Source organism: Pyxicephalus adspersus, chromosome 5 (genome assembly GCF_032062135.1).
Source record: "Pyxicephalus adspersus chromosome 5, UCB_Pads_2.0, whole genome shotgun sequence".
Lineage (NCBI taxonomy): Eukaryota > Metazoa > Chordata > Amphibia > Anura > Pyxicephalidae > Pyxicephalus > Pyxicephalus adspersus.
In genome coordinates, this window is record NC_092862.1 from 31,712,095 (window position 1) to 31,784,183 (window position 72,089).

General features: G+C 37.0%; 3 protein-coding genes across 4 annotated transcripts in view; 1 reads left to right on the top strand and 2 right to left on the bottom strand.

Annotated features, from left to right (window-relative positions):
- The first annotated feature begins 15,878 nt into the window (after positions 1-15,878).
- On the top strand, positions 15,879-32,029 carry SBSPON (somatomedin B and thrombospondin type 1 domain containing). The gene is made up of 5 exons (XM_072411056.1): positions 15,879-16,424; positions 26,086-26,280; positions 26,429-26,519; positions 28,431-28,607; positions 29,226-32,029. Exons 1-5 carry the CDS (start codon positions 16,190-16,192, stop codon positions 29,341-29,343), a joined length of 816 nt encoding a protein of 271 aa, XP_072267157.1. The 5' UTR covers positions 15,879-16,189; the 3' UTR covers positions 29,344-32,029.
- A 2,585-nt stretch (positions 32,030-34,614) lies between these two features.
- On the bottom strand, positions 34,615-52,865 carry TERF1 (telomeric repeat binding factor 1). Of its 2 annotated transcripts, XM_072411057.1 has the most exons (11): positions 52,638-52,865; positions 51,612-51,707; positions 50,659-50,786; positions 49,661-49,747; positions 45,856-46,005; positions 45,151-45,242; positions 43,313-43,390; positions 42,635-42,700; positions 42,456-42,550; positions 39,713-39,798; positions 34,615-35,715 (listed from the first exon to the last, which is right to left on the bottom strand). In XM_072411057.1, the coding sequence occupies exons 1-11, from the start codon at positions 52,789-52,791 to the stop codon at positions 35,548-35,550; spliced, it is 1,200 nt and encodes a 399-aa protein (XP_072267158.1). In that variant the 5' UTR covers positions 52,792-52,865; the 3' UTR covers positions 34,615-35,547. The 2 variants fall into 2 exon arrangements, with proteins under 2 accessions (XP_072267158.1, XP_072267159.1); XM_072411058.1 differs by lacking the exon at positions 43,313-43,390.
- A 15,411-nt stretch (positions 52,866-68,276) lies between these two features.
- Positions 68,277-72,089, bottom strand: part of KCNB2 (potassium voltage-gated channel subfamily B member 2) — a 166,327-nt gene continuing 162,514 nt past the window's right edge. Inside the window, exon 3 of the mRNA XM_072411059.1 lies at positions 68,277-72,089. This exon is cut by the window's right edge and continues 8,428 nt beyond it. The gene's annotated coding sequence lies outside the window, so the exon portion shown is untranslated.

Here is a 72,089-nt window from a genome sequence, read left to right on the forward strand (position 1 = left end):
CTGAATTCTGCGTAATTCATGCAATGTCTAATATGAATACCATTGTGTGGGGGTGTTTCCAAGTACAACACAGCTGTCTGCTATGAATGAACCTGTAAACTGAATTCTCAAAACAGCTTTTATTTTATCTGCAGCCCGGATAGTGTCAATTGTGTCATTTTTATTCACTCTGAAAGAATAGCAATCAAAGTTTGTTTACAATAACAAATAAAATGTTTTAGGGACTTTTTATCATTTATATTGGCTATAAATTAAGTGGCTTTCTGATGCTCAGAATTAATTTATTTTTTTTATAAATATGATTATCTTTCTATTATCGAATAATTACATGTATATTAGAAAAAGGCAAAAAAACCCATAAAAAATCATGTAAAAAACAAACTCATAACACATTGCTATGCAGCATGTATTGCAACACGTTAGATGTTGTGGCGGTTACTTTTATTTTTATTGTACTTATTTTTATAGTGTTATTATATAAAAAAAAACTGTCAAGGACAAATAAATAAATAACAAAATTGGACTGCTTAATTATTCTCTTGTCTGAGCATAACATTTTATATTTTCAGAAAGCAGAGGACATGGAAAAAAAAATATGATAGTTGCAATTTGTTATGCTGCCCAGTACTACATTTGAAAACTATATTGTGAATAAAAAAATTCTGTACAAGACTTCAGGGATTGGTGCTACATGGGAGATATATTTCCCCAAGGTATAGAGCATGGGCTTGTTAAAACCAGGGTGTGCTCTCGGGAGAGAGTCCAGGATAATTGGAGCAACTCTGTTAAGCGTGCTGTGCTTTAGTTCTCTGGAATGGAAAGGAAGGTACTAGGTGGGCCTTCCCATTCCACCCCAGGTACACCCAGTGGTTTGTCTACAGCAGTTTGTCTGGAATGGAAGGTACAACCAGTGGTTTGTCTACAGCAGACTGCAGGTTTGCTGTAAGATCACAGGTGTGCTACCATGGAGAAGGAAGTAGAAATAGCAGCACATAGGCTGCAACCAAGCCTCTGTTGAATTTGTGCTGATTGCAAGGGAAAGCTGTTGTGGCAGAAAAATTCTAAAACAAACTGATAGCTGCTGTTTTACTGCTCTTAGTTTATTTATTTACCATGATGTGCAACATTTCATTGGAACACGAGAGAGACTGAAGGGTAAACATATACAAGTTTCAGTTTTAATGCTGGGAAGGTAAATCACTTAAAAATGTTTTGTATCTCTTGGGAACATGAAGTCCATGCTGAGCACACCTGCTTTGGCCATTATGAGTGGTTCCCACTTCCCCTGGTGTATTTTATGTATTATGACGAGTGCCAGAGAAGGTGCCAAAACAAGCAAAGGAAAGCAAAAGCAGATAGGGGTCTGTAAATATTCCAGGAAGATCTTACTGGCTTAACTAATGACTAAAAATATCACTTTTAGTTTTTTTAGTTATCACTGATCAGTAAAACAGAAACAATTTGTTTAATATAAATATATATAGGTTTTTCTATATACATTTTTTGCTTTACTACATTAATCTCTCTTAACATTTTATTACGAAAAAGCTCCAGGAGTGCAGTCCAGCATTAGGCAAGTAACTAAACTGAGATAGAAATTGTATTGCAAGGGGTGTAAGAATATAGGAAAATTGTATTTTTGTGACTGTTCATATCTAGCTGAAGACTGTATAAAACTTGAAACAACTAAAACCATATAACAGTGCAATCAACAAAAAAACTATAGACAGTTAAAATCATGTGCAAACCTTGTTTTATAGGTATACAGTTATAGTTCATACAATATCCCTCCACTTGGCTACTAGGCTACTTGTCACATTTAATGATCATGAAAGAGACTTCAAACTTATCAGCCCCCCTCCAACTAGAAAGTGAGAAACTACTAATGTAGGAAATATAGAGAGAGACTCTATTATTATGGACTTCATTGGATGCCTAGTGATAAAATTCAGGCCATTTAGTTCAAGGTAAGGGGTTTAAGGCAAAACAGTAGGTTAAACTTTAATCAGAAATAAACTGGCATCCCATACAGGTTCTTGGGGAGGTAAATAGCCTTGTGGCCCAAAGAATCAGGCTATTGCCTTTTCAAAAGCACTTCCAAAATATGAAAGAATATATGAACCGTATGCCTAATATTTTTAAATTTAGTTAAAAAAAAAAAAGACCTTGCATGAGTAAACCCCCGGATTTCGGCCTACAGGACAGCCATTGACCTATACATCCACTACAAAAAAGCAGCTACTATCTAATAGCCATTTGCTTCCAGGGATCACGTACATAGAAACTGGTATGAGGAGCTGAACCCTATAGTACTTTAATCATGTCGCTTTACAAATTTAGATAAAATAATAGAGATGCATAAAGCTTTTATTCTCTAACAAGATAATTTGGGGCTGATTAATTAAAGTAACACTCAATAGTCTTTGAACAGTCCCTGGTCCATCATACATAGGGGGATACTTGGCAACCGGTGAATTTTTTCACACTTTGAGCAGACGGAATAAGATTTCTAGTAAGACATACTAGTCTCATTACTGTTCTTTCGTGAAGAAGCACATCTTGCAAAATGCCTTTAGAGATAAATAGGATGCGTTATATGTAACTTAATGTGATAAATGTATTGCTTTTAAACATTCAAATAAAAGATGATGTCTTAAATATGTTTGAGAATGCTAATTGACAAAAGATACCTTAAAGCGGAACTAAACTGAAAATAAAAAACTTCACTTACCTACTTATCCTCAGATCCCTCTGGAGATGACTTCATTTGGGTCCCATGCAGTCCTGCTATTCATCTTCGGGCGCCATCATCTTCGTCCTTCGTCATCCTTCTTCTGGCTATGTCACCTATTCTCACACTGTGCAAGTGCACAGGTGACATAGCCTGCTGTAAAGGAAAAGAATAAGAGAGAAGATCAATATTTTTTCCCCTCAGTGTATTAAAATGTCCCTTCTGCACATGCCCGTAATCAGGCATGCACAGAAGGAGCAGCCGGGAGCCTTCTGGGATAAGTGACGTAGGTACATCAGGAGGCTCTGAGCTCCCATTCTGTCTTTATTGTCGCAGTGATCTAAACAGAAGAGGAGGAGCTTCACCATTTTTTTTTATTTATAAATTGGGTGTTGAAGCAGAACAAAAAAAAAAAAAAAGGATAACATTTTAACATTACATAAAAGGGTTGTCCACCCTTTTATGTAAAGTAAAACTTTTGGTGATAGGTCCTCTTTAAAAGTCCATAATAACGTTTATACTTTTTGAAAAAAAAAAAGTATCCATAATATTTATCTACAAATATACGCAGAAAAAATAAAAATGAGAAAACATTTGCTGGGTTTGAATGTATATGCCTTTTATGAACTACATAATAGTGCACAACAGACTGGTTCTCTTGAGATGGCAAGCTTTCCAATGATATAATGAAAAGAAATTGTAGGAACAGATACTATATACTGAAAATGTATGCAACCAACAACCTCAAAAGCCTTCCTTTATTCATGAATGACGTGATGGGAATCCGGTCTATTGTAGAAGAACAAGGAAATGGATCATTTTAAAGTGCAAAGGTCAAAAAGAGTGCAAATGTGACAAGTTCTAGTGACATTTTGGCTTCTAATAAACGTATAATTTGATACATGTATGTTGCTCCAAACAAAGCTGTTTCTCTCAGACAGTTCTACTGCAAATTCTCTGCCAAACACAGTAACAACAGCCTATTGAAAAAAATACAAATTAGGCAAACGGTAAGGATCTATCTCTTGAAACATAGTCCAAATGCTGTATAATACAAAAAAAGTTACAAGTTAAAATTCATGCAAGGAACATAGTCTACTAGTCTAGGGCTTAAGTACTGACTAAGTAGTAAAGTGCACCAGTCCACCCATTTCTTCTTGTCAGCTACCTGAAGATCCCAGAATCCTATTTGCTTACCTGTTTGTAATTCATATTCCCAAAATCAAACTGCAGGATTCTTGAGGTCTCTTACATTCAGAACAATGGATGTAGCAAAGAGTCGGCACCTCATTCAAAGGACTGACTGACTAAAAGCAACCGATTAGTTTCAAATTAGATTCAGTTTGATGGAATCATCTTCTATAAGAACCTGTAAAGTAACAACATATGAAGAATTCATTATATTTATAAACATGTAATTTTTTTAACCACCTGGGCGTTTCACTGATGTCTAGATTTCTGTACCAAAAGTGGTACACTGTTTTTCATGAAATTTTTTTTTTAAATTGTAGACCTGTAACTTACAGAAATATGTCCGAACAGGGTTCTAGTAGATATCCTGAATATAAAAAAAGTTTGAAACACACAATCATGTAAAAAAAAAAAATTTACTTTTTGCACTGACATCATCAGGAATCGCAGAGGGACGTGCACGCGAATGCCGGGTGTTCTAATTCTTTCCGAACTTCCGTACTTCCATGCAAAAAGTGTTAAAAATTTTGCATGAAAATTTATTTTAGATTGTAGGCTATAATTCACTGAATTACTCAAAACCTACTTATAATTCAACGAATTACCGCATAACTCACCGAAATATGTCCAAAATTTTAAAACAAATATATATAAATAATATATATAACAAATTTATATATATTATATAAAGTTTTCTTTGGTTTGGACTCAGTACAGCTTTTTTGTGTTGAGTTCAATGCAAAGTGATTTGAATTTCCCGCTCCGCCTCCCGCCCGCACCGACGCTTGCAGCAACGTCACCAGGAAACCCCGGAGATCGTCACTGCACACGTCGGATGAAGAAAGAAGACGTGTCCAGAGGAGCTGCAGGGACAGGGTAAGTATTTTTTTTTCAGTTGTAATCCGATTGTCATACAATGTTGTATGACAATCGGATTGCAATGTCATGCTTGTTTCTATTTTTAGCTAGCCTGACTTTAGTTCGGAGTAAACGATAATAGCAAGTTCACTTACCCCGAACCAAGGTTGGGCTAAAGTTATTAGGTGGTTATTAGGAGAATTTTACAAAACAGGTAAACAAGAAGAGTAAGTGTATGTATGTAAACAAAAGGGTCCATATTACACAAGAGGGGGATTTTACCCTAAATTCACATTAGATTTAAAGATTTAAGTAGAAAAATGTACATATTATGAATAAAAGTTTATTCACACATTTCATTTGAATTCAATTTGCAAAATCCAAATCCACTCTGTAACTCCTAACCTAACGACCGACTCACTCAATGACCAGGTCCTTGGAATGGAGCCTAGTCGTTAAGTGAGGAGCATCTGTAATGTATAATGTTTGTGTCAACGAACTCCTGGGTGAAAACATTTCTAAATAGACTCCAAAATGTTGTGTAAAACATTATATTATCAGTCTTTTTCTAAACTTCCTATACATAAAACTTATCTATAAAGGAGACAATATGACCCCTATACAATCCAAAATAATTTATCTCAAAAGTCTTTTATACACAATATATGCCTAGTAGACAGATAATATTGTGTAGTTAAAAACAGGTTAATAAATAGGGATGAGCAAGCGAATGTATTAAATTCGGTCTCTCTGCGAATTGGGCTGTTCTCGCTTACCAAAAATTTAGGCAAGAACGGCCTTTGTAAATGCGACCTGCAAGACCAATCGGGAGCGAAGCTGTCAGCTCCGCTCCCCTGATTGCTCTTGCAGCCCTTTACTAGTTGTATGTCTTCTTGGATAGCGTTTCTCTATCCAAAAACACAGGAGCTCTGCTCCCCTGATTACTTTAGACAGGAGCTCTGCTCCCCTGATTACTTTAGACAGGAGCTCTGCTCCCCTGATTACTTTCCAGCACAGTAATATTATGATATATTTGTTACATTTTTCTTTTATCCACTGCAATGCATTCCACTGCAAGAAAAATGGAACAAATGTATCAATATTATTGTGCTAAAAAGTGTGTTATAGAGTAAAGCTGCGTACACACGTCCAATTTTTATCGTTGGAAATGAACGACGAACGAACGACGAACGATCGATTGGTCAAAAATCGTTCGTAAAAAAAGTAACCAACGACGCCGACGAACGAGAATAGTCGCTGGAAATGAACGACCGGACCGGCGGATCGGATTGGACGACGATCGTTTACCATCTATCGTGTGTACGGTCGTTCATTGATCGTCCATGGTCTGAGCATGCGTGATGAACGAACGTTCGTTCACTTCCTGTCGTGCACGTCACTTCCTGTATCGCTCAAACGATCGCATCTATTGTGTGTACAATATCTGCGAACGATCGTGTCGTTATCTGCATGTACAGGATCGGTGCTATACGATCGTTCGCCGATATCGTGCAGGATCGTTCGTCGTTCGTTTACCAACGATAATTATTGGAAGTGTGTACGTAGCTTAAGAGATACTTATATTACAATGTCAGCAGGTTCTCCTGTGCTCAGCGAGCAGAAAACAGTTTCTTGGTAACTTGAAAACAGTACACAACAGTTCTACTAATTTAATTTCTTTAAGGCACTAGAGGTTACCTCTAGTGTTCTCTGATTGGCTGAGGAAGAACACTAGAGGTTCTGAATAGGGAGACTTCCAGCCAATCAGAAAGACCTCTAGTGCTCTCTGATTGGCTGAGGAAAGCCTTCCTTAGGCAATCAGAGAGCACTAGAGCTTTTGAATAGGGAGACTTCTCCCCATTTAACCTTTAGTGCCGGGCATCTTTTCAATGATTGCAACCGTGGCTGCAATCATTGAGAAGAGTGTGCGATCATCGGGGCACTAGAGGTTAATTAACCTCTAGTGCCCCAGGGATCGCAAACAGGAGGATCCTCCTGTTTTAATTTCTTCGATCTTTCGATGGTTTTGCGAAATGGGTTCGCCAAATTTTCGCTGAACCATTGGAAGTTCAAGGAAATTTTTGTGGGACTGCCAGAGGCATTCTCGCTCATTCTAGTAACAAACCTTTACCTTGGTATTGGGTAAAGAACATAATAGATTTCCCTCATAACAAAAACAAGCAGATTACTAAAACAAGATGGGGGCAGACATGTAGGTAGTGGCAATGTCTAGTTCACTTTTGGAAGAACCACACAGGATTGGTATCGGTATTTAATTTTTATGTATTTATAGAAATAGTCTGAGCTACTTAATGTAATGGGGATAACATAAATTTAACTTAACATTCATATTATATATGGACTATTTATTCCAATGCAGGGCTCCATAGTTTATTAAAACAAGTTTTATGTATTTTTTTCCACTTTTATGTAGACAGAAAAATTGGTTAAAAATTCTTTATGGGTTGGCATGGGAATTTTTTTGGCTTGGAAGTTTTGGCTTTCCTTGTAATCTGGTAGGGCTCTGAAACCCCATGCAAGTAAGGTTCCTTCGTTTATTTTTTAGGTTACAGTTGTAATCATGTTTGTTTCTTTAGCTAGACATAATTCTGTGCTGACAAAAATTAAAGTAGTTTACTGCCAATGAACACAGCAGTGTGAGCCACAATCCCTTGCATCACAATGTGATGTGTGGTGACAATGAAAGCTGTAGATTAGCTTCAAGTTTTTTAGTGGTGTCACATGGCTAAAGTAAACTAAGTAAACAGGATCATTTAGCAATGAGCCAAAAGTAACGTCCAAACATTTTTGAACTACACCAATGCACACCAATGCATTGAAGTGCATGCATTAACCCTAGCTAGCACTACTTGCAAGAATTACCATAACCCTAGTTTACCTTAGGGTTCAATGATACCCTCATCAAGAATGCCAGCTAGGGTTATTGCATTAACCCTAAGACATGCATCAGTGTGGTTTTGCCTTTTAGGTTATTACAGCTTAGTGTTTTACATTTGACTGGAGTTGCAGTTAGGACAGATGACAGAATGTGCTTTATCAACGTAAGCATAAAGTTTGAAAAAAAATAAATAAATGGTTCTTCACAAAGTAGATTTTATATCTATTAAAATTCTTAATGACAGGTAGTATTTGGATCTTTAGGGGGTTTATATGAAGGAAAAGTGTTTTAGCAATACTTTTGTCTATGACATGTGTCAGTGGTATTCAGCTAAGAGTTCATGTGCTTGGTTCCCAGACCCTTTATGGTCAGCTGTTAGTAAAATCATAGATATAAAAAGCACACTGAGCTCATAAAGACACGTGTATGAAGGAGCATGCACAGGCATGTAATTGACTAGTTAATTAGAGGTGAAAACCAATTCCTTGAACTCCCACTTCATCAGTTGTACGGATCAATTGGCTACTGTTGTACTATACTTTTTACATTTATATTTGTAAAGAAGCAAATTTACTGACCAATTAACCTGAAACACCTGAGTGGAATGCCATAAACACTGGAAACAACATTAATCTAAATCACCATCTATTTCTTCAGTAATCAAATCAATTCACTTTTGTGTTTTTCTTATTGGACATATTATTTTTATATTATACACAAAGGATGAATAATGATACCAGGAACGATGAATCTCTCAAGGAAGTGGACAAAAAGTGAGAAGCTGCAGGCAGAATTAGGCTCTCTTGTCAGATTTCGTTTAAATAATCCAGCTTTAACACTTACAAGCCATTAACTGTTTAAACACATTCCAGGGAACCCATCACTTATTATTAATGGATCTTAAGCAGCACAGTTATCCCGACCACATGCAGATGGCAGCTGCTTCAGCCAAACAGCAAACAGTGTAGGAGTTGGGAATTGCTGCTTGGCACATTCACACATTGCCCTGTGACACAACAGGTCTTGGAATGCTCTGTGTCTTTGTACCCGCTTACTTACATAGCTTTACTCAATCATAACATCCTTGTTGTTATCCCTATAATTTTAAAGCACCAACTGTTTTGCAATAATCAGTGGTAGAATTGCTGAATGTATAGTTATTTTACCCTCCTAGGTCGGCAATACTGGACAGAACAGCAGAGCTTACCTAGTCATGAACCACAGAGCAAACTGGCACTCCATTGGTGTACAGCCTAATATACATTATGGTGGAAAATCCATACCTGTATATTATCACATGACTACCAACATTATGAAAGATTTCTTCAACTCTATATACCAAAACAGTGAATTTTAGTAGAAGTTCAGTGAAAAAAATTTGAACACAAAAATGGAAAGAAAAAGATAGGAATGGGGACATGAGAGTGTTTTTAAAAATTGTGATTAGGCAGGTAAGCTTATTGTATTGCAAAAGGAATATTGCCTTTCCATACTGCAAATAAAAACCTGCCTTGGGTTAAAGTAAGCTTTTATTTCCACTTTAAAAGAGTATGTATACATTTAGATGAAGTAGTGAAGGACTGGAGCCTCTATTAGGTATTAATTTTTGTCTGTGTCCTTGCTGGGGAGATTTACCCTCTCTATTTTCCCCAATCAGCAATGTCACCAGGCCTGGAAGTGAAACAGAATTCACATTTTTGTAGCTGTCATCAGAATTATAGGTGAGGGAAATCTTTCAATGGAATGTATGTTTTGATGACAACTGCATAGAAGAGCATTTCCCTACTTTTGTACAAATTTCCTGGCATTTCTTGTTGTATCTGCAAATCAGATGACATAGATCCCCTACTTCCTACAAAATGAAAAAAATGCCCTTAGATAAGCTTAAAAAATGTGTCCAAAAGACTATATGGGACAACACATCAGTACCTGCAGTAAAATAACAAACTTTCCAAGTGTCTGAGCTCAGTCCTGTTGTTAGTGTGTTGGAGCAGTGCAGGGAATGCTGACAGTCTGTGCAGGCAGAGTGTGACAGTGCTGTACAATATAGTTCCTGTTAACCTACTAAGCCACCTTTTATATCTAGTATTGCTTTTCTTCATTATGGTTTTGCTATTCTTTTCATTCAGGAGTTAATGTTTTTTATTTAGTGTTCCTTTAGGGTGTTCACTGCTAAGATAGGAAAATTGTTATTGCTCCCCTTTTCAGTGGGTCAGGCTTACAGTTTTGTGGGTTTCCTGAGGGCACTCCAGCTTCTGCCATCCCAAAAATTGGCCTTAGATTGTGTTGATGATATATAACTATGGTAGGATCATTAGATTATGAGCCCCTTTAGGGTACAGTTAGCGGTGTGACTGCAAACTTTGTAAAGCACTGAATAATATAATGGTGCTATAGAAAAACAATTTATTGATAGTAATAAAATAATAATATAATATTTTATTTATTACAGTTAAAAAAGTATGAGTACATATGCTTCTTTTTTCAATGCATTTCACAAAGTCAAGGATCTTTGCTGAAAAATAAGCTTTTCAGGGGGACATACAATGACAGTCTCCATATTTTCTCAATACCAGTTCCTTTTAAAGCAGTACCAAAATAAAAACAAAAAATGTAATTTACCTTTATTTCGGCAGATCCCTTGAAAGCTGTTTTTTATACAGTCCCGTGTTGTCCTGGTTTCTTGATTGGCACCATGTTTTCCTTCTTCTTCTGTCTTCTGGCACTGTGCAGGCGCAAGATCAGGTGACATACTTGTAAAAAAAAATGTTCCCATCCCACTGCGCATGCTGAAAAGCTCCCTATGCGCATGGCCGTTCTACAGGCATGCGCAGAAGGAGCAGTCCGACGCCTCCTGGGATTCGTAACATAGACAGAAGGGGAGGGGCTTAGCCTTTATTGAAAAGAACAAAAACATTTTTACTTTATAGAAAAGAGTTATCCACCCTTCTATATAAACTAAATAATATGGTGATGGGTCCACCTTAACTAGTTTTTGTGAGAATTATTATAGGCCTAATTCCATGCCTTGATTAAAGATCATTGATTAGCACGGGCCTATGTGGTTTTGGGTTACTAAAGAAAACAATTCAACACTAAAACAGAAATTACATTTTGAATGAACAACATAACATGTTTGCCAACTGACATAAATAGATCTTTATTTATACAAGAGTTTGCCAAGTGCTTACAACCTCTTTCCAAGCCCTGTACAGCTATTTTTCTGAGACCCTTTGTTCCATTATACAATTGAGCAGAGGAAAAAGAAAACATTCTGTGGAGTCTATGAGCAGACTTAGGATTTCAGTTAAGATGTTCATGATGCAACACAAAGGTTAAGTGGCCTATTAGTACAATAATTGCCCTGTATTTCAGTGTAATATACCTTTACTTCATTCTGTTTCAGGACTCCCATTTCAAAAATATATATGTAATTTGATTTTATTGGTATTCTTTCCTTGACAAGCCTCTTTAGAAAATGTGTTCTATTCCTGCAGAAGCATTGTAAAATAAAGCATAGGAGTAGAAAGGTGGGCTATGCTTCTTCTGCAATAAATAAACGTACCTGCCCTTGTGCAATTTTTTATCTAGACTTACCTCCTCTTGCACCTTTGCTGGCATCTTCGCCTGTTTTCTTCCAGGTTCAGAATCTTTGGCCATCTTGATTGGCTAGGCCTGAATGACGTAACTCCAGCACATGATGCACAACTCAGTGAAAATTGTAAATAAAATTGGTAACAGGCAGGTAAGTTTGTTTTATTGAGGAAGAGATATAGTCTGTCCCTTTTTAGGCGATGTAAGAAAGCCTTTCTGCCATCTTCCAAGATGGCTGAATTTGACTTGGTAGTTACACAGTACCAATTCTGAAGCATTTCAGGAAGTGAGTTTTGCTCTACTTCCTGCGGTGCCAAATGGGGAAACTTTCCTTTGTCATTTTGGAGTGTTTTTTGATGCTGAAGCATCTGCTAAAGACAATGTTGGGTAAGTGAAAACTTTCTCCTTCCTGTTGGAATGTTTTTGGGGAATTTTTGGAATGTTTTGGAAAAAAAATTATTTTTGGTTAATTTTGCTTGTTTTAATAATGAGAAAATTTAACTGTTATTGTTTGGGTTTAGCTCCTGATACCTCTCAAGCCGTCCTCATTTTAAAATTTTTTGAGTAGCAACAGGTGTATCTTAAATTAGATATTCACATTTTTTTGATACTTCATTATAGGGATAAAAGCCCTGTCAGGAAACGCTTCAAAAAGACAAGGCATGATGCCTCCCCTACCCCTGTCCGACGGTCCTCTAAACAGGACTTGGGGCAGGGATGAGCTCTCCCTTAAAAAGAGCGAGTAGGGAAAGATCATCCTCCTATTCTGGGAACCGGTCACATGATGGCAATGGATCTTGCTGGGCATGTGGGGCTAAAGCCCTGCCTTCTAGATTAGTCTTAAAGAGGCATATCGAGACAGAGAGACTGAGGCCAAGGAGATGAAGGGGTATATTGATCGGGGCATTGTGGAGGGTTTAAAGATTTTTACCACAGGCACAAGTTCTATGGCATATGAGGACGAGGTGAAGCATTGGGATTTACCACAAAGCTCGGATATATCAGATTCTGAGTTAAAAGAAAGAAATTCGTTTTTCATTTGATTTTTCATTAATAAATTCATTTGTACATGCTATCAGAGAAGCTATTCAGTGGGAGAATCCACCCCCTCCAAAGATAAAAAAGATATTTTCCGTCACTAAAAAAGGAAGTTATAGCCTTTCCATTCATGGAAGGGATAAAGCAGCTCTTTAAAGGAGAGTGGGCAAAACCTGATAAAAATGCTCCTTTATAAACAGATTCACAAAATTGTATCCAATAAGAGAAAGGGAATCAGAGGTCTTTGATGTTAATCCAGCTGTGGGCGCTCCGTTGCAGCGACTGGTCGGGGATGTGGTTCCTTCTATGGAAAATTCTGTAATCTTTAGAGACCCTATGGATAGGAAGATGAAAGGGGATCTCAAGAGGCATTATGCTGTTGCGGGTTTAGCTAGCTGGCCTGCGGTGGAACTTACGTCAGTGTCAAGAGCCTTACTGGCTTGGGTGCAAAGGTCTAGGGGCACCATAGAAGGTGAGGCAGAAGATTCGTCAGCTAGTATCTGTCTGGGGAAAATGAAGCTAACAGGCGATTTTCTGGCAGAAGCATCTTTGTGTTCAATACCCTTTGAGGGGAAGTTGCTTATTGGAAAGTCATTGGAAGAAGGAATCCAAAGGGTAACTGGCGAAAGGGCTGATCTGTCACCCCAAAAACAGAAGCGAACCAGGCAATAGTTATACTACCATGGGAGGAAAAAATTCCTAATAATGTCTAAGGAAAAAGGTTTTTCCACCACTGAGCCTACAGCAGCTCAAATACTGCAATTCTTACAGTCTGCACTAGGGAAGGGTCTTAGCTATATTACCATAAAGGAACAGGTGTCTGCTTTATCAGCCATAACTTTGCCGAAGTGGGCAGAAAATGCACTGATCCAACAATTCCTAAAAGCGTAAGTAAAGATCAGCCCGCTGGCAAGACCTTTATTACCATCTTGAGACTTATCTTTAGTGCTTAAAGCCCTTTAACTCTCTCCCTTCAATTCCTGTAGAAATTTGTACATTTTGGGTGCAAAGGTCAATGGAAAAACTGACATGGAAAGCGGTGTTCCTGGCGGCTATTACATTTGCCTGCAGGGTATCGGAATTGCAATCTCCCTCATTTAGAGAGCCTTAATATTCTGTCTCATCGGAAGGGATGTATTTGCGGGCTTCTCCACAGTTCCCTCCAAAGGTGTCCTCAGCTCTCCACATAAACTGAGAAGCAGTATTACCATCAATGAGTCAAACGAATGAAGAAATTGCATAAAAAGGATGACTCAAGTAAATTAGACATGGTCTGGATAATCCCCATGTATGTTCAAAAAACTAAAGGTTTTAGAAAGATGGACATCATGTTTGTGTTTCCTAGTGGACCAAAGAAGGGTCAAACAGCCCCGGCAAGGATTATCTCTTTTTGGATCTTAGAGACCATTAAATATGCCTATTCCATCTATGGGGTTGCCTCCCCCAGAGTAAAGGTGCGTACACACTTCCAATTTTTATTGTTCCAATCGAACGACGAACGATCGATTGGGAAAAAATCGTTCGTAAAAAAGTAACCAACGACGCCGACGAACGAGGAAAGTCGCTGGAAACGAATGACCGGACCGGCGGATCGTGTACAATATCTACGAACGATCGTGTCGTTACCTCTATGTGCAGTATCGGTGCTATACGATCGTTCATATATATCGTGCAGGAACGTTCGTCGTTCGTTTTCCGACGATTATAATTGGAAGTGTGTACGTAGCTTAAGTGAGAGCCTACTCAACGAGGGGTATCTCAACCTCAAGAACATCAAATGCAAACGTTTCCACAAAGACTATTTGTAAAGCGGTCAGTTGGAAGACTCCCAACACCTTCTGAAACATTACAGATTGAATGTTTTTCCGGACACAGATTCTGAGTTCGGAGCCTCGGTGTTACGTGCAGCCCTGAAATAAATATTTTTTAATTTGCAGCAATAACGTGCTTAAAATTTCTTTGCCCTCCCTCAATTAGGGTTGCTTGCTACATCCCATGCGTACGCCGTCAGGAGGAGGACCAGCAAAAAGGGAAAATTGTTGCCATACTTATCCGTAATTTTCCTTTCCTGGGAACTCTTTCTGATGGCGTAGTTACCCACCCTCTCTGGTCCTGTCGCAGGACTTAAGACAGAACAGGGAAGTCAGTGAAAGGCGTTTTTTTATTGGGAAAAAGGTGGTCCTGGGAGGGGTAATATGGGCAGGATTACCCATGTGTACGCTGCCAGGAGGAGTTCCCAGGAAAGGAAAATTACGAGTAAGTATGGCAACATGACTATTTGTAATTAAGCTTCTTAAGGTAGGTATGTCACTGCAGAAAATTTCCTGTATTATTAAGTCACTTTAAACAAAATGTCCAGAATTTACTGTTGGGTAAGACACTGTATCCTTGTACCTATTTCCAACTGCATTTAAAGAACAAAAACTAACTATAAGTAACTAATGTTATTCAGGATACAAATCAGCAAATCTGCTCAGTTTATGGTAATCCGGGTTTTTTTTTACCTTCTATAGCCACATGTGTGGTGGGGGGATCTGCTTCTTAAATGCATGCTATGCAACTTCTTTGCCTTCCTTCGTGCAAGGCCAACTCAAATTTGTGTCTGATTCATGGTTAGAAGGAAGTGCAATACAGCTATGCCTGAATTTAGGGAAGCTGCTGGCTTTTTGATAGTAGAGGCATTATAAAATGCTAGCTGTCTAGCTATCATTCTGTCCTGATGAAGATATTTCCTTTTACTTCATTTCCCAAAGACACAACAGGATGATCAAAGGAAATCTCTTAAAGAAGTAGAGGACATATCCTCTGAGAAAGTTGTCATTATTTAAAGATTTACCTACATCATTTCTTCTGGCAAAAAAATTTGGACTTTCTATTACTTTCTATCTCAGCCGCAACAGCCAAAGGACAAACCAGGAAGGCTTTATTTATCAAGCACATACAATAAATACTTGAGATGGTGCTTGGGTACTAATCCTTTCTTACTCTATACAGAACTAAATAAAAATAATTTTTACACTCCATATTCTACATAAATTGTTCCAAAATAAATTTCACATAGGCTGGGTGAGCTCTTGCCATAACGTGCAAGTTAGAAAATATTTTCACATTATGACACAAATACCCAAAGGGTTCGACTCAAAATACCCAAAGGGTTCCGATCACTGATCCATCTATTACCACTGCTATCTTCCTCACCACCTCTTATGGATCTTGTAGTGCTCCTCAACAGTTACATCATCTACATTCGCTGTTGTAGAAGAAAAACTGTAATGAGCCAGAGTATTGTTTGCTCTTCTCTAATGTAGACAGCGGTGTTAAGCCATAAGCTCTTATCAGAAAAAAATCACAATACAGTAAATTTACAAGACATGATAGAACATATAAAGAAATGTAAATATACTTAAGACTGGCTTCCACATTATCCTAAGAAGTACATATACAGAGATGGTGTGTGAGCTAGTGTGTAGAATGCACAGTGTGTTTGTGTTCATCCCATTACTTCACACACAACATCATCCCCTCTGCACTGGGGAGCAGCCAAACATTCCTGCAGGCTGTGTGAAGTCTGGGAGGGAGAGCTTTGGACTCTGTTCACTCTGCTTGCTGTCATTGTATGGGGAAGCTGCATCACCTGCACCTAGCACTCTCTACATCCATTTATTCACTTATTGGGATTGCTGGCTATCTACTCCACTTCTGATGTTTGCTCTTCTTTGAGAACTTGATTCCATACTTTTAATTTCCATGAGAGATATTAGTGGATAAATTCATCGGGAACCTGTTAGAGAGAGGTCAGCCCAGCATCAATGTCATTAGAGGCAGCTCAGTAAAAGAAGACCTGTGTTAACCTGATCTGGATTGAAATTGGCAAAGTGATGGATCTGAGCTCCAGAAGAAGCAGATGTTTTTGGATATTTTTGATGGGACTGTTCGCACTCCCTGGCTTGGCTGAGGCTGGGTGTTTGGAGGCTAGGAAGTGTTGTAAAGGTAGAGATTTGAAATGTGTTAGCCATGGCTGGAGGATGGACAGGACCCTTGGGACATGCTACTGTGACCAGTTGTGCCAGTCTGCTATGGATTGCTGTTATGACTACCCACAGGCTTGTCCAGGTAAGAGCCACAATTGAGCCCTTGTTAGCAAAGCATAATTGGAACTTGTTTGCAATGCTGTAGAGCTACAAATGTGCTGAAATAGTGTTCCCCCACAGCAGGTTAAAATACAAGATAAACCCAAGTATGACCTATACATTATATATATATTACATAGTTATATAATTATTCAGGTTGAAAAAATACATAAAAATATCAAATTTAACCACTATAGAAATAAATATCGCAAATAAAACCATATAGACACAATAAATATTTTGAATAAAAACCTTTAAGCTCCTGTTGGACTGCAAGTACGCGCATTACCTGCCTTAGCTCAGTCCAGCTGCTCTACACATGTCAAGACCTAAGCTGCCTAAAGTTCATGCAATTGTTTTTTGGATAAATATTATATTTGTGTGAGCTGCGACATGAGAAGTAATACAGGAAGATAAGAAACAATCGGAAACTCCTTTTTATAGCTTCATCTGGGTGGATCGGGCTTGGCCTTTGTATTATAGGAAATGACTAATTGCCCCTAGTTCTTGATTAAACATTTGCTTCATATTTTTCCACAGCCTTAAAAGCAAAATACAATAAATATTTGCTGTAAATAATACACGGAAGGAGATGATGGCACATTAGGCTTGTGTATTAATTTAAGAGATTGCTGGATTCAACTTTGCCAAATACTAATTAAGTAAAAAAACGACAATCAGCTGTACAAACAAAGCAGAAGCTTTTTATGGTGATAGGGGTTCTTTATAAGTCCCACCACTTGGGTATTGGGTGGGGTTGGTGCTGCTGTTTATTCCCACATAGAGCCATTCTTGTGGCCCTCATACTCCAGTTTTAACCAGGTCTAGCTCTCAAAAGCAATGCCTCCTATTTGCTTTTTACTGTTGTGTCTGTATAACCTAAATTCCAGTATTTATTATTATAATTTTTTAACACAGTATTTATTTAGCTTAGACATATTACACAGCGCTGTACAAAGTCCATAGTCATGTCATTAGCTGTCTCTCAAAGGGGCTCACAATCTAATGTATCTACCACAGTCATATGTCATTAACACAGTCTAAGGCCAATTTTTGGAGGAAACCAATTAACCTAACTGCATGTTTTAGGAATGTGGGAGGAAACCAGAGTACCCGGAGGAAACCCACGCAAACACGGGGAGAACCTGCAAACTCCATGCAGATAGTGTCCTGGTCGACATTCAAACCTAGGACCTAGCGCTGTCTACTTTCTTTGCAAGTGGCAAAAAAAAACAAAACAGAATATATGTCCAACAAGCAACTTCTGACAGCAATACAGCACTGATTTGAGAAACGAGTGTAGAAAAATGATAGTGGGCCAGGCTCTAACTAAACTAACACACAAATGGACAAATGTACAGCACTATATTATGCTGCCCTGGAAGGCAATGTGCTCCAAAGGTGTGTTAGGAAGACATTGCCAATCAGAGACATACAGTTGTGGGTTACTCTGTGCATTCTCACAGAGCATGTATGTGAACTAACACAAAGGTGGCATTGCCTGTTAGTCCAGCTTTTCTGGTCACTTGTGCTGTGTCATAAGCTTATGCAATGTCACAACATTTGGTTGCATTCGTTTTTTGCCAAGATCTTGATGATGGGAGAGATGGACCACTGTGTAAAGTCTTTTCCAGCACATGCCAAAGCTTCGCAATGGGGTTAAAGTCTGGACTCTGTGGGTCCAATCCATGCGTGAAAATGCTCTCTGAACCACTCTTTTACAGTTTGAGTCTGATGAATCCTGGCATCCAGTGATGAAAAAAATCCATTGATGAAAAAAATTGGTCATTCAATATTTTCATGTCAACTTAACTAATTTTTTTTTCAACACATAGGGCCTGATTTAATAAAGTTCCCTGGGACTAGAGAAGATATTGTAGGAGAACCTGGGTGATCCATCAAACCTAGAATAGATTTGGTTTGGATTTAAGTGATTTAAGAATGCAAATAGGTTCATTCTTAGGATTTACATGTACCTCCTAAATGAGAGCAAATTCAACAAAGTAAATTACATTCCACATTAGACAGAAGGCCTAAGCATTTACTTAAATGGAGTGTTAACACTCAGGAGTGTAACTTCCAGTGCTGTTTAAATCGTGGATCTTTTAGCACCTAAACCATGCAAAAATCCTGCAACTTATTTTGTTTTTTTTTTTTTTTTTTTTTTTTGCCAAGTGACTCTACCAAAAAAACCCATCCACGCAACTTTCCCTCTTCCTGATCTCTAAGTTTCTAAATTTTAATGTAAACTTTAACCCAAACTTGTGTTGCTTGTGTACCATGTTTTTTATGGTAACCTATTCATTTTAATAGATTGCATAGTCCACGAAAAGACACAAAAAAGTGCATGCATCAATTTTAGCAGCTCACCACATTATTCGGTAGGGTAGTGAACTACTAAGTGTTTCAATGTAGTGTAACACAAGTGCGTTAGGAAAGTGCATTGTGGTTGCCATTCAGACTAAATCAACACACAAAATGTGCTGACCACAATTTACAGTAACATGCATATAACATCAGCACAATAGTGTAAATCCAGCCTAAACTAAGCCTTAAATCTTAACCCTCCCACAACTCTAACACACAGTTGTGGCATTTCCAATAGAGAAAAACATAAAGCTTCTTCTCTTAGATTATTGCTGTTGAAAGGTTTTCCATATCTGAAATTGTTGCTTTAACTAACCGTGCCATTTAAACTATAAACATAACCCTAAAACTTAACCAATCTCTAAACCATGAATCATAAATGTTTAATCTCATTTCTTTATATAGGTGAATCAGGTTTGGCTTTTGCAATTTCAGAATTTACTTATTGCCCTCTCAGTTGCGCATTTGCTTGTTATTTTCTTCAATCGCCCCAATATTAAAGGAAAAAAAAATCTGTATTTAGCACATAGTGGCCAATTAGGTTTGTTTTTTGACTAAGGGAACTGCTGGGCAAACTTTTCTCTAGAACTAATTAGGAACTCAACAAACACTTCAAATTACCTTAACCTAAAACTTTAATCAAACCCCTTTTCATATCCCTGGCACTAAAATAACCCTTAAACCTTAACTAACGCTTTGTTTTATATGACTCCATCCTGGCCTAGGAGCAGCCATTTTGAATCTTATCATATCTGAACTGAAGGATAATGATGCCAAGATGCAACCACCAGTAACTACTAATCTCTTCTTACTGCTCGTAATCATTTGTTTAACATTCTTCTTCTCATTCATTCTTCTCGGTACTGATAGAACATTTATACCTGTCCTTCTTTTTGACAGCTGGAAGCTGAGATTACGGGTGACTGCAATCTGTCATACAAGACTGTCACTGACAACTCTGGTCTCCACTAATAATTCAGTTCAGGTTTGTGGTCATGTCAGCTTTGACACAGTCATCACAAGAGGCTCGAAGTACATTGACCAAAAATAAACCCCAAAACAGCCTATACATGTCATTTTAGCTCTCATACTGTGCTTGTATTTCATTTGTAGTTACAAGTTTGCCTGGAGTCCAGCTTTTAATTTAAAAACCGTTTTGTCTTAACAAAATTAAACAATTTGAAGATATTTAATACCACTAGTCAACAAACATTTTCTTGCCAAACAGATTAAAGTCATTTTAGGTTATGTTTGAGGCACAGATTGCAAATATGGTATTTGTTTTACTATATTGGCTCTAGTTTTTGAAATAATGACCTTAATAATAACCTCACAGAAAACTAATGAAAATTAAGCAAAATTAAACTAGATATGCCTACATATACAAAATTACATTTTTGAAATACTTAAATCAATATATTCTATATTCAGTTTATTTACAAAACTAATCACTTAGAAATAATTGAAAAACTCAGTTTGTATGATTTCCTTTTATGCTTATGATCAGGACAATCACATTGAAGGCTCCAGCAGTAGTCTGCCATCATGTGTATATCCCATCTGCCCTGATACCTTTCTTAGATCACCTTTATATCTTGATGGAACCTCTCCCTTGTTCCTCTCTAAAATCACCAAGGTTTTTTGGAAATGTTTTCAAATGGCTATGGGGATGGAGTAGCTTTATGCTCATAGTAGCAACCAAATTTTTAAAGTTTAAGAGCAAGTTTTGTACCAGTTCTTAATAATTTTGTGCTTTATGGTTACCCAAGAAGTTCTTAACAGCCATGACATAGCTGTGCCAGGCAGAAGCTTCAGTATCAGTCATTTAACTTGTGAATATTGAATCATTTATCAGTTTCTGAATCTGGGGTCCATCAAAGATTCCTGCTTTTAATTTTTCAGTACTCAGTCCAGGGAAGAATCGACAAATGAATTTGAAGCAATCACCATCTTTGTTCAGAACTCTAACAAATTGCCTAAATAATCCCAACTTTATGTTTAGTGGAGGGAAAATGATGTTCGCTGCACCTTTTTTCATGTTTTCCCTTGGAGACCATGACACTTTTTCTCCAGTGATCCTGCTTTGCTCTACTATCCCACAAGCAGATGATACATCAATACTTTGTGTATCCACTTTGCTGTTCAAGTAGAAAGTTCACCATTTTTAAATCAACACATATGGACCATTGGTGTTCATGATAGCAAAGCTTTTGTAAGACCATTTGGATATTTTCATATTCTTTTTTAAGTTTTGGTGAATGAACAATTGGAATTGATGCAGTTGATTGCAGTTACCATTATGCAGTAAACAGATTTCAATTTTTGTGTGGAACTGTCTATGAAAAGCCGCCAGTCTTCTGCTCGGTATTCTGGTACTCCCATATGGGCTAGTAGTCCAGGGATGTTACAACAGTACACAAAGTCTCCATCTTCACTGAAATATGGTAGGAGTGTCACCTCTCTTGTCCTATAAACCGTTATTTTAACTTCCGTTTTCAGACAGCAAAATACACTAGGGTATTTTACACAAATTCTACTTGAAGAACTCATATTTCTGTATTAAAAGAAAATGTATGAATAAAAAGAAGGCAAATGAAAGTTTCATGAAAATAATGCTACATTTATGATATAAAATGCAAAACATCGATATAAATAAAGATTGATAATAATACGCTGTGTTAACATTTGTTGTTGGTAAAATCGTCTATTCCAATTCCTGTATTGCAAGAACTACAGCCAATTCAATGAAACTGATGTCATTTCTGGATTCAACAGACCTAAATACTATAAATATATTGAAAAATCAATGCATGTGTAACTAAAATTGAGGGAAACATTTTTTTTTCTGGCGTACTCAACAGTAAAGTACATAAAAGAGTAAAGGGGTACAGAACAGTTTGGAGCCTCATTGAATTTAAATTCTCAACCTGAGGCTGTAAGAAAGAAAAAAGTGTTCACATTATTAATTTTATACATGTTACACATTACATATTAGAGAAGTGTTGGGACTTGGTTTTTGAGATGCCACAGTATTATGTATGCATTTTTTTTGATACATAGAGCCTGGGGTATTATCAGTGCTTTGCTACATGTGATATAAAACACAGCATAAAAATAGAGTGTGAAAAAATCTTTCACATTATTCCTTAGTTAAAGCACCTTTAAGAGCAACTAGAGTGTTGGGTCTTTTTGGGTATGATACAGCAAGCTTTGCACGCCTGAATTGGAGGATTTTCTGCAATTCTTCATTGCAAATCCTCTCAAGCCCATTCAGGTTTTGAGTTCGGGTTCGCTGGGTTCGGCCGAACTTCAGTTCAAAGTTCAGGTTCGGGTCCGGGTACCCAAAATCGTAAAGTTCGGTACGGACTTTACAGTTCAGGTTTGCTCAACACTAATCATCAATAATATAGCCATTTTCAGGTCTCTCCAGAGATGTTCAGAATACTTTTTATAAATTGGTTACTCAATAAAGATAACTTGAACTACAATCATATACTCACTGACTATAGTAACAATATCCAAAAGTTACAAATGTTTTCCTAAATTCTGACATTATATTGAAAATATACAAAAATCAACCTGATTGCAGTGTTGTTTATTCTGTTTTAGAGCATTGTGATGTTTTCAGACTTTAGATTTAATAGGGGGAGTAAAGAATCCCTGTACTGAAAGATTATATGCAGCCAATATGGTTTGCTAGTGAAGGGATATCAAATATTCTTATTTGTTGTGATTGAATTTGACCCCTTTTGTTCCTATAGTGTAGAAATCTATCCTGATTTCAGGTTGATAGTGATAGGTTTACAGGAATGAGCCAAGAACTGGGATTACACAACTATTTGTGTCTCACTGACATATGTTTTTCCTTGTGTTTTAGGTCTGAGGATAGGTTGAATTGTAAAGCACTAAACAGAATAGTGCACCTTAGTGATACCCAGGTGCTGCTGCAAAGCTTTTTTTAATCAGGGTATGTCTTGGGTACTGGATGTAGGGCACCGTGCCTCAGGAGGCTCCATATTTAGAGGAACAATAAAAAAGGTAGCTGTAGCAGGAATGGCGAGTCTTTCTGGTTATTCAACTGGAGAGCCACCTAAGATTTGAATACAAAAACATGGAATACTGAATACATGTGTTGTGTATGTTCAGGTGGATTTGTGTAAACTCTCTAGTCTGTGCCCTTGTTAACATTTTGTATCCTCCTTCCCACACATGTTGGGGGTTGGAATGACCTGATCAGACGAAAGTTATGGCTGTTATGCCCCGATGTGTCATAAGAAAAAAGCAGCTGGTAATATACAAAATATATTCTCATACTAACAATTGCAATTTTTTTTCACTTTATAATGGAGGTTTGGTCAAAATGAGCGAGCAATGATCATGTAACAAGTTGATTGGTTGGGATCAGTGTATATTTGTTAACTCCAGATATTATAGAATTGAGTGCTGATGCTGACATTTTCTGAATATGCATAAAGAAATGCCAGCGTCTCCCTGCCTGACTCTTCCCAGTTAGATAATATAAAAATGCGCACTCCCTGGGGTAAAACGAGTCGTGTGATCTTGCTGATGGAACGGTTGCTGTTTTGGACCATTGTACCTATTCAATAAACATAGGTACTAACTTTTAATTAAGCAGTGCCTAAGTGCTTTGTGTTGTTCTTTCACCCTTCCTGACACTAGTCCCACAAATACTTCCACCTTGGTACAGTAGCTCATACTGTGTATTTGTATAATGGTGGAACTGTACAGCTCTGAAAACTGTTCTTGAGTTTAAGACTGGGATAGATATATTAACTTGAGACATGTAATCTGTGTACAGACTGTTGTTATTAATGTTTAGCTGAGCTTCAACTCATAATAAAGACTGTTAGGAGTAGGCTTTGTGTCTCTTTCACGTAATTTTAGTTTCTTATTTGAATGAGTGTAGACCACAAAGTTGTATATATAAATGTGATAGTACACAACAAGAACATACAAATGGACTGTATATCTCCCACACATCTCACAACAGTACAGCGTTGCACAACTGGCTACTGTTTGGTTTTGACAGAACTAGAAAATGACAAACAGAAAATCTTGGCAAAGGATTAGATAGAGTTTGATTGGAAGCCGTTGGAGGAATTTCAGCCTGACAAGATGAGAAGAATTTGCTCTGTTCTAAATCCACAAATTGTAAAGCAGTCAAAATAAGGTGGCGTCAGAAAAGAGGGTGCCAGCAACAAAGGCGTTTGATTGTAGATTGTATCTGCTTAAGTTTTTAGTGTCCTCAATGTTACCCATGTAATAGAAAACCAGCTGATAACTAAGTCTTGGAATTGTCTATTTTTGAAATCCACACACGGTACATTCCGCACACCTCCGCTCAATAATATAGTTTATTTTTGTATGTTTTTTTAACTGTTACAGGCATTTATTAATAAAACAAATATTATTTTAAAAGACAATTACATTTTTCTCTAAAAATTGATGCAATATTTTAATACCAAGCCCTTTTGGGCTGTTTTAATCTTTATATACAAAGCTATGACGTTCTAAAACTGCCAACAAACCTAACTATTGCTACCTTGTAATCATGCCAACTGTGATAATACTGTAATTTTTTAAAATTCTTTTTTCATAGTGAACTCCACAAATCACATTCGCTTCTGTGATCACTTCTTATGGGATAACTGCAATGTTTTATAAATTGAACATTGGGACAGTAAGTTACTAAAACAGACAGACTCTCTCACATAGCATTTAGGAAGTAGGAAGTGTGCCTGCTTTAGGTGAACATCAACAGGTAAGGCTGAGAAGATTTAAAATCAAAGCTGCAATGTTTATAACTGGCCTAGCAAGTTTGCTTACATAAAATTTTGCTTTAAATAGACAAACATTATCAATATCTAGCGTGCCATTATGTACTGTATGACCCTGCTAATTCAATGCACTAAGCCTTCCTGTTATGCAAATCCCTATAGCTCCTAGTAACTTGTAGCCTATCCATGAGTCTGGATATGGCAGCCACAGTGGTTCACATTTTTAATATGCATAAATCCTTCTGAGTATGGGTGTAAAAGGAAGATCCCCTGGGAGGTGCCTGTGTGTTGATATGGGAGTTCAGTGGTTGTCCTAGAACAGATGAGCAATCACCTGCTGTAAAAAGATGAAGACATGCCTAGACACCAAACATGAAAATGAGTACCAATTTGTAGCTATGCCTAAATCGGCTCACATAGGCCTCTTTGGTGTTGTTGTGTATCAAACTTGTACTATCTAACATTACCATAGGCCCCAGTACAGCCTATTCAATGTCCTGCAAGGTCAGCTATATGCACAATACCACCTTGGGCACTTTCGACATATTCTTGTTTCCTAATAATATTGAAAGTTTACTATTAGATTTAAAATAAACTATGATGATGTCCAAGACCAAGATATGTATTATTTTTATATTCTTCAGAAGTATTGCTTGTACTACAAGATTTACTGTTTGCAAAAAACATGGCTGAACAAGTCCTTTTGAAACTACAAACTAGGACTGCTTAATTGGATGCAAAAATGTTGAGTATTTTTGTTTTTGTGCTAGCGATTTTTTTATTGTGTATTAAATTACCTATGCACACCTGCTTTTGCTAGATAAAAGTTGATCTAAATAGCTGTCATTTTTATTTTTTCAAACTGTAAATGGCTCCCCACTAGGGAAGAAATACCAGTAGCTATATTCAGGTGCTGGCTGTATCTTGGAGCTCGTCCCTGCTTTTCTACAAAAAAAAAAGAAAATTGTGTTACACACCAACAATATCGTATACAAACTTTATTGCTCCCAGCATGAAATCACAAACTCTCAGCTGGATTTTTCCATCAGACATGTTTTATCCAATAACGTCTTTTTCATAGCAAATATTTGTTTAATACAAGCTAATTTTTTATTGAAATGTGTAGGATAACTCAATGTCAGTCACTCAGTGTACTCCTGACAGTGGAGATTCTGGTGTTATCTTGGTTTAAGATTTTGTTAATTTACATGAGGTGTCATCAACATACCAGCAAAGCCTGCAAGAGGTGCATGTACAGATTATTTTTCCACCACCTCAACTCATTGTTCTAGTAACAGTAACATATTACTGCTATCGGGCAATGATTCCATTAACTATCGCAGGCAATCTCTGTGATGCACATGTAACATAGTTTTGTTCCATTGATAGTAACAATTTCTGCCATGCAACACAGAGTGACTTTTTAGAAATGTAATCTGCAACTTTGATTTTACATACAGTATGTTCTTACTTTGATAGCTATTGCATGCGTTGTTGGAGAATGGAGCCATTGGAGTGGCTGCGCCAATCAGTGTACCCCAACATACAGAGTGCGCAGACGTGAAGTGCTACAAGAGCCAGAGAATGGTGGCGAGCCTTGCCCACATCTAGAAGAGAAAGCTGGATGTCTTGAATATCTCACACAACAAGGCATTGAGTGTGGACATTTACATGGTATGATACACAATAATAAAACTAAGGAATTTACTTGATTCTTGATAGCATTTCTCTCGTGACAATGTCAGTGTATAGAATATTTGTGTGTAATTTATGTGTGATGACACATAATATATATTTATATACCGTATATGTTTTTTTTCAGTGCCTGCTTTTATTACTGCTTTTGAGTACAACAAAGACAGAAGGAAGCGTGCATTGTCTCCAGATTGGGCGTCCCATACAGAAGATCCTGGGTATTTATTTAATCAAATATTATAAAATTTAGATGGGAACACAAGTAAGCTTGCTAATGTAGGTAACGGGCCAAACCCAGAAACCTTCACGCCTAAAAGCCTTTATTATGAATGCATAGAAAGGCCAAATCTTACTTTCCTTATGACTGCTCAAGCTGTTATACCTTTCACCTGCTTATCACTACATGTAATTCTTAATTAGAGTGGAACTAAACCGGCATGACCTACCTATGCCTGTTCAACCACAGGGAACCGCTATCTTCCTTCCTGCCATAGACGATCTTTGGCCTTTTTAACTGACGTTCATTCATCCCTGACACTCTGGAAAACCTGGAATTGTCAGGTTTCCTTGCAACCAAAGCTGACACCCTCAATGTGAAGCTCAGCTTTGTCACCAGAAACTCAGAGCAATCAGGCAGGTAAGACAGATTATTGCAAAAAGGTCATTGCTTGTCTGCAGTAATAACCTGCCTGGTTGAATATTTGTATTAACTTTAGTTCAATTTTAAGGAGGTCAGGGAAAGCTGTATTGCTGCCTCACTCACATCTTTCTGGTTTATTGTGTGTCTTCACATAAAATATGTCACGCACGGAGAGACAGGACCACTAGGGGGAGCTGTGGCTAACACGGCGGTAGTTTGAGCCCTGAGAAGGACCAAGGCGCAGAGTCTAAGCAGTAACCAGGTCTTCTCCAGAGCCTCTGATGGTGAGGATGTTGCGTTGCTGGTTACTGCCAGGTTGCAGTCCTTGAGCACACCAAGGTGTTCAAAACACAAAGCTGAAGGATAGTCAATGAAAGCTGGGGTCATGGCAGGCAGCAAGCAAGAGAGGTCAGGTCACAAGCCAGGGGTCAATTGCCAGGGATCTAGAGACAGACACATGGAATACAGAAGACACTGGAAGCTACAGGAGGCACAGGTGACTCAGGGATATCCACAGACAGACAGGAACACTGGAACAGCACAGGGAAGTTGGCTGGGAACTAACAGATTGGACAACAAGGGGTTAACGCAGTAGCATCAGACTTGCCCACATGCGCAGGAGAGAGGCGACTGCGGTTTAGAGGGGAGGAGGTAAGTGTGACATAGCACATTATATTTTAAACATTTTAGGCCATCTCATGGCCAATGGGCTAGCTGGCTGCCCCATGCTTTTATGGAATGTTTGTATTCCAAGGGGGACTTATTATTGTTCTCATTGGTAAAATACCTGGTTTATTCCATAGCTTGGAAATAAATGGTTATAAACATGTAGTCAATCAATCTAAGTGTGTATATCTCGCTATAAAAAAATATTTTAGATGGTTAATCCATGCATGCATGTTCAGTTGATCCCCTGTGTCTTTTGACAACTTAACAAATAAGGGTAGATAAATGTGTAGAAGAGAAAGGTAACAGATTGTTTTGACTAAAGGTAGAAATAGTATTTGGCAAATATTTAAATAAAATAAATTTATTGCACACTTAGGGCAATGTAACACTGGCAATGTTACTGGTAGCAGAATCATAAGGTATAAATGTCACACTTAAAGGATGTCACTCCATTGCTAATGAGGGGACAGCAACAAAGTGACTTCTTGCTGGTTCTGTCAATCAGAAAGTTATACCATAGGAGAACGTCAGTGAACTTTTAGTAATTTTGTAGCTGGTAGATTGGTCACCAGTGACAGATTTCAATTGTCCTTAGGTACCTCTATCAAATTGTTTAGAATGAAGGAGGGCTCAGATTATATTTAAAATATATTTTGGAAAGCTCTAAAGCTCTAAGCTCTACCATTTAAAGATCAGCCCTTCAGCAGAGGTTATGATTTCTATATAAAGATATTTCCATATATGATCAACTACTAAGATGTATGTATGTTTCATGGTTTTAAAAGTGAATTATAGTAAACCCTTCACTTATTAAAAACAGGTATTGTGTGGAGTTCCAGATTGAATCCTTGTCTCCGGCATGTTCAACAGAAGATCGTCCCCATGCCCGTTGGATGCTTTACCTACGAGAAGGGTACACAGTATGTGTAGCTTGCCAGCACCCTGCAGTGAACATTAGAAATCATCGTTGCTATGGTGATGGCAGTGATGCCAATGAGTGAGTCAATTTAGTATCTATCTTTAAAGTAGTCGGACGAATGGGCCTGATTTATTAAAGCTTTCCCAGGTTGAGAGGATACACGTCCATCAGCTAAGCTGGGTGATTGCGCTGGGTGATTGCGAAACCTGGAATGGATTTCTTCAATGTCATTTTCTATTTGCTAGCAAATGTTTTGAATTCTGGACCAGATTCATTACAGGTTTGCTGGATCGCCCAGCTTCACTGATGAAGTGTATCCTCTACAGCCTTGGGAAGTCAAAATCATTTTTTTATACACGCTAATGATCTCAATATATCTGCACTAAAAAAAAAACTAACAAAATATGTAAGCTTAAATTACCAAAGCTCAAATAAAGTTTTCTGTGATCATTGTGTCCATGAATCACCCAGATTAATAAGGAAAGACTGACATACAGTACATGATGTTATCACAACATGATTATGGAACCTTCAGGCAATTCCTCTTACCCTTTTTCCTTGACTTTTTGGAGTTAGGAGTACAAGGACAATGTTAATAATAATTAGGACATTCTCATTTTTACACATTTTGTTTTTATATACGTTGTGAATGTATAACAAAAAGTGTGCTTCACAGAATTTGTCTTCTCTTTTCAGGAAACAGATTCTTCACTGGCAAGCGGTGGGTAATAGCAGGTGTCATGGGTCCTGGAAAAAAGTGAGGCAAAGGGACAAGTGCTCATGCCCCATGGTGCACAGCTTTATATTTACGTAACATAGAGGACTTCTTCATAAAAGTTTATAGCCTACAATTTTTAAATATTTTTATTAAAATTAAACACGAATAAATATTGTCCACTACTGATAACTGCACTAACATTTAAAAACCATATGTATACTGCACAAAAGTCACAATGCTCAAGATAATACTTGTCAAACCTTTATCTATGGAATTTCCACAATCAGTACCACAGATATGAGAACCACTTTATGAACATTTGAGTTTATGAATGAAATCCAGCAAGTAATTTAAATAAATATTTAAGGATGCTAAAATGATTGTACAATTATTTAAAAAATGTCATTCATAAAGGGAATTGTTTAAATCAGAACTAGATCATGGCTTTCACAACTGCTAATAGAACGTTTTACTGACATATGATCTGGCAATCCATTTTTAAATAAAAATGTAGCTATGCTAATGACATTTAACTATTTACATTTTCCTAACAGGCAGTTAAAATGCTTTAAAACAAACCATCAAATAGCTGCTGGTACTGTGGAGCAATTGATGCTCAAATCCTGTAAAGATGTGAAAAGTCAATATTCTACATTAGGCTCTCTTCCCTCCTTTTCTCGTTCTGCATGGCTCCTAACTGTCCCCAATTTGGAGGGTGGTCCCTTTTTTAGAACTAAGTGACTCTTTCACTCCTCAGTAGTCCCTGTATTTGAGTGCATATATACAGCTCTATAAAACTGTAATATTTAACAATTACAAAAGTATTATGTTTAACTAAATTTATCAAGTCTTTAAATTATTCCATTTGTAATAAAACAATCAATATAAGGGGAGTATAAAGGCTATAAGAGCTGCATATTGGCCTTTTTTTTACTTTTGAATTTATTTTTTCGAAAACTGCTATTCATAGATAAGTGTTTTATTGAGGCAACCAGAAAAGACCACTTTAAATAAAGAATTAAACTTATGTTTTGATAAACACAGATCCCATCCTCAGCTTGCATTTCAAGCATCCTAATATCTAATGACCAATTCTTACCTGGTTAGTTTGATTTTTTTTTTTTTGACTACTGATGGAAAGCTTGCAGTGTAAAAATTGCAGTGTATATGGTCAGCATAATGGAAGAAATACAAGACATTTTTTAATCTAAAACATCTCTATGACATAAAATTACTATTTATAGCATACAGTATGTAAAGTGAGCTAACTGAAATCACTCTATGACAGAATCATATTTTGAAAATGTCAAAATGTCAATAATTATAATTATATAGTTGTAATTATTTATTTTAAATTCCAGATACATTTATCTTTGTACTCTGTTTTTTTTTAAATCCTTCTTCCCCTAGTGTGGGATGTGACTACATTGTTAGAGGGCAGGCAGTGGCATGATATATAGGGCGGCAGGGAAATACATTCCCCATCTTCCTACCCTGCATTCCACATGACCGTCCCTGCTGTGAACAATAATCCTATAGGCTGCTGTTGCCAAATACAAACTGTGTTTGGCTTCATCCCAAGCTATTGGTGATAAACTGACCACACCAGCAAGGATCTACTTTAGTGGTCAGAATAATCCAGGAAGAGAAGGGTATTAAACAAACTAAGTATTTGTTGCTCAAACTGAATGATACTAAAAAAACATCTATAGCAGATGTATCAGATTTATTATTGACAAACAGATTAATTATTTGGATTTGAGAATAAAAGTTTGTATAAACTTCAAAGATGTCCAAAAGTCCTTTGGGGAAATTTATGAACAGTTCTAAAATTTATTGAGCAGTTAACCCTCTCCATTCCAGTCTACAGATGAGAATAAATGGTACAATATTCTGTAAAATTTTCTGCGACATGACTGTGGGGGATTATTTTATTAGCATGACTTGACTGTAAATTGCTTGTTTAACAGATAGCAATAAATACATTTTGTGATGCAAACAAAGCAATTATTGCATTGCAATTGAATAATTTAATGTAATGCTTTTAAATTAATTAACCTTTTGATTTGTCAGTCATCTCATTTATAACATGTAACAATGAAATAACAGAACAAAGGAATATAAGAGACACTTCATAGTAAGTAAATATGGTAAAGTTCCAATGATTCAAACCATCCAACATGCAAGCAAAAAGTTTTTTTTTTTTTTGTTTACTGGATGTGGTTGGGTATTCTTTGCAAAGTGAATGTCACATTCTTTAAGCTGAGTGAAATATCCCTTTAAATGAATAACACTAAATCAACCCCAATGTGTTGCAAATTAGATGATGGACAAAATTAGCTTAATTGCTGCATCACAAGCATTATTGAGCCAATGGTATTTAGGCTGCACAGAGGCAGATAAGATCATATTCTAAGTGTAGGGTTGTTTTTTTAGATTCTTACGGGAAAACAGAGCACCTGGAAGGAAGCCATATAAATAAGTATGAAGATATAAAATGATACTTACTTTGGTGGAAAGTGAAAACCAGACCAGGTTGCTAACCACTAACACACCATGTGCACATTCTGAAATTTAGATATTCCTGATGAACGGACACATTCTTACCACTAAGCATATAGCCTACTATATACCCATTTACTATTGTAAAGTGTTATTTTTACTAAACACTTACCAAGAGAAACATCACTATATATTGTATAAGGTTTTGTATCACAAACAAATGTTACTGTTTAAATATTAAAAAAAAGTATGCAATAAAATATTTTATGTAATAAATGTGTATCTTGTCCAAACTCCTTCTATATTGAAAGCCTCATGTTCCAAGCAGCGGTGTCACAGAATTTTTAAAATATATATACTGGTGGAGAAAAAACTGAAATTTAGTTGTGCTGGTCTTGTTGTCCATTATTTTATACATCACATTCTTAAAGTTCAAAGTTGGGTTCCTCTAGGCCCAATATTTATTGTGTAATGTATCTGGGTAGGGTGCCTGTGATAACATGGGCAGGTAAACACTTCTAGACTGGGGGACAGGGAGTATAGAAACAAAAAAGGAGCCAGTGGGTAATGTAGGCATTAAAGGTGAAAAGTGATGAAGTGGTGTAGTTTACTGGGGAGATGAGGTCCAGACGTGCTGAGGTCAACAACAAGTAGGCAGTGCAGTGTCAAGTTAGTGGGCAGAGATAAAATGTCAGGTACAGGCCCAGGTCAATAATTTGCGGACAGTAAAGTACAAGGAGGTTTTCCAGAATCTTGATCAAGTAAACAAATCAGGGATGGTACAGGAACAGGTAAAGGGAAAAACAGAAGATGGGACATGGAACAAGCCAGGTTGGTAACTGGAATCACAGGTCTGGAAGGCTAAGCTTAATGAACATGTTTGGCACCACTGTCAGCAATGAAAGTACCTGCCTATTAAGCTCACTTTTCTAAGAAGCATGCAAGAACCTGCACATAATTGCACATGCACGCTTGCGTGCAGAACCCTCCATTATGTTTATGATTTAAGCTCACATATGTATTCTTCTTTTTTATATAAAAATGTTGTGTAGCTAACCAAGCAATGTAATTATGAGATGACAAAGAGCAATTCAAATATAAAAAGAATGTTCAGAAGATCTACAGATGTGGTAACATTTATTGTGGGTTAGATCTAATTAGTTGATGATCTTCCCATAATTGGAATATTACAAATTAAAGATCTTTCTTTCAGTTTCATTGCCATGGGTAAATTTGGCCAGCAAAAACTATTTTAGAACTAACAGTCACTAATTTTGCTTAAAAGTCCTACTATAAACACTGCATATTGTTTTTTCTGATGTTAAAGAGTTTGGGTGAAGCAGCATCACCAAAAACAAATTGGGGCTACATTTTTTCTGGCTTTTTAAATGCCCGAAAAGGCGTGTTTTTTTCTATTCACCAAGGACGCCTGTGCAATTTCATTACATTTAAAAATGTCTACAAACTCCTATAAACGTCTGCAGCAAACAATCATAAACACAAGTGTTTATGAGCGGCTCAGTGCAAGTTTATTGAGGTGGTTTTGCTGCAAAACTGCCCCTGGAAACTGCACAGAGCTTCTAAAAAAAACTGCTTGTAAAAACACTACTGCCTGCAACTGCTTGCACAAAAATAAATAAACCTATTCATTTTTATAATGGAAAAAACGCAAGTCTGAACATTTATACTACTTAACATTTGTGTTGTTTTAAGTAAGTTGTTTTCTCTTGTCTGAACCTCCACTTATTTAATTTCTAAAGCCTATCTATTATTTTTTTTTATTTGAAAATATTACATGTTTTATACATTCATACACAGCTGAAACTTAGTTTCTGCAAAATGGATTGATAAATATTTTCTTTTACATGGAGATGACATATACAAATGTGTGAGTGATGTTTTTGATGAAAAGCAGGCGAAAAATGTATGCAGTGGAACACAAAATATGCAAAACATTTACATTTAGGACTCCCTCACATCTATTCATATAGTGAAAAGTGATGAGTATTTTAATCCGGAACCCATATCAGGTTTCCTTATCCCACCTGCAAACATAAAGCTTTACATGATGAATAACGTATTCGACTCTCATTACTGTTATAAAGAATGTGATTTATAAACACTTGGAAGTGGTGAAAATGCATTGAACGACACTTCCAGACTAAAAGGTTAGAGATTCAAGTCAGCCAAGTTTATCTCCCCTTTGTAATGCCACTGAAGTCAGCTACTTGACATGAGACATCCTACATATTTTATAGTTTTCTAGTATTGAAGAAATGCGGCCTGTAAAGCTTACTCTCTTCTTGTGTACATTTTCCAGTTTATACATGTATGGAACCAAGACCAGAAACATTGATGGACAACTACGTGGCTTATGTTGATGATGCTTGCCCTTGATGTTTTAAAATAGACCTGAACTAAAAAAAAAATAGGATCTGCTTAAAGAATATATGTTAATGTTAACTAATTCCAAAGCTGTTTTTCTTATGTGCTATGATTGTAAAATGACTGCCTCTAAAAAAGACCCCACCACCCACCCCATTATCCTCATACTGATCTTACCTGTGTTCCCTCATTGCCCTCATCCAAACTCAAATTTGATTTGAAGGAAGTCTGCTGAAGGAGACTTTTTCTAGGTAAGACCTACTGAGCGCCCCCATAATTAAGAGGGCTGAAATTAAATGAGGGAAAGAGGCAAGCCAAGAACAGTTTGAAGAACTTAACACGGGATGTCCATTAGCTCTGTCTAACTCGTTGAAGTTTCAAACTGTTAATTTGGAATTTTTCAGCCTTTTCCTACCCATAAACAATGCAAGTTTAATATACTATGTTAAGAAAACTGAACAAATAGTGCAAAAACGCGTGTAATTTCTGCACCATTTTTTATTTTGCAGACATTGTTACAAATGTATTTGTTGATTATATGATAAGTTAAGTTTCTGAAGAAACTCCAAAAATGACTCATATTTTAGACACAAAAATTTAGAAATGAATTTTCCTGAGTGATAAATATTGTTTTCATGAAAAAAACAAAATAAAATTAAGTGAGTTTGCTCAGGGGATTTATTCATGTTTCAGCTATACAATATCTGTCATATTTCATGCACAATATTTTTCAGAAATTCATCTTCGGCTCACCACCAACTCTTGTCTGTTATGTGCCCTAGGCAAATACTGTACAGAACGTTTAAGCAGGAAGAAAAGCCTGCATAGGTATTGAGCCAATATGATGCCCCCATTAACATATAATTGTAGCTACATAGATGGTTCTTAGATTAAAAGCAAACATGAATGGGATTATATACATTTAAGTTATTTTGATATGTACAACTAAACAATAAAAAGCCTTTAAAAAGTAATATTCTATTTAAAATTTGCTAATAAAAAGAGTTAAAACAAAAAACTTCTGAGGTTTTCAAACCAAAGCACTTTCACCTTTACCCATTCATACCCGTATTTTGTACTTTGGCAGGGATTATAGATTGGCAGACTTTAAAATGTTGGTCCTTATAGGCCTCACTTCCAATGCAAACATCTTATCCTAACACACATATACTGGATGTGCATTTGTAACACACTTACATGCTCTTTTCTACTGAGCCACTACATCACTAGTCAAGACCTTTTTCGTTACAATTGATGGAGAGATTCAAAAGCTATTCTTCGCCAAAGCAAACATAAAGAACCTTTAGAACCTGTTGTTCTTTTGTCAGTGTAACAACAGTTTTTACATTTGCCTTTATAAATCTTGCGTACTTCCTACATTTCACTGACAAAATCTTTAGTCATTGTCCAGCATCATACATCATCAACCATATTCAGTTTCTTCATTGTTCGCCACCGATCTTTTAGCATAACTCCTGTGCGGTTGTTGAATTCATAGCTGGAAAGAATTTTATGCCAGTTCCCCACACCATATTTTTTTACTCCCTTTTTCAAGAGATCATCTTCTTTCCATGTCCAGGGCTACAAAAAAAGGGACATATGTAAGGGCAAAAACTGTACACAGTCAGATTACAATAAACGGATTATTCTGCAAGTAACAATAACAAAATGATATTCTGCTTTTATATAAAAATGAATAAAATCTTACTGTAATCTGTTTTTACCAAATACTTATTTTATTATTACAAATTTTGGTGATTTTGCCAGAGGATTAATCCTAATTGGAAATATGATTAAATTGTATCAATCATTATTCCAGCTCAGAAGAATATAACTATTGCAAATTTTTTTTTGGTGTATATTCTGTTTTTAGAAAATGTAAAGATCTGGTTAAACTGTGTATAGTTTGCAAAATAAAAGAGGATTTACCAGCCCCACCCAAGACATTGTTTTATGTTTAGGAAGTCAAAAGGTGCCTGCTGTCTTGAAACAGGACTTCTATCAAAAGGAAAAAACTATCCTGCCCATTAGAGCAGCGGTTGCCAACCTTTCGGACCTCGCGGACCACTAAATTCCTAATTTTAAATCCTGCGGACCATAAATATAAGTTAAAAAAAAAGATAAATACATTTGTAAATTGAAAAAAATGATGTTTCCAATGGTGCCTGAAGAGCACTGTGGAGGCTCTGATTCATTGATCAGCTCACAGGTTAGGTGAAGTATTACTATTGTTACTATTATTATTAGTTGCATTATCTTTGGTATAATGCTTTTTCTCACTCATTATACACACAGGTAAGGTCATACCTAACCTAAACATACCTTACCTAAAAGAGCATCTGAGAAAACAATAAAATAAAACAACCGAATGAGAATCAGTATTTGCGGAGCGGGGTGACTGATGAAAACAATACTAAGGCGTACGACTCAGCAACGGTTGCCTCATACAACCTAATACTACACTGATGTCACGCTGCTCCTTCCTTGTTTTTCCATCTCTAGTACAGTTTGTGAACTTGTCATTCAGAATATAAGAATTTATTAGAATATTATTTTTCTTTTATTATTATTAAAACAAAATATCTGCAAATAATGTCCACAATTTTCTGTTGACCACCAAACTTTTCTCACGGTCCACTAGTTGTCGACCACGGCATTAGAGGCCCCTGCTGACCACAGATGCTCCTGCCTGCACAGACCTCAAGCTTCCCCCAATATGCATCAGTCAGTGGACAGTGTTACCTGGAGGTAACTTTATTGGGTCTGTACATCTGTTGGTCTATGGACACCTTTGGCTTTAAGTGAAACAAATGTAATAATTTAAAATAAAACTTGGATGAGAAAATATTAAACATTGAGGTTTTCCAAAATGAATAAAGAAACAATAAATAAATGTAGTGTTCCTTTATGAAATTATTCACAGATGGAGGTGGTCTTTCTCACAGATATTTTCCAAAATTCTTGGCACTATGATGACCTATGCAAAAATGCCATGTATGTTTGAACCATTAATTGAATTGCAAAAGAAATGCTTTATGTGGAAATTTAGATTATTTGCATTAAGAATGGATCACACTCATACACAACAACAAATGAAAATAAAACATATTATATTTTTTCATGGCACCAGACTTGCCAGTGAATTTACAATTCATATTTTAAAAATTAAAGCAGTTTAGCAAAAAATGAAATGTGCCAAGAAATGTCTAAAGGGATCCGTATAACAATTGACAATGACTTGTTTAGCAGTATGTCATTGTAAGCACCGTTTCCGCGTTTATTAGAATGTGGATGACATCATTTTTACAGCCACTAGAAATGACAAAGTGTCTTTGTAGTGTCTTCATGGGTGGCATGCACAAAGCTAATCTTTTGGATGGCAGAATGAGTGTGAATTCTCTGTCTCTAGTGTCATATCAGTCATAACAAAAAGAAAGTACAGGTAGTCCCCAGGTTAGATAGGCACTGTAAGTTTGTTCTTAAGCTGAATTTGTATGTACATCGGAACAGGTACAATTTTTTTTAATATATGCAATTAGGACAGATATTTGTCTCCACATATTATTAGACAGTGTGGTGTCAGTTACTGTATAAAATCCTCACTGTGAGTTAATCACAAACGAAGCAAAAAAAAACTTTATGAAGCCTAGACATTTATTAACTTCTGGAGAAAGCTGTGCTTTGATATGCAAAAAGAAACAACTGCAGAGTTTGTCTTGGTCTTTAAAAAGTTACAAGATGTTACGGATCAGCTCAGCTCTTAAGATCACCCACAACCTCAGCTGTGTTTAGCAAAAGATTTCTTCTGTAAGTCATGCAAACCACCCCCTCCCCCCATCAAGCCTCAATCTCGAACACGAGCAAGCAGGTAATCCCCCGTTCGTATCGAGGAGTCGTCCTTATGTCCAATGTCCTTAACTCGGGGACTACCTGTACACCTTTGAATTTTAGTTTTTTTTTTATTACATGAACAGATAATGTGCCTGGTGAATTGGTACAACACCCTAGTGTGACCAAGGATCACAACCTGACAACAGCCTTCAGCAAAAAATCCTCACCTCTAGAGCCTCTGGAGAAGACCAGACTGTTGCTTAGATTCTGCACCTTGACCCTTCTTAGGACTCACACCACTACTGTGCAAGCCATAGCTCCTCTTAGAGGCTCTATTTCTTCAAGTGTGACACCTTCTCTATTTGGCTACCAGGGCCAAGGAAGGCCCTCTGTAAGCGCTTTGTTAAAACCGATGGGAAGTAGAGAGATGGGAGTACAGCAATTGAAAAAATCAATCTGCATTTATAATTTAGGGGTGTTAAAAAAAATGTGGACGCAGGCAGTGAAAGGAAATTTTAAGAAATAGGTGCTGTTAAATGCATAGGATGGGTTTTGATATCTGTCAGTAAGTTGTTGGTTGTAACTTTAAACAAAAATCTTTGCCAAATGTTCACCATGTCTTTAACTGAACGCTGCTGTACTTTTGCGCTACCATTGTACAGTATGTATATGCCAGTGCTTTATAAAAACTACACAGTGGCTCAAAGGTTAGCACTCTGGCCTTTGTAACGCCCTGTCCCAGGTTTAAATCTCGACCAGGACACTATCTGCATGGAGTTTGCAGGATCTCCCCGTGTTTGCATGGGTTTACTCTGGGTACTCTGGTTTCCTCCCACATTCCAAAAACATGCAGTAAGGTTAATTGGCTTTCCCCAAATTGACCTTAGACTGTGCTAATGATGGATGACTATGGTAGGGACATTAGATTGTGAGCCCCTTTGAGGGACAGTTAGTGACATGACTATGAACTTTGTACAGCACTGCATAATATGTTGGCGCTATTCAAATATTGTGTAGTAATAATATTAATAATATTATTATTCTTAGCAAGAAAAAATACTGCACACTGTGGGTTAAAATGTTCCTGTGCCTTTCTGTATTGTGGCTGAAGGTTTGCATATGGTTCTAAGTGCAGTGTTAGCTTTATGCAACTGTTGGGTTTAATAAACAGCATAAGAAATTATAAGGCAATTACGCTCTTCAACAAAAGGAGAAAAAACAATCAAACCTAAGCATAAGGCACATAATAAAGTAATGCCACCACCTAGTGTATAGCCAATGTAATTGACAAGATGTGCTGTTAGCTTAAATGACAACTAGAAGTGCTATGAGCAAGTATTACTTTACCATCAAGCTGGGCACTTAAAAAGCAAACAAAAGGTGGATACTTGTGGTATAGGGTGGTATTTATGCTGCCTGTTCAAATTTTTTAAGAAAAACTTAGAATAGAATTTACATGGCCTTGACTGACTAGACTAATAACCAGTATTACGGCCCCCAGTCTTTCTCACTTGTACAACTTCAGAACGGGAGTTTGCAGCAATCACAAACGAACAAATTTAATTTCAACTACAGTTGCCAAGATACAGCACAATGGAATACTCAGGAAGCAAAGATGATTTCCCAGAGTAATACATACTACAATTTAGGAGGTTTTTAACATTTTGAAAGAAACTAATCATAATTCAATTCAAGCAATCAAAGGCCTCGCAGGATACAAAAGAAAAAAAAACACTTTTAAGACAACCTGTCTTTTCTTGCTTGTTCCAAAACCGGAAGGCTTTTCTTGCTTTGTGGGCAATACATTTTCCTGATTGTCAGTACTTCTTTTTTCTGCAAACACAAATAAAGACACTAACTGTACTGTATATATAGCATTAATATCATAGTACAGTTCTAAAGGACTCTTTTTTCTCAGTCCTACTACATAGGAAGAAATATTTTGTAGTTTACAGATATAGCTAGGAACAATGTAAAAGAAAATAATGCAGAAGAGGAGGAAAATTCACAAGATTTCTGTCAGCATCAACAGGTACTACTTCCAACTCATTAAACAGCTATAACAAAACACTTTCAAAAAGTATATTTATCAGAACAAAAGACTGAAAGACATAAGAGAAGTTTATTGTTGGGGCTCAAAGAAATACATTTTTAAATCTATGTTTCATATAACCCTGTAACAACCCAATACTGCCTAATATTAGGAAGTTTAATCTGGTAAAATCATTCTTTCCTTCTTTCACATGGTGTGACACAGGTCAACTCTGCTTTGCTGGAAAAGTTCATAGCTAATATTTAAAGTGGAACTAAAGTTTTACTTTAGTTTTAAAATTCTCAAGTAGGCAGGTCACTCACTATTGGAGAAAGAAACAGGTGATGCCCCTTCTGCAATAATCCGTCTTACCTGCCTGGTAAGAACTATAAGGAACTATCAAAAAAGCTACTTTAGTTGCCAGGAATACCTATCAATCCCGGCTTCACCTGCGCGCCCTGACTGAATGAACTCCTGCATGCCTGTCCCCAATAAGACATTGTAAGCATTGAATCTCCAGTGTGATTGTTATAACATAGATGTATTACTCTTTACAGAAACTGTTTTCTTTTATTTCTTACTTGTATTTCCTGCTTTTCAGAGTAAAAGTGACAGACTATAAGGTCACCCTAACTACTGCTTGCAATATATACAAATAACAGATAGTTTCAAAACTTTCAAACAACAAAAAAATGGTGTCAGGACTACAATCATAACAGAGATTTAAAAAACTTTATTTTAAATAGCTTTACCCTACACCAGCAGTTCAGACAGAGGGCCTAATTGTATTAAAGCTCTGCAAGGCTGGGGAGGATACACGTTCATTGGTAAAGCTGGGTGATCCAGCAAACCTGGAATGGATTTCTTAAAAGTCAGTTGCTATTTGTTAGCAAATGTTTTCAATCCTGGACCAGATCCATTCCAGGTTTGCTGGATCACCCAGCTTCACTGATGAAAGTGCATCCTCTCCAGTCTTAAAGAGATTTAATAAACCAGGCCTAAAGTGTCACAGTTTGGCTCCGAGTTCAAGCAGAAGATCAGACAGCCTTCACCTTCACTTTTAAGGCAAGAAAATACAAAAACCCTCAAAAAAGCAGGGAAAGTAAAGGCTGTATTATTATAACAGATAATAATACAGATTCTCACACATTGCAATGTGGACTTATTCTTACTTCTGTAATGTGTTTGGAACATCCCACTTATGTATCCACTAGGACTAATAAAAATACACCCAGAATACTTTATTAAAATATACCTTCTGAATGGGCTTGCCTAGGAAATATGACTTTCTGACTGGCTGTGCTGATGCATAGAGGACTTCCCAGTGCACAATGGTATGATTTAAAAAATGTTAAAAGAAATATATTTGATTTATGCTGTAGTTTTTAACACCTGAATAGAAAAAAAAAATTCAATCCAAGACAAACAAATATGTTTTCCTTCTTCCATTGTGTATAGCTCTGTCTAACTTCTGATCCAAGTGCAACAGTTCTAGGAGCAATCTGTCTCACTGTAGGATTGCTGCTGCAAATACTTATAATGTTATGTTGCTATGCAACAGATAAATTAGTATTATATCAAACCAATTTCACTTTTGAAAACTGAAGTAAATGTACATGAAAGCATAGTTTTGTATATTCTAAGTAACATTACCTTGCACAATAAATTATCTACTCAAGCAAAGGTTAAATACATTTTTTAGGTTTAAAAGATAGTGAACTCTAGAAGTTGTCTGCAAAAAATGTCAGACCGAAGGCTAAGAAGGACAGGAAAACAATATTGCCTGTGGTCTTCCTGCAGCTGATATAAGTACAATTATTGTCTTACAATGCTTTGCATTGCTGTAATGCTTTACTGCTGCATGATATCTCTGTGTGTAAAAGCAGACATGTTGTTAAAAGCTGGGCTTTATTTCCTCATGTATCCTGAAAAGAGAAGAGTGAGAAATGCAGTATTGAAATCACCAAATCTCACAGTCAATCTCCTGAGTCTAGTAGTCCGGGGCTTCAATGCCCAGAACATACACTACAAATATTCAGCTATGAGGTTTAAGGCACAGAAGTGCCTAGGCACTTACATACCAGACAGGGCCCTGGTTTTTTACAGGGATTGACTAAGAGAGATGGATGTGAGGTTTCCTTTCCATTCCGATTTCCTAATATTATTATTACTATATTAGTTTCCTAATAATATGGTGAACCCACATTTAATTTTTAACATACAGGTTTAAATGGGACACTTCAAGTCTCCTGCTATTATTCAGAATTATTATGTGTTTATTTAGGTAGCTGATGCAATTTGTGGCTCTCCGCTCTGTAAAAGAATCATTGGCCAAGTGATTGGAATAGACATTAAGTTAGGGAAAGTAAGTAACAAAGTGAAACAGATGTGCAAAAAGTTTTTTCTGACTTGGGTATAAAATGGAGAACGGGTTCACATTTATGAGGTCTTTACTCACGTGGGATGGGCTTTTGCAATATCCTGCTGGTAAGGACTGGTTTATCAGGATGCCACGGTGTGCCTGGTTCTAAAGAAAATAATCGCCTCTGCAGCCTGCAACAAAAGTCACATCTACAAGTTACATATGTACTGATATACTATAAAAATATTACTTAAAAAAAAACACATGTTCCTTACCGTTCAGTTGTTTTATCCCCAGTCTGCAATTCTTTTTCTGTTAGATCATCAGCTCCTTCTTCATACCTTGTTAATAGGATAACAAAATGTAAACTCGATAAGGAAAATGTTATTACTGAATCAGGCTATAAAAGAGTAATAAAAAGTAATGTGTATGAAAAAATTTGGAAGCATGGATTCCTCTGTAATGATCAATGAATATGCAGATCAAAAGTTCTGGCTTCTCTCTGATCACAGTTGCTGCATATTTTTCCTAGGTTAGTGAATTAAAAAACTGAAACTAGATGCAGTCAAAAAAAATTTATTAGCAAGAAATGGCACATACTCTAATACTGTTTTTTTTTTACCCTTTACACTCATCTTTATTTGGTGAAATGAATAAATCTTTGCTTTAAAGGAGCTTTCCACTACATACACACAATATGTTTATATAGTGTATGATAAATTAAATAAACAACGTTTTTTTCCTTTTAAAAATGCTGCAAAATAGTGGCCAATGTGGTCAAAATTAACAGGAATTTCTGAATTCATAAATGAATTTAAAAAAACACTTTCAATAAAAAAAAAAAAAAAATAATACAGCTAGCGGACCAAAAGGGAAAAACAAGAAGAGAAGAGAAGTTTGCTGTTAGAGTTTACATAGAGTTTACATACAAATAGACAGAAAAAAGAACCTACTCTTGTAACTCAACACTGTTCTTCTGTTGATATGCATGGTCACATTCACCATAAGAATTTTTATCTTCTTTCTCCAAGCTTTAAAATAATATTCAGATTTTAGCACATACTGTATAGATAAATGTGGAAAGAATAAATAAAACCCATAGGACACTGCTGAACAATAATTTTTCTAATTTTAAATAAATCCTTTCCATTTTTTTTCCTGGAGTAATGTGGCAAGCATTTCTTTCCCCACCCAGTTGGGGACATTGTACTTCTACTGCAAAAAAAAACTTCACTGAAGTCTTTCATACTGCCTATGATCAATGTTTAGATCCAGCCCCTTTAGGTCTTGATCGCCATGGTGCAAAGCCTCCCAGGATACCTACGTCAGGCATTCCGGGAGGCTCTGGCTACATTCTCGGGCATGCACAGAAGGGGCATTTTCCTCCTAGGGGAAAGAGATGCCGATCTCACTGCACATGCACAGTGAATCGTCTGTCTTTTTTTTCCCTTTACAGCGGCTACGTCACCCAATCTCGCATCTGCGCAGTGCGAGATCAGGTGATGAAGAAAGAAGACGAAAGTGTAGATTAAAAATAGTGGCGCCCGGCACTTCCTTTGCGCTGGAACAAAGAGGAATTCCAGAAAAAAGGGTAAAAAGGGTGACCAACACACTGTTGCCACTGAATTTGAATGTGTTTTGAATGTCAGATTTCTTTTACCTATGGCTGTCACACATAATTTATATCAGTTAATACAAACACTCTCAATCCCTCTGATACTGGCCTGGTCTGTCTGTCAAATTTTTAAACTCAATGAGCCAAAAAGTTTCCCCTCCAGGGCTTTACATACAGCCTTACAATATAGTTCAAAGGTACTACCAACTTCATTCAAATTAGGCATCACAAAACACAGCTGCTGGCAAATCTAACAAAGACTGTAAATCAGACTGCAAAGTGTATGACCCTTTCAGTATCAATAATAAGCTAAAACCTTACTACTGCTGGTTTGCATTACACAGGTGGAAGTAACCATAATTCTTTGCTAGCGAGTCCACCATTAGCAAAATTGAAAACGTCACTGCGCAAAAGGGACAGTACATTTTTTATAGGGTCATTTTTATTGAACATTATGCAACAACAAGTGCAATGGTTGCACAAGTAGGAGTAGAACATGACATCACATTTTTATGTATATAAATGTTTTAAAGAAATTTCAGTAGTTTTTCTACTATCACATCAGTCAAATCAATACACAGAAACAAAAGTACATCCAAAAGGCCCAGGACTCATACTAAAACTCCTTTCAGGACAATGAGATGCACAATCAGGACAACTAGTTTGCAAAAGCCATGAAAGAAGCTACTTCAACACCAGCTACTTTAACATTTGTAGCTCACTAATTTGACTACAATGTATACCTTGTTATTGAACTTGAATGATCGAGAGCTTATGTTAGCAAGCTTTTAACTTTAGGAGCTTTGCACCACCCGGCACTTTTCATCAACCACCTGGCTGTTTTTGGGTGGTTACTGATGAGTTGGGTAACAATACAGGGGCCTATACATATTGGGGCATATTCCTGACACATATTAGAAATGAACAAGGTAAATACTGACATTTCTTCAAAAAGTTCAATCAAATGTGACTAACTAATACTAGATTTACCATGACCTGAGTAAATATAATTTTCACATAGGCAGCATTAGTGTTAATGTGAACTGTCACTTTTTATGAGTTAAAATACTGTGCAAATTGCTCATATTATTTAATAGACATTATTTAGGAAGCAAGACAATCTGTAAGTGTGTAAGCAAAATAGCAAACAAATAAAAAAAAGAAAAAAAGGAAAACCTTTTACGAGATTGTCCATTACATTCCTGATCTTCTTCAGTCTTGGCATCATGACTGCTTTTTGCTTTGGCTTCTACTACCTTTGTGGCTGCCTTTAATATGAAGAGAAGAGCCATGCTTAACAATGTAGAAACTATAATTGATTGTTTTATACAAAGTACCAGAAATAAATGGTATATGCCAACACTGAAACACTTATAAACACTGAAAAATGTAACAACAAAAACGCATACATACAAAGAAGTATAGATGGCCAGTAGCCAGAAGGAATTTTAATACTTCTTCCTGCCATAGTATTTGAAAATGTAGCTACCATTTATACTCAAAAATAAACTGAAGTACCAAATTTTACCTGAAAAAAACTAGGAAAAAAATTTTAGCTCGAGTATAAACCTAGGGCACAAAATGTGGTCACAACTGTTAACATTCAAAACTGTATTCAATAGAAATGCCAATATAATTAATGTGATTACACCCATTATGTGTTATTTTTAAAATAGAAAACAAATGAAATCAGCTGACAGGAAAAATGCATGAAGACAGGAAATGGCCACAAAAAGTAAGAATATCTGAGATGTAAACAAAGATAAAAAATTAAACACCAATATATTTAAAAAAAAAATGCACTTTTTTTAGATTATCCTGTGTGGGTTTAAATCAATTATTCTACCTTATTTCAACAACACCAACTTCCCACACACGCACCTGTATTAAGAAAACTGGAGGCCTTCTTTCTAATGAAAGGCTGATGTAGGATTTAATCTTCATTAACATTTTGTTGTAGCTGAAATTTTCAAGGAATTCATGGTATGGATCTTTCTTTCCAATAACCATTACTAACTTCATTCTAAGATACTAAAGCATAAAATAAGAGATTAAAGTGGTTTCCAATGTGTAAAACAGTGCAAAAAGATTATTAGACACACATACATACATAAGAATGTTTTCAACTTAACAATATTTAGTAATTTTATGATACCATATTCCTTCAAAGCAGGAACCCGTGCACACACACAAACACAGGAAAAACACAGGCTTTGCCTGTAACAGGTATACTCAGTGGAGAATTTTCACTTTGCACTTGCTTTAAAGAGAATTCAAAATGTTGGATTTCCTTCACTTTCTGTTTTTGAGAAAAAAAAAAAATAACAATTCCCTATTCTATCCAAAGCTAAAAACATATATATATATATATATATATATATATATATATATATTACATATCTTAAGCTAGATAGCTATTAGGTATGGCCCTATAAATAGAGATATGAGGCCTGTATGTTTTTTAATACAAACATGGCTTTCCTTTCATGCAGGACAGAATTTGTAGTAGACTTTATACTGAGATCATATAGAATATATATTTATGTACTATACAAAGGCATTTGTATAGACCAGAATTTTTCCTAATTTTTTTCATAAATCCAAATTCTTATAAATAAATCCATTCTTATACATTGCAATTTATTATTTTATAGAGAAATGTAAAAATATGTATACTCGCATATATATTTGGTTCTAATCAATCACAATTGTGTAGTTCTAACAAAATAATTTATAAGAAACCATTTTACAAAAAAGTAATATTGCCAATATACTGTATATTGTTCTGAGATTGTATTTCATTTCATTGAATTGTAAAAGGATACACAAATCATATACATGCCTCCTACTGAGTTTTGTTTGTAAGAATTATGCAAATCAATGGCAATGTATATAATGACTATGTACCATTTATACCAAACAGTGCTATAAGAATAGGAAACCCATTGATTCAGCAGCTGGTGGTATGGGAAAATGTATGTACCTTAAAAGCACTCAAATATGTATCAAATAATAAAACCACAGTGCTCCATATAAATGTCATAAAACCAAGATTGTTTTACTGGTAGCAGCATTGAAGCTTTAAAAGAATCCTACACTTGTATTGATGTTAAAGGGTGGAAACGCTGTTTCATTATAATCACAGATTTAAAAATCCAAAGTGTACGGTGCAATGCTTCTGTCCCAAGGTAGTAGCATCCTATAAATCCACAGGAGGTGTATGCAGAATAATCCAGTCATCCAGAGATATATGTGGGTCTGCTATACTTCTCCCCCTGCCTTGGATAGTAAAAACCAGTATTGTATACCAGTCAGTGATTGTGGCTTGGAAGCACAGCTGAACTTCAGATGCATCAATAATGTCATTATGCATGGTTTAGAAATTGGAAGCCCACTTTAACAGGCAAAAATTGACTCCCTTTGGGTTATTCTATGCACTTTCTTATATTGGCTTTGGAGTCTGTGCTTTTTCCTAGTATAATTTACACATACTCCCGTATTCCTAATATCAATTTGAATTCTTAATATGGGAATTCGATTGTACAGATCTCTCCATTTGGTCAATCTACAAACAAGCTTTAGACTGCGTCATGATGAAAATGTGATATGCTTTGGCTTTGCTTCAATTTAATGATGCATAGGGAAACGCTGGAAAACAATCCAGGTTTGACACAGGGCAATGTGGCAATCTTAGTTGAAAAAGAAGCAAAGCTAAAAAAAAACATGGAGAATTCTCAGTTACTTTCAATAAACAAAAGTATGGAAGTGTGCTTTAAAAGACGCTCCTGTAGAGACTGCAGCAAGTTAGCAAATCCTCGATATAAAAGATTTCTTGCATGCTGGTAGAAGTAAAACAGAAGTATTACTCAAGTCTTGTAATGTGGATCCCAATCTAGTACCTTAATCAATAAATTAGTGTTTGCATGGAATATTAAACCCAAGGATTTGTGGCCTCATAGTAGGAGTCAACAATTTTCAAAACTTAAATGACTTGTGCATTGTATCTTAAAAGTAAGGTCTACTTCTTTATATCCCACGTTGAGTAACCTGTAGGAGTTAAAAAGAAGTGAAATGTTTCATTCTACTGTACGGTGATAAAGCTTTGGGTCCAATTATTCCATCCAAACCACAATTTATTTTCAGAAAAGCTCACGATGTAGGCACCAGATTAGTGTCTACAGTACAAAGAGATAAATAAAATTGGAAATAAGCCACAGCTATTTGGAACAAAATTGAATGGCTTTTTGTGATGTAACAGATGCACTGCATGTAAACTCACAATGATGGATAAAAAGGTGAAGTTCATTGAATCTACCTGCATGCAGGAGATTTTCCACATTAATGAATTACTGACCTGCTGCACAAAAGGCATGATCTATGTGATCAATGACCTTGTAAGAAGCAGTAAATTGGTGACACAATAACAATTTATTGACACTGATAATATTGGAGCACATATGAAATATACTGGAAGAAAAGAACACCATCAGATCTCGAACACAATTGAATATATATGATATGATATACATACATGAATGATATTCTCTGATTTAGTGTGTGAAACATTTTTATATTGATTTTAACATGATATATTGTAGTTAGTTTTGGTTCTATATATCAGAAGAATAACAAAGGGGGGATGATGAAAATAGATTAGTGCAACATGCATGGAAGTGACTTTTGGTATACCATTAAAGGAATAAATTAAAGCGGAACTTAACTGAAGAATAAAAAAAATCACAGTTATCTTTAATTCAGATCCCTCAAACCCCTCGCAGATCCCTCGATTACACTGAAGAAGTTCTTGATTGGGTCCCGTGCCATCCTGGAATTCTCCTTTCTCCCAGCATAGAGGAAGCGCCGCGCAACGCCATTTTCTGCCCACGTCACACGATCTTGCACTGCTCAGGCATGAGATTGGATGACGTAGCCTGAAGTGAAGGGGAAAAAAGTGTGCTGATCTCACTTCGCATGTGTGGGATCGCCTTTTCTTTTCTCTCGGTGAAGGAAAATGCCCCTTCTGCGCATGCCTGATATCAGCATGCGCAGAAGGAGCAGCTAAGAGCCTGCTGGAATGCGTGATGTAGGTATATCGGGAGGCTCTGCACTCCCATTCAGTAGCAGACTAGCAGGTAGCAGGCTGCCTAGATAAACCCACCCTAAATCTTGTGAATTTATAGGAGGATATGATACAGGACATGAGCATTCAAACCTGCATTTTGGAAATTTAGGTCTGTAAAATTTTAGTTTAAGAAAAATAAAGAAGTTACTAAGGTAATGATAATAAAGCACAGGATTTTAGCCCATCAACAATAAAACAAATCTACAATCCATTTAGCTCCTTAAACCTGCTACAGGTAAAACAATCTTGTTTTTTTTATAACATTCACACTCCATTGTGCACTGTGGTTTTATAATTTGATAGAACGTCAATAATGACTTTAATTAAAGTCTGTGACTGGTTGCTGAGTGGAAACAAAAACACACACTGCATGTATCTCCCCAGCCACTAGATGGCCTACTGACATTAACATCTGAAAGTATCCACACTGCAAAGCATTCAAAGATATGTGATGTGCTGGTAATAGGATTAAAAAGAGCTGCATAGTTTGATATAAGCAAGACATGTCTTTTAGTACTCACTTGCACAGTTTTAATAAAACACAGGCGTTCTATATTAGGTTACCTTACTGTCCTCTGATTCATCAAACTGTCGGTCGAGTACTTCTGAAGCCATCTTAAACTTTCCTTTCTCCATGCACACTGCTACAGCCTGCAAAGCAAATAATGCAAATTTAAACCAGAGAATAAAAAATATAGTCAGGTACTTGTTAACTTGATACATAAAATTACTGATTATTGATACATTATTGACATTATTGATACATTCATATTTGTAATAAAGATTTATATACTTTTTACACTTTAGGAGAGGATTAACTAATACAAAGTTATATTTGTGTATATCTTTTTATCATTATATCCTCTGGTAAGGAACTACTAATGGAATGGAATGCCAGGAGGTAATCTCTTGGAATCAAACACAAAGTGCAGTTATATGCTGAATTCTATATCAATCGGTTTATAGCAATGTATCTACAACAATGAAGGTGAATGAAAAAAGCTGATCTAGTAATTTAGAATTTTTGAATTCTCCTCTATTTACTGTGCTATTTACACAGTCTACAATATATTCATACAGCTGCTTGGCTCAGTGACCCTACAGATATTGTTTGGGAGGTCTTCCTCGGCTTCTCTGAACTCTGTGGGAAGCGTCTTTTAAATCGGGTCTAATTATAAGGTAGTGAATCTGACTTTTACTGAAACTTTCCCTGGTGGAGAATCAATTACTGCCATTGATACATATGGTAATTTTGGGATTCACTGCTTTATAATTCGTCCCCAATGTGTGTGTGTTTTGTTTTTTGGATATATATGTGAAAACTTTCATAAATATAAACAACCTAATTGATTGTTAATAAATCTGTATATGGGAAGGGACATTTTGAAACAATACATATGCAGGCTACTTTTCATTTACCTTTTCTATGTGTAATTTACTAATCTGAGTGCAAAATAAAAAGAATGTGATAGTATTTCCTAAAAAAAAATGTATCTACAGAACTACCTATAACTACTGCATGGTTGAAATTCTGTATAGCGGAGTCTAATTACGACAGTCACCTGAACTTTTACTAAAGTCTTTATTTCTTCTTGAAGATTCTTGAGATTTTCTTCTTCTTCAAACTCATGTAACACCATGGCTGCTGTCTCCAAAGGTGTAAGCTTCTCATCTGCTTCAAACTGGTAGTCTAGATTGGAACAGGCAGATTTGACAGGTGAAAGTACACTTTTCTCTTGCTAGTTCCTTGGTACACTAGATTTATACTCACAAAGTGAACATTTGCTATCATATGTGGAGAATATATATATATATATATATATATATACACATAAAAATTCACTTTTATCTAGAACCATACATAAAAACTTAGACTTTTTGTCCTAATTTCCCCTGGGAAAAAACGGTGTCTTTTCTGACATGTGACTTGTTTTGTAGCCTAATAAATGTACGGCTACATAATTGTATATAATATATATATATAATAACAAGCCCAGAGTTGTGGATCCCAGCTGTGGATTGATGAATTTGATAATTGCATTTAAAATAGTGTTACAAAGGCGCTTGTGTCTTTACTATAATCACATGATCAGTTTCAGCGTTAGTAATAAGAACACAGATACCAATATAGATATTTCTTCCCTAAACATACATGGTTTTATTAAATACAAATGTGGGCTACAGTAAATCCAAACACTTGAGCTATGCATACATCTAGGATGACAATGAGCAAAGGGAAATTTGAGTGCTCTTGTCCCTTTACACAATGCTTGTGTTAAATACCTTGGTTGCTCTGAAAAATTATGGCCCAATGCAAATACAAATAGAAAAGTAAACTGAATAGCACCATTATTAATTGTCTGCAATGCATTAATTGTCTAACAACCGTGAAATTTATTGCAACTACAAACTTGCTCACAATAAATGACACAATAATAGAGTAAACTATAAAGAAATAAGGCGGATAGGGCTTTTTGTTTGTTAATGCTATCAAAAAATGAAAAAAGACAGTTACCCAAATGTTTTCCTTGTTGGACACGGGTAAGGAACTGTGCAATTGATACAGCTTTCATTTTCTCTGAATCTAGTGTAGGCATGCCTTCCAGAAGAACTGCAATAGAACAGATAATAAATGTTATATAGCAAATTGTAAACCAAAAATATCACGAGCCCCTCGTATATCTGCATAGTGAGCCATGATGAAGAATTTCGTAAAAGGTGAATATTTGTATACACTTACAATATATATGGACATTGCAAAGGTGATACTAATTGCTTTTTCTTTTATTATGTTCTCAGCTCTGGTTTGTGGCCCTGTATATCTCATGATTGCAGTGATGCAAACATTTTAGGGACTTTAGTTTAATACCCTCATTTATGGATGTGCAAACAAATCTACTTTAAATTACTGGAGTGGGTGTTTGTCCATATACAGTACATTAATAATCAGGTTAATAAATATTTTTATTTATCTCATATACTAAAATTTAGTAGATGCCTAGGAATGGTCAAGGCTGCATTTTTTATTCCTTATGTTTTAAATGGTCACATCTGGAAGTGATTGCCCACCTATGGATATAAATGCTACATTTACAAGCATTATTAACCCTATAATGTCCCCCGTATTCCAGTATAACCTGGTCAGGACTGCTTATATTGGGGCAGAATACTATTATTATCATGCCCCTATCAGCTCTATTCTATCATTGCATTTATTTAGCAAGGCACAATATAATGCAGAAGGCCAAGCAGGATCCCCTGGTATATATTGAGGAAGGGGGGGCTGCTATCCTCTTTACAACATGCTGTGAATCCCTTTGATTCACCCTCATTTTAACTCGTACTGTCCCAGGAGCAGAAAGCTGTATGGGCATTACACGCATACAAAAGCTGCACAGACTACAATACAAATCGTGCAAAGCAGCAACAATTCGGCAGCAGCAATGTGGGCGTGTCCATAATTCGGAAATCCCTCCCTAGTTACGCCCCTACAACAACGTCACTGAAGAACTACTAATACTTCTCCGAGGCTGCCATTTACCTTCCATGGTTTTACAAGTTCGCTGGAACTCCTCCGCCTTGTCCCCCGCCATGAAGTAATGACACAAGCAGGTGAATGTGTAGTCAAACACCCAGCCTGTAGCCACATCGGCCACCTCGTCGAAACGAGCCTCCCCCACAGCTTCCTCCTCCATGCTGCCGCTGTCTGTCAAATTGCAAAACAGCGGGAAAATCGCGCTACTGTTAGGGTCCGATAAAACAGGGTAATAGACGCAGCTAGTGCGCATGCGGGAGATATTTCCCGCCGCTCATATTTAAATTTCGCTGAGGCGTTCCATTTGTGTAACGTTTAATTCCCAGTCAGCCGGATTCTGTCTGTGAGGTAACATCCACCATATGAATGACACGGCTACCACTGTCTCCATGGGAACTAGATCTGTTCTGTTCTTCTATTCTCTTCAGTTATTCACATTTTATGCTAATATAGGTAACTACTGTATTACATTTCATATTAAAAAGGCACTAACTAATTTGAAAATTATTTGATGGCGATGGACCTTCCTTTGATCTGGTCATTCGTCGTCCTAGAATTCCGCTTCGTACTGGCATGGAGGAAGCGTCGGGCACCGCCATCTTCACTCATTTTCTGGTCTTCCTATGTCACCTGAATTTGCACTGTGCATGCGTGAGATTGGCATCTCTTTCACCTTAGTAGAAAAAATGCCCCTATTTGCGCATGCCGGATATGGAGCAGCCAGAACCTCCCAGGATGCGGGACGTAGGTATCTCGGGATGCTCTAAACTCCCTTTTAGTTTTGATTGCAGCTTCATTCTTTTTGCACTTATACATTTACATATAAAGGTAAAGTAAAACTGTTGAGTTTATCTCTGTTTTAATAGGAGCCAATTGTGTAGGGCCATGTAACGTGCTTTATAAACACATGTTGCCACTAGCATGCACTGCGTTAGGACATTGGTGTGTTGAAGGTGCCTATGGTAAGACGCTGCTAGGCTGCCATTATGACTAAAAGCGAAACTAAACTCGGTGGGAGCTTTTGCCTTAATCATCAAGTATGCATATCATATTCACCGATTTTGGCACGTACTTCCCTTATGCAGTCACCTTTCAGTGATGACATGTCCAGGACCTGTCATCGTTGCATCCTAGGGAGCCGCCATTTTCACTGAGCCGGCGATCCGTCCTGCTGATTGGATGATGTAACCTCTTTGCGTGCGCAGGAACTACATTAACCCTGGCAGCAGTGACATCACACACAAAGCCAAACTCAGCTACACAGAGACATTTTATGGCCCCTTTGCCAGGACTCTTTTATCTCCTGGTGTTTTTTTTGTTTTATAGGTTAGGTTCACTTTAGTGGCAACCCAGTCCATCCACTCATGTTCTGAGGGAACGTGCCCTTAGACCAAACCTTTTGTAAAACTTCTAAGTGTCTTTTTTGGAGTGTTCCAGACTCCAATTCTCCCTTGTGATTGTTGTTTGGCCCAACTTTCTGTTGCCGGGGAGAGACTCTATGCTATTGGGGGAGAGCCCATCTCTGGCTAGATGCATTTGTCTGTTGGACACTACAAAATGAATAAATGGTTGGAGAAAGAAGGGGGTATCACCATGAGAAACTAGGGGCCTGTGGCAACTGGCCGGATGGTCCTGGGGACCTAGGACAGAGCCAAGACTGCTGAGGAAGACTTGAGAAAGGTTCCTTTGAGTCAAAGCCTTATTACTTGTCCTCTTGGAGAATCTGCTGGTGATGGGACCTACAGGAAAAGTCTGTTATGACAGGAACCCAGAGGATGTTTATCCAGACACTGTCACTGCAAAAAGGGAGACCCACTCTGGAGGAAAGCTTCTCACATTATATGAAATGGATGCTGAATTTTAATTAAGAAAATTTGGAGTAAGATGCTTAAAGTGGAACTAAAGTCATTGGTAGGTGACGAGTTTTTGCCATTATCAGCAAGTATGCACAGCATACTAAAAAAAAAAAACAATTTAAAAATCCCACTTTCTTTTATTTTCATAGATCCCTCAATCCCACCGGAGATGTCCTTGATTGGGTCCTGCGCCACCCTGTAATCCAACATCATCCCAGCGCGAAGGGAGTGCCAGGTGCAGACAGGAGATTGGGTGATGTAGCTTGCTGTAAGAAGAAAAAGTGCCAATCTCACATGCATGTAGTGCGCATGTGCAGAAAGAACAGTCAGGAGCCTCCTGGGATGAGGAAAAAGGTAGTAAAATGTTACTCTCATTACAATTAAGGTTAATAAAGCACCAGGTTTTGGTGTTATGGATCACACCCACATGTCCTCAAGGAGCCATTGGGTCTGAAATTTGTCCTGAATTTGGACCAAACGGACCAGGCTTGCTGGATCACCCAGGTTCACCCATAAAAAGCTATCTTTTCAAGTCTTTGAGAGCTTTAAATCAGACCCATTGTTTCTAATTTTTAGAGACTTTTTAATCACTGGCATTATTCCAATGGAGTGGTATAAGGCCAATGTTTTACATAACTATAAAAAGGGAGCAAAGTCATTATGAAGTAACTACAGACCTGTATGTTTAACTTCTACAGTTGGAAAGATCCCAGAGAGTTGGATAAAGAGCAACATAGATGAGTTTTTGAAAGCAAGTATTAGTATTAGTAATGGTCAGCATAAATTTGAGACCAAACAAATTTACTCTCATTATATTATGAAATAAGTAAATTAGACAACAATTAATTTCATCTGTAATTGTATAGAAAACTGTCTTAAAGACCACATCCAGAGAGTAGTGATTAATGATTCATACTCTGAATGGCCTAAGGTTATTAGCGGTGTACCCCAAGGTTCAGTGTTGAGACCCTTACTGTTAACCTTAGAGTTTGTGCTTAAAAGTACCATATCTGTGTTTGCAGATGACACCAAACTATGTAGTGGAATTAGGTCCATACAGGATGTCTAGATTCTACAAGCAGACCTGGATTATTATTATTAATAATAATAATAATAATAATAAACAGGATTTATATAGCGCCAACATATTACGCAGCGCCTATTCAATAGGGGTTGCAAATGATAGACTAAAACAGACAGTGATACAGGAAGAGAGCACCCTGCCCCGAAGAGCTTACAATCTAGTGTGGGGGGGGGATTTACACACAATAGGAGGGGGAGGAGATCTAATGCTTATTTGCGCAGACAAGCGGCAAGTGATAATAATAATGAATGAAAAGTTATTTGCTTGGGGACTAACAACATAAATGTTTTATACAGTCAGGGGCAGCGGTCCGCGGTTCTGGCCGTTGCAGGAAAGGGACCCCGCCGGGGGGATGCAGCGGCCAGATCCGCGGACCACCTCACCCGTGCAAATCCCAGGCTCAGGGAAGTGAGCGGGCTGTGTTTCACGACACAACCCGCCCACTCTCCCATTTCAGGCTCAGATTTGCAATGGCAGAGTGGGCGGGGTTATAGCATTATGATGTCACTACGGGGGAGGTTCCTCCCCTTTGATTGACAACTGGCTCCCGCTCATCCGTTGTCAGGAGCCGGTAATTTTAGTGGTCCGCAAGACCAAAAAGGTTGGCGACCGCTGGTCTGGGATAAAAAAAATACATTTGTTGGAGTCAAAAAATGGAAAAGGTCTGGGGGTGTTGGTAGATTAAGCCAGCGAAATACTTTCTTTTGTTAACCTCCCTGACGGTATTCCTGAATGTGGCTCGGGGTGGATTTTCCATACCAAAAGCGCTAACCCTGAGCCACATTCAGGGTGGAATTTCCAGGGAGAATAAAACTCCTACCTTGTTCCCACGTTCCAGCGTGTTCTCCAGCAGTGCCCACAGCCTCCTCCAGCGATGTCCGCGGTGCCTTCCAGTGATGCCTGGCATCTTTTTCCCCTGGCAATGCAGGCTGGGCATCTGCATAACCTGACGATGCCCGGCTGGATATGCATCCCCAGCGTATGAACTTTGGGGACACGAGGCCAGGGGAAGCGGATGCCAGCCGGGCATCTGCTCACGAGTAGTAGGCTGGAGGGTGGGACCTTTAGGCAGGTAGGTGGGATCGGGCAGGAAATTTAAAATAATGAGGATTTTTAAATGTACCACTTTTACATTTAAAAATCCTCAGTAATCATACCACCAGGGAGGTTAAAAGAGGAGTAGACTGCAGATATGGAGACACAATCCTGCCCCTGTACAAAGCATTAGTCAGACGTCTTCTGAAATCCCATTTTTGGGCACCATTTCACAAAAAGGATAATGAGGAACTGAGGAGAGTGCTGAGAAGGGCAACTAAACTAAAAAGAGCAATATAAAAAATCCATGAAGGAGATTACCTGGACTGAATCTATTCTTTCTAGAGAAGAGATGTTTAGAGGGGATATAATCACGCTTTATAAACATATATATTGCCCATTTAGAGATCTTGCTTGACAATTATTGCAGGGGGGAAGGGGCAATCTTTGTGTATGGAAGGGATTCTTCACAGTAAGAGTTATGAAAATGTGGAATAGGCTCCCTCAGAAAGTAGTTTTAGCATGTCCTATAGATTGCTTTGAGAAAAAGCTGAAAACTTTTCTAGAAGCACAGATTGTAACAGGATAATAAAGTTTTAAAGTTGATTGACACACAGGATCAGGAATAAATTTTCTTTCCATGTTGCAGTGATTTGAACCATAATTTATAAGGGTTTTTTATTTTTTGCTTCCCTCTGGATCAACTATACATATACGGTTCTATCTGGAATATACAGGTTAATAGTATTTCCCTAGTAGTTGGATTTGATGGACTATATATATCTTTTTTTTTCAACAATTAATTTTACCATGTATTTTTGTGACTGCAAGTTGGTCTGTGCTACTGGCATAACTAGCCTTTAGAAACAGAATAAAGCCTATACCATAGTAACTGACCAATATGAATGTGGGGGATGGGATGGAGCCTGCAAGCTCAGACATTACCAGTTATATTTCACCAAAGCAGAGGTAAATGAGAGCTGCTGTATGTACTGTATGTGCTAGCACCTCTAGTGTGTGCAGGTTGCACAAATACCATCAGTGTCACAAAGCATTAAGGCAGGCGTGTCAAACTCTGGCCCGAAACATCCTTTTTTTGGCCCCAAAAGATATGCTAATATGAATTGCAGCTGGCCCCCTGCTACTACGAATTGTAGCGAGTGAAGCATTTCCCGGCATCACTCGCATCTATAGACCAGTAGCCTATGTGTGGCCCCGCATTGGACTGTTCTATTGACGCAAGTAATGCCGGGAAGTAGTAGATTGTAGTAGCAGCATCACTATAGAACAACAGCCTCTCTGCTCATGCGTGGACCTGCATTGGACTGTTTTAAAGACGCAAGTAATGCCAGGAATTGTAGTAGCGGCATCACTCGCGTCTATAGAACAGCTCTCTGCCTATGCATGGCCCTGCATTGGAGTTTATACTGACAGGTAAGCTCATTACAAACTGTTGAAATAATCAGGAATTATTATAGAACTATTGCATGCAGCAATTCATTTGGTTTCACATTGCATTCTCTTGCAAAGTAAAACAATTAATCTTAATAAGAAGAAACAAGAACACATGAGAATGCAGAAATATGCAGTGGATTGATCTAAATTTGTTTTTTGGCACAGTAACTCTATTGAAATTTAACTCAGAAGGCTACAAATAGGGGGCGCATGTGCGCAGCGTGACCAGATGGACAGATCCTGAGTCTGCTTCGTGCGATCTCGGGCTTTCAGTACCTTAGAGTTTTACAGGAACAGAAGACAGCATGGACTCAGTTCCATGCCTGCTGAAGGAGGTACCGTAGGGAGATGACCCAGGCATTATGTAACACTTAAGGGCCATGATAAAAGAAGAGCTTTCTCAGGCTTCTACATCCATAACGGCTGAGTTGCGCTGCGATCTACGTGACATCGGGCATCGTACAGCATCTTTAGAACTATGTATGGATGATGCCACAACAGTTCTAGAAAGTTTAGATCAAGATCTGGGGGCGGCTCAGAAAGAAATTCATTACCTTAAGGATCAATTGGAAGATTGTGAAAATCGCTTTCGTAGAAGCAATCTCGTAGGGCATTCCCGAAACAGTAGTTGATGTGCAGGTGTATATTACCCCCCTGCTGCAAGAGCTGGCTCCGGAGATCCCTGTTGAACGTTTGGAAATGGACAGGATCCATCGCTCCTTGGGCTCTAAGAGAAAGGATGGCCCCCTAGAGATATCATTGCTAAGTTTCACTTTTTTTGCACTAAAGATTTGCTTCTCTCAAGAGCTTGCGACGCTCCGTGGTTCATGTTTCAAGGTACAAAATAAAGTCTTTATGCAGATTTATCACCCTCAACATTAGCTAGACGTCGGGCCCTCTGCCCTTATCCTGCCGTGTTGACAGCTAACTGAGTGAAATATAGATGGGCTTACCCCTTTAAGGTGATGTTCAACTACAAGGCCATATACACCAAATCTCTGCAAGCTTGTTTAGAAGCCCAAGGGCTGCAAATCCAAAACTCATGAGTCTTATCCACATAGCAGATGTCCTGTCCAACTCAGAATTCCACAATGACAACAGCCGCCGGTCCCTCTTCTCGCAAGTCTCCTAGGCGCTCTAAAGTGCTATTGGGGTTTTTGCTCCAACTCCCCAGGATGACAGTCTCAGCTAGCTTTGCTGTCCTTTCTCTTTTTTACCCTCGGGGCCCTTTGTGAATGAAGATCTATCCTTCATGATGTGATCTCCTAAAAAGCGACAGTTTGTCCTTTCGGTGCCTTACCGCCTTTTTTAGTTTTCGGAAAACACTTATCTATGTTTTTGTTCCTTTTTTTATCCTAGTTACCTGGCAACACTCCATTGATATCTATGGTTGTATAGCCCGCTTGATCGACACATGTTCCCCTGTTCGAGTGCACTGACTCTTCAGTGTTTTTGCGGGAGTGTAAGCGCACCCGACCCCAGTTGCTTCTATGAGGGGTCATTGAACACTACCTGCTCCTTCTCTCTTTTTTCTAAGGAGGATTTTTATCCTCTTCATTGTTTCTACTGTTTGAACTTTGTTATTCTATTATTTTGTATTTTACTCATGGGTGATTGTAATTGTGCTTTTGCAGTTACACTGCGGTCTGTTGGCAATGATATTTGCTTTCTGTCTTTCAATGTTGTCTCATGGCTCTTAAGATATTGATGGTGAATGTACAAGGGTTGAACTCACCATAAAAAAGAAAGAAAGTGTTCAATTATTTTCATACGTCTGGTATAGATGTAGCTTGTGTTCAGGAAACCCACTTTTCTACATCTTCTTGACCTAAATTTATGCATGTACAATATCCACAAGTTATCCATGCCTGTGCAGCAACTAAACATAAAGGGGTTTTAATTGCTTTTCATAAATGGGTCACCTTTGTATGCAAGTCCCAGATGGCAGACCCTCATGGGCGTTATTTAATTTTGCAGGGGGAAATTGAAAATTCTGAGGTTACCTTTCTCACCTACTATGCCCCTTACTCTCCCCAGGTAGCCTTTTTCAGAAAATTCTTGAGGAAGTCAAACAACATGTATGTGGCACATTGTTGTGTTGTGGGGACTTCAATTTTGCTCCTAATTGTAAATTAGATAGAAGCTCTAAATCTCCTAGAATCCCAACATTAGACAGGGAGGGCATACTGGAACATTTTGAAGCCATGGGCTTAGTTGATGTTTGGAGAGACCTGCACCCGCTAGTTCGGGCTTTTACATTTTATTCTGCCCCACATGATTCATTTTCCAGAATCGACCATGTCTGGGCGCCTCATGCCTTTTTACTGAGGTCCTTAGAGCACACATTCCAACAGTGCCATGGTCAGACCATGACCCAGTAGTCATCACTTGCAGATGACTCAGCACATGGTTGATTAATGATTCCCTTCTTTCTTATCCAGATATAGTCCACAAACTGATTTCACACTCTAAAGGATTTTTTTCCCACAACCTAGGTTCAGTATCACCTCCTACAATGTTATGAGAAGCTTATAAGTCAGTGTTAAAAGGCCATCTCATACAACTAGCTTCAGCTAGGAAGGAGCCAGATAAAATTAGGTTTAGAAGCAGAATATTCTAGAGCTGTCCGACTACACAAACTCAATCCTACTGTAGCCACCAGAAATGCTTTATGCAAAATTCATACTGAACTGAATTTATGCTTGACCCAAACGGCTGTATGTCAGTTACAGTGGACCAGGCGTAAATTCCATCAATGTGGTAACAAACCAGGTACTTTAATAGCCAAGCGATTACGTAATCTTGCACCTGAAACTGCACCTATTTCCTTACGCGCCACTAATAAACGCCTTACCAGCAATCCTAAGGAAATAGTACAGGAATTTCAGTCTCGCCTAACCAATTTATATTCAGCTCCTCCAGTCCTATATCATCGAAAGGCAGAGGAATTTTTTGTGAATGTGCACTTACCTGGTTTGCAAGCCGCCGACATAGAACTTTTGCAAAAAGATATTACTGAAGCTGAAATTAAGTTACCCATCAAGTCCTTAAAATCTGGTAAAAGATTAGGTCCAGATGGCTTTTTGCCACTGTTTTATAAAAAAAAGTCTGATGTCATTACACCGCATCTTTGTTCTCTTTTTAAGTGTTTGAAATAGGGTACCTGTTTCCCACCATTGAAGTCATTGAAAGCGTCTATTGCCATGATACCCAAACCCTTGCTAGATCCTCATTCTTGGGTTAACCATAGACGAATTTCACTTTTGAATGTAGACATGAAAATTTTGGCAACTAGGTTAAACCGGTTTCTAAGCGACTTGATCCATGGTGACCAAGTGGGATTCCTCCTCAGACATCAGACAGGGGACAATGTACGCAGAGCATTGCAGATATTATATTTGGCTCACTCTGAAAAGATCCAGTGCATGTTTCTTTCTCTGGATGTACGTAAAACATTCAACTCGCTCTCATGGCAATATATGTTTTTTGCACTCAAAGTTGAGGTTTAGCGATTAATTTCTTCATTGGCTATCACCAAATAGGACAGTGAAATTTGTTCCGGAAGGAACTTCACATTGTTTCAGAAGCTGTGGAACCACTGGTACTTATCTCCACACATGGTGGGACTGCCCAGCTATTCGTAACACTATTCGTTAACTTTGGATTAAGGTATACAATCACATAAGGTCAGTGTTAAACATATCAATACGGCAGAACCCTTGGGAAGCTTTACTTCACATGCCAAACCTGTCTCTCACAAAGCAGCAGCGTAAACTTATCACATTTATATTTCTAGCCACCTGTCAAATCATAGCGGTAGCTTGGAGAAAGCCTACCCTTAATTTTTCAGCAGTTCTCCCTCGAGTATCTGACATTATGGTACTAGAAAAGATGACTGCTGTGGTTAACGACACTGTCAACACTTTTTGTAAAGTTTGGTCTCCCTGGTTGGACCACCATGCTTCACCAGATTTAGATCACAGGCTCTTGCAGCTTTAACTATCTGTCAAATGTTGTCCTCCTACTTGGAATTTTAAATTGCAATTTTGTATTATCACCCATGATTATCTTTGTATTTTTTTTTCTCCTTGTTTTTGTATTTGTTATATTGGTATTGCATATGATTCTGTTGTTTTTTTTTCTTTTTATATGTTTATACTTACATATGTATAAAACTTTTAAAAACTTGTAAAAATTTAGAAAACTACAAATAGAGAATGAGATTTTTTCCTAAATAAAATTAAAAAAACTCTTTCCCTATTAGTCTTGGTGCAGATTGAATTTTAAGAAGATTGAATTTTTCCATATGAAAATGTTTTATCTCTAATGAGAAGGTAAAACTTCCTCTTTGTTTTCAATAAATGTCAAGTTTGGTCCTCGACTTAGTCCATGTTTTTATTTTAGCCCTCTGCGTATTTCAGTTTGACACCCCTGCATTAAGAGATTTATACAGGATAAATACAAAAGATGCTGTTGCTTCCAACCTGTCTCTTTCTATTTAAAACTATATCTAGCCCTAAAAACAGAGATAGAGTTATTATTCACTTTTATGACCTGTACAGTTGTATGTATGAATTTGAGCTACAGAGCTCTGTAAACTGACTTTTTTAGCATGGTTATGTAAAAAAGAACCTACTACTCAATTCAATTCATATAAAATAGGTATTTTTTTGCCTTGAATATAATCAAGAAATCATGTTCAAAAAATTAAAATTTAATTTAGGTTTTTTGGGGTGGGTTAAATGTTAAAGTAGAACTGTAACCAGGCTATGGACATTGAAATACAGACATGTGAAAAGGTAGGTATACCCCAGGGTATCTGTTACTTTTTTTTTCAGCATATTTGACCCAGACAATTTGGATTTTCATTAAAACATTGTCTACAGATAAAGGTGATATACTAATACAAATCACAAATAAAACTGATTTAAGTGAATATGTTAAGTAAATACCCCTCAGCTTTTAAACATGCCATAATTCTCCCTATCCTAAAGAAACCCTCACTGGACCCCTCCCTACCCTCCAACTACCGCCCTATCTCCCTTCTCCCATATATCTCCAAACTCCTTGAATGCCTTGTCTACAAAAGACTCACCCATTACCTGATGTCATTTGCAATCCCTATTTAATGTACAGCGCTGCGTAATATGTTGGCGCTATATAAATCCTGTTTAATAATAATAATAATAATAATAATCTAAATGAATGAAAATGCAGTTTTGCCTTAAGTAACCTCTTCAAATCAAGTAAGGTGTTCAGGTTAGGTGTTAATAAGAAAGACTTCATAAGGTAGTATGCAGGTGGAACCAGTCTTACTTAAACTTAAGCACTTAAAGAGAAGAATCTCAAACTAACTGTGAAGTGGAAATGTTATAATCTTGGGTTGTTTGGCTACTTCAGGGCCTGGACAGCTTGTGGTTATTATTCCAACTGCTATCCAACTAATTCTTCATCGTCTCAAATTGTGCTTGATGGGAAAATAAGGCCATATGTCTGAACCTTGCGGTTGAAATAGAACATCTTTCAATGTGATAATGCACTTTAGCAAAGCCACTAAGAAATGGCTACGAAAGAAGAAATGAAGAGTGATAAACTAGTCTGTTTTGTAGCACTGATTTGAATCTCATTAAAATGTCGTTGAGGAATCTGAAATGAGAAATTTTTTAAAGCAAACTTAGAAACAACTAAAAAAATAAAAGAATATTTCATGGAAAAAGGGTTTATGTTACAGAATGGTGGGCAAATAATTAAAATGTCTTCAAGAAGCAATTTTCACAAAAAAATGTAGGGTTAAAAATCAACTTCAGGGGCTAAAAGAAACTACATCTATCGTTGTTTGTACTGCATAAACATTTGAAAAAGCAGTTTTTCTTGTGTTTTTATTTAGGTATATTTCCTTTAGCTTTATGCACAGGCAGGGTACATTTAGGCCAAACTCTGTGTCATTTCTAGAGGTTTAAAAGAAATGGTCACTAAACTTAATCTAGTGGCACAGCCTCTACAGCCTTTGACCATCCAGGGTATCATTTATTAATTATAAATTTCTAGCTGCACCCTTAAAGACTAATTTTCTATACCTCTTCTACAATTGTGGCAGCACCTCTTGATTATATAATTATTTGGTCTGTTTTGTTACCCCACAGAAAGCCTTTACATGACATTGTATGAGAAGGTTTTTGGAGGATCTACTTGTCTTATAACGGGGGCATAGTGAAACACAATTAAAAGCTGCCCATCTCAGGGTACTCTTCCTTTAATATATTAGAATGTGTACATGATAATAATGTAGATGTAAGTGTTTACATCAATATATAGTTATAGAGAGTGTGTCCTGTTTGTTCCTTTACTGCATATAACTCATCATACCATGAGTATGGTTAAAAGGGTATTTGCCTTTGATATACTTCACATATACCTTTGCTTTATACATCTTTATTTGCCACCCCAGGCTCTGACACAGCCTACTGGCTGTCAGGATAAGTCATCTAATATAGTGATTTGGGTCTCAATGTTTATTTGTATAAACTGTGAATGTTTAACTGTTGTGTATACTGTATGAAATGCAATTGTATGTAATGGTTTACCCTTACACAATACCAATATCAATGGGGTGGTCATCTTGCATTAGCTTCCTAATATTTTCTTGGCAGTCAGGCTTGCTATATAAGATCTTCAGCAAACCAAAAACCCAAGCAAGGAATAGCAACACAATGGTTGGCCACAAAATAAAATCTTGATGGATAGAAATCTAGAGAAGCTTGTTTGATTACAAGTATCAGTGCACGGTCACAGACACTGAGGCGTCCCTCCCATAGAACCCCATTCTATTGATTTTTAAAAACAACTGAACAACTTGACTGCATCTGGATTGCAGCACTTTCAGATCATGGGGGCGAAGGTTTATGTCAGAGGACTAATCTACAAAATGGTGAAAATGTATTACCAATACCGTGTTTTCCCTAAAATAAGAAACTGCCCGATATTTATTTTCCCTCAAGAAGACACAATATGGCTTATTTTCAGGGAATGTCTTATTTTTATTGAGAATTTAAGTATTTTATTTTTATTAAGTATTATTTATCAGGAATCTAGTGAGAACTGGGTCCAATCTGCACAGTGGAGCTGGGAGGATCTCTCTGGGCTCAGTAGCAGACTGCTTGCTGAAGCATTTCCCCTATACCCTGGTGTTTGTGGGGGGTGAGAGAGACCCACAGACTGTTGCTCTTTGGTGCTGGGGGGGAGAGACCCACAGTGCTGGGTAAAATGGCAGCTACAGCTTTACTTCTTCCCCCACAATACCAAAAACAGAGCGTCCTGCTCCTCACTTCACTGAGGAGATTTTTTCTTTCACTTTCTATGTTTTCCTCTATACCTCAGTTTGCAGCAGGCACAGAATGACACGCCTATCACTATGTCCTATTTTCGGGGTTTGGCTTATATTGCGCAAATGTTTAGAAATCCTGCTACTGCATATTTTATGGGTATGTCTTATTTGCGGGGAAACACGGTAAACATGCATGGTGTGCGTATGTCTTTATTACCCACACATCCTAAATTAACCGAAAGAAACCTTGTCTGATAAACCTTGGGATTATAGTTGATCATATGATAACTTCTTGCTTGAAAAAAACAACAATAATATAATGCCAGGACCAAATACAAAACACATGCTGATTCATGCAAAGAGGAAAAAATGTTGATGTCTTTAGCTAAAATGTTACAAAGTGGAATAGAAAAGAAGCAGTTTATTGCCAAGAATAGTGAAATGTTCAAGACATGAGTGATATGAATATGTACACAACAGGGGTTGCAACCTGCTCAATAAGTTGGTCAAAAAAATCTTTATTTGACAACCCCATAATTGCTAATAATAAAACATTTACATGTAGAGCCAGGTAGGCTCAAATGCTCAGTGTTTCTGTAATAAATAAATCAAAGAGAAAAAAAACCTGACTAATGCAGAAGAGCAGTCCCACTGGTTCTACGAGCAGTTGCAGATAAGTAAAATTTACACAGTAAAAGTAGCAGCAAAATGGTAGAAAATCATCAAAGAGATGACAATTGCTAAAAAGCACAAGGATGCATCATACTGCACCTCAGGTTTTCAAAGTTGACTTTTTACCAATTGAACATGTGTGAAAAAGTAGAAAAAGAACTTCCTGAGAAAGGCAACTTTTCACAAATATTAAGGCATCAAAGTTTTGTAAGTTTGGTGAGCATGGAGTAAGATCAGACATATTTAGTAGGATCATAAATGTTATGGACCAAAAAACATAAAAGATGGAACTGGATTTCTGTCCAACAGTTAATTTATATTGCACCAAATTGCCATAGTAAATAATAGTATACAGAAATTTTTGGACTACAGATATCCTAATTTCTACCTAGTTTTTACCCGATAATTTTCCTGCATATCTTGGGAAATGTCATAAATAATATACTAAATGGCAAAAACATAAGTGCATGCAGTGTTAAAAACTCCTGACTACTTGTTTGCCTTCTTTGTCAGATGTTAGGCCTGTCAATGCAGAGGTTGAATGGGGACACTGCCCCCGGCAGCCTTAGCGGAGCTTTGTCAAGTGTTCTGCACCCACTTAGGTGCAGAACATGTGCCAATGCTCTACTAGGGACTCTGGAGCAGTGTCCTCATACGACCTTTCTCTTGAATGGCTAGGAAAAGGTAAACCGTGAAGATGGCTCTAGCGTCCTCAGGGTTTACCTTTTCCCAGCCAATCAGCACTAGAGGTGAACGGGAACACTTGTCCTCATTTGCCCTCTAGTGCCTGGGATACCACGTTGTCAGGAGTCCCACTGCTGTGCTCACGTTGAATGCAGTCATGGGAATCATCCTGTCATGGTGCGATAACCTGTAAAAAAAGTTAAGTGTAGCAAAACACCAATCACATACATATAGTAAAATACTTTAACATTAAAATCTCATTTCATTATTTATAGATATATTTAACCCTTTTGGGGAATGAAGGGGTAAATTTATGATGGCCAGGAACATAAACTATCATGATGGTTTGCTGTGAGCATTGAGGAAAGATCATATGCCTAATCTCTTCCTGTGCAGTCAATCTGGAAGCCCTCTACTGTGAGCATTTCCAGGTTTACAGCTGTCAGATGGGAGCAGGCTATGCTGAGTAAACAACAGAACAGTAAATATATATCTTTGTAATAATAATTAGGAGATCTTAACATTTTCTTACTTTTTTACATTTATTTTCTCATAGTAATGTAATTATAGTTTTTATGTTTTGAATAAAGTAATGTGGCATTCGGTTAGGACCTATTGTAAGGCTTCACCTAAAAAACTTTTGTGATATTAGCCATCATCCTGCTGACTGCATGCCTAAAACTGGTTTTCTATGCCTCCATGCTAAGCTGCCGGATGTTGTTGTGCTGGTCTGCGTTACACTTCACAGCATAGTTTGCAGAGATGTGTGCCGTATCATTAATGGGTAGGGTTTCATGTGTAAAGTTCAAACCTTTGCAAATATTTATTCTATTTTTTCAACTGGATCTATTATAGGACCAGTAAAAAGGTGGATGGTCTCTTCATAGTTAGATTCCAGCCGACTGCTATAAACCACACAATAAAAAGAAAAGATTACCAAAGGAAATAAATACACCTGTCCTTTGCTCCAGCTTTTATCCATAAAAATTCTGGTCATAAAAATGCAGCAAAAGTGAAGCTGTTGCTTATAGCAAATAATCAATTATTTAATAATGGTATGGTTAACTCTGCATGTTGGCTTCAGTTTTTATAAATTATCATTCCTAGTGTTGTTAAGATTGAGAAACTGCACTTCCCTCGATACCTTACTAAAAAAAACGGCTAAAAGCACTGAGGTAGACATACCAAGCAGTACTTACATCCGTGACTTCCTGCTGACCCCTTAAAAAGTCCACATGCTCCAGACTTAAGGACTGGGAACAATTGCTGTCCCAGATCTAAATACCAAATACTGTATAAGCTGGAGATGCCCAATATTTTATGCAGCAGTGAAGATGAATCTGGGCACACATATACGACACAGAAATTACCTTTTTTTTACCTATGTAAGCAAGCCTTCCAATACATGGCAGTATGCTAAAACCATGTGCCACTATTTATATGTCCCCCTTTGAAATCCGCTACAGCCCCACATGGCTATGATGAAATCAATGCAATGCTTATGCAAATGACTGAGAACTGAAATGAGACAGGAATGATTCATTGATACATTTATTTCTATCCTGCATATGCATTCAGACTGAAATGAAGAAAGAAATGCAATCATTGTACAGACATTTGACATAAATGTTTAACAGTTACATGCATGCATACAGAATTAATAGGACGATTGATATGGAGGTAATTAACATTCTAGTCATTACAATGTCACATTTCCCCTTTCTGTAGGTCAAAGGCAGCCAGAATGGAAACACTGATAAAAGCATCATAAGATAGGTTTAAGAAGACATTATCGATGTAGATGAAAAATGCAGAAAGGAGTTTGCTAGTTTGTTCAGCTGGAAAGGGTGACAAGTAGAAATAAAATGGTGGCAGAAATAATGAAACCAGTATTACATGTCAAACATCGATGCAATTGGTATCAGTAATTACATACATTGACCTGAGCACCCTGTAAGGATGAAACAATTCATATTTTACTGACACTTGTGCTCTTTTGTAACAAGGTTTGTGAACACAACTTTCATAAAAGACTTTTTCAACTTTGAAAAGAACTTAAACTCTTTTACGTTTACTAAAAAGAATTTATGCCAGTCTATCAGACCTGTACTTATATCAACAGCCCATTTGCAATCACAGAAAATTAAAAATACACACATTTTACTTTTTTATTCCTATTTAAATTGAATAAAGATTCAAGGTGCTGGTTCAAATGTATAACCATAAAGGCTACTTTCACCTGAATTTGGTATTGAGGTTGAGATTGATATCACTTGCAAGTTTCTAGTATTTCTAAGGACATTTGTGGCATTACCTTCTTGCTATAAGAGCCTATCAGGGTCTTGTCTCTCCGCTGACACCATAAAGATCTTACTAAGCTTTCAACAAGCAATAGTGTCATCGTTTATAAGCTTGATTTTCCTTAACAGGGAAAACTAAGCTGGTCAAATGCCAAGCAAGATAATTAGGAATGCAACAAGTGGATAAGCCACTACCCTTAGAGATGTAAAGAGCGAGCAAGTGATTCAAACCATTGGAATTTTCAGATGGACTCACCTCTTCATATGTCTTTACCATAAACACATATTGTTTTACTTTCTATGAGAAGTTGCAGTGTGCAAAGTAATCTAATTCATTCCTTGAGTTGGAAAGATCAGATAGTTGTGATTAAGCTAAACTTGTTATTAAAAGTGAGGATGGACAGGTAGCTTTTGTGCTTTTTTGTAGTTACTTGCAGCATTGAGGATAGTTACTGAAACAAATATTGTACAAATATAAATTTATATGTATATACATATGTATATTTACAGAGCAAAAAAATAAACATACTATTTGACAACATAAATAATATACACAGAAAAAAAAAACAGTTGCACAATAACTCGGTGCTACTGATGCTTTTAAACATCATAACTGCTTATGCTTTGTTTATGGTGCATTCTAGTCTAACGGCTTTGCTACACTCTGATATTGAGAGTTCACACACTTCTAGTGCTAAATTACTCAGGTGGTTTAATTTTGTGCTAGCTAGGATTTACCAACGTTATGCGAGTCATGTTATTTGCACCACATTCATTTTTTTCTGATAGCCAACAAGAGGGTAAATCAGTGGCTTTTGTAAATAACAAAATCCCCTTTGTAGTTTAGGAAGAAGTAATAGGTTGCCTTCTGCCATGTAATCATGTTCTGTATTAAATTTACCTGTGCACATTCTGCTAAATGACATTTTCTTGTTTTCTTTAGCCATAATTCTCATTAAACCTTACATTGTTTTACACATATATGGATCTTTTTATGGGTAAATGTAAATCATTTAAGAAAGTAACATATATGACTGTTAGCTTTTGTATCAATTCTCATTTTTTATTTGGGTAAAGTATGCAATAAGCTTTTTCTCTGTGGGTAGATACTGTGTAATGCTGTTTGATATACCATACTATTGCTTTTATTAGTATATTGCCTGTGCAGCATGTGTTTCCAAGTTATTTCATATAATATTTTAAAGTTTGTCCAACTGATCACTATAAAGGCTGAGAGTAAGACTTATTACTAGGAGTTGGTGGCTTTTGTTCCTGTAAGCTACCTTTTTCTCTGCAGTGCTTCAATGTTCTTACAAATTATACACAGGTATTTACTGAGGGAAACCTAAAGGGCAAAACTAATGCAGAACTTCAATCAGAAATGTGTTAAGCTATTGTCAAAAACAGGTCAAGGCATGACATTTTTACACCCATTGATCCCCAAGCCTTATACAACTTTACTGAAACTTCAGCAGAATAGCAATATTGTGTCTATTTACTAAACCGATCAAGAATGTTTAAGTCCAAATATAAAGATTCCAGGTGTGGTAAAATGATAGGTGACCACAGTCTTACCATTTTTAATAACTTCTAAAACAACCACTCACTGGGATGGTGTAAGACCTCTGCAGAGATTCTGTGAGTTCCAAGAAAGAGCAGCGAACCTTCTCTGCAGCATGAGTGCAAGCAGATTGATGTCTTGTATAGCTGAGATTTTTGTACCAGCTAAATGGAAGGTGATCACTTACTAGTTTACTGAACATGTAATCTGTTCACAACATTTTACATGAGATTTCATCTGGGCTAAAAAATTTGGTGTCCGAACTTACATTTGTTCGGCATGGAACCTTATGCAAAATTCTATGCATTGCTTAATGATCAACAATAAAGTGTACCAGTGTTGTCCTTAAAGCTATGTATATAGGCAGGACTTTTACCTTGAACTTTTGTACTTTAAGATATGTTTATCTGTATTCCTGCTAGCATTGGCTGAGCAGATGATAAATCTTATTCACACACAGATATAAATAAATCTGAAAAAATATAATTCTAATTTAAATTACAAAGCATGTTTGGGTCCTAGAAAGGCAGGAAAACTGCAATATATTAGATTGGGTGTTAATCTTTATAATGTTAGGTTAGCGTCACCTCCTACATCCATGGGTCATTCTGTTTGAAGTTATGATATGTATGACAGATCTTTGCTGAAGTTGTATCAAAAACATAAGGATTTTGTTTGAGTGATGTTTCCTTTTAAATACATGAACTGCTTTATCATTGTCAACTATTGTAAACTGTATTCCTATTTTAATGGATATAATGTTTGGATGCAGCATGCACATGCTTGTAATATGAATTACTGAGTTATAAAACATTCCTAACAAGTACATTCCAATCATCATTAAATGTTTTTGTTTATATTACCCTTTTGCTATCAAAGATTTCACAATTTCTAGACAGAATGGCACTTTTTTTCTTACCTTTTGCATATGGAATATGTCACTACACAGAAACATATTTGGTTGTGCGTGTAAGACTTGCCACTCCAAGAAAAGTTTGTGGATTTAGAAGCATATACAATTTGTAGATGTTATTAGGTAAGAGATAAAGTGCTGTCAATATTTTTATAATCATTAGCAAAAAAAAGACCATGGATAGGACTGATTTTTAAATTAAGATTTAAAAATGAAAAAAAAAAAATGAAATATGATTATTATAATTATTTCTAATATATTATTGTTGTTTTTTTATATGTACCTTGGTCATGGTAATAAAATATTTAATTTGTTTTGTGTAAAAATTCAGATTTAAAAGGTAAATATTAGACTTTTTTACATGATATTCTCATTTGCCTGCATTAAATTTGTTATTTTTATATAAATATATATTATTTTATTATTGTTTCATTATCTAGTTTTATTTTATATTTTGTTCAAAAATATTAGCTAATACAAAACACAAGAACATGCAGGTTCTCAGTCTGTGGCAGGTTATATCCAATTATATATTTATACATGTATTTCCATTTTTACAACGTTAGAATAGTTA

Excerpts from the sequence above, each read along its gene's own strand:
- TERF1 (XM_072411057.1), bottom strand. The coding sequence starts at position 52,791 with ATGGAGGAGGAAGCTGTGGGGGAGGCTCGTTTCGACGAGGTGGCCGAT. Across the intron at positions 49,748-50,658 it reads AGACTTTAGTAAAAGTTCAG|GCTGTAGCAGTGTGCATGGA; the intron begins GTGACTGTCGTA and ends TTTGCTTTGCAG. Across the intron at positions 42,551-42,634 it reads GGGGATAAAACAACTGAACG|GCTGCAGAGGCGATTATTTT; the intron begins GTAAGGAACATG and ends CTTTTGTTGCAG.
- SBSPON (XM_072411056.1), top strand. The coding sequence starts at position 16,190 with ATGGATCTGAGCTCCAGAAGAAGCAGATGTTTTTGGATATTTTTGATG. Across the intron at positions 26,281-26,428 it reads TGAGTGTGGACATTTACATG|TGCCTGCTTTTATTACTGCT; the intron begins GTATGATACACA and ends GTTTTTTTTCAG. Across the intron at positions 26,520-28,430 it reads TCCCATACAGAAGATCCTGG|GTATTGTGTGGAGTTCCAGA; the intron begins GTATTTATTTAA and ends TATTAAAAACAG.